This window comes from Manihot esculenta, chromosome 1 (genome assembly GCF_001659605.2).
Source record: "Manihot esculenta cultivar AM560-2 chromosome 1, M.esculenta_v8, whole genome shotgun sequence".
NCBI lineage: Eukaryota > Viridiplantae > Streptophyta > Magnoliopsida > Malpighiales > Euphorbiaceae > Manihot > Manihot esculenta.
Window position 1 is genome coordinate 22627071 of NC_035161.2, and position 72089 is coordinate 22699159.

The 72089-nt window shown below is 34.6% G+C and overlaps 3 protein-coding genes across 12 annotated transcripts in view; 2 read left to right on the forward strand and 1 right to left on the reverse strand.

Moving 5' to 3' along the window:
* LOC122723355 overlaps nucleotides 1–6671 on the forward strand; it is a 9677-nt gene extending 3006 nt beyond the window's left edge. The window contains exons 1-6 of one of the 4 annotated variants that reach the window (XM_043955422.1): nucleotides 2224–2697; nucleotides 2781–3101; nucleotides 4208–4541; nucleotides 4674–4800; nucleotides 4889–5297; nucleotides 6075–6671. In XM_043955422.1, coding sequence (XP_043811357.1) covers nucleotides 4980–5297; nucleotides 6075–6500 — 744 coding nt within the window. In that variant the 5' untranslated portion in view covers nucleotides 2224–2697; nucleotides 2781–3101; nucleotides 4208–4541; nucleotides 4674–4800; nucleotides 4889–4979 and the 3' untranslated portion in view covers nucleotides 6501–6671. Of the gene's footprint in view, nucleotides 1–2223; nucleotides 2698–2780; nucleotides 3102–3243; nucleotides 3302–3384; nucleotides 4114–4207; nucleotides 4542–4673; nucleotides 4801–4888; nucleotides 5298–6074 lie in introns of those variants that run through there. The other 3 variants (XM_043955420.1, XM_043955413.1, XM_043955417.1) reach the window with 3 other exon arrangements.
* Nucleotides 425–4095, forward strand: LOC110608883. Its single transcript, XM_021748170.2, has 4 exons — nucleotides 425–2697; nucleotides 2781–3101; nucleotides 3202–3301; nucleotides 3385–4095. The coding sequence occupies exons 1-4, from the start codon at nucleotides 425–427 to the stop codon at nucleotides 4093–4095; spliced, it is 3405 nt and encodes a 1134-aa protein (XP_021603862.2).
* A 12501-nt stretch (nucleotides 6672–19172) lies between the features above and the next one.
* LOC110626859 (exocyst complex component SEC8) lies at nucleotides 19173–58858 on the reverse strand. 7 transcript variants are annotated; one of them, XM_021773006.2, is made up of 28 exons: nucleotides 58593–58855; nucleotides 58428–58460; nucleotides 58132–58248; nucleotides 57263–57475; nucleotides 55758–55931; nucleotides 55358–55462; nucleotides 53063–53172; nucleotides 52485–52652; nucleotides 43915–44092; nucleotides 43688–43794; nucleotides 42239–42546; nucleotides 42003–42163; nucleotides 41715–41830; nucleotides 41395–41465; nucleotides 37114–37244; nucleotides 36971–37020; nucleotides 35782–35882; nucleotides 35159–35271; nucleotides 34874–34981; nucleotides 33299–33493; nucleotides 32928–33013; nucleotides 27969–28110; nucleotides 27802–27879; nucleotides 20780–20881; nucleotides 20068–20142; nucleotides 19773–19868; nucleotides 19631–19680; nucleotides 19173–19546 (listed from the first exon to the last, which is right to left on the reverse strand). In XM_021773006.2, the coding sequence occupies exons 3-28, from the start codon at nucleotides 58171–58173 to the stop codon at nucleotides 19459–19461; spliced, it is 3168 nt and encodes a 1055-aa protein (XP_021628698.1). In that variant the 5' UTR covers nucleotides 58174–58248; nucleotides 58428–58460; nucleotides 58593–58855; the 3' UTR covers nucleotides 19173–19458. The 7 variants fall into 7 exon arrangements, with proteins under 7 accessions (XP_021628698.1, XP_021628689.1, XP_043811364.1 ...); XM_021772997.2 differs by lacking the exon at nucleotides 58428–58460 and having other exon boundaries at nucleotides 58593–58854; XM_043955429.1 differs by lacking the exons at nucleotides 20068–20142; nucleotides 58428–58460 and having other exon boundaries at nucleotides 58593–58856.
* Between the last annotated feature and the right edge of the window lie 13231 nt (nucleotides 58859–72089).

Sequence of the window (72089 nt, forward strand, 5' to 3'; positions counted from 1 at the left end):
ATTATTTTTTTATAATTAATTTTAAATTTTGCTCATGTAAAATGAGTTTGACAAAATAACATGATAATTTTATTAATTTTTTAATGGTATAATTAATATTACTGTATAATTGAAATAATTTTAAAAAATTAAATTTTAATTAATAAAAAATATAAAATATAATTATAATAAAATTAAAAATACATATTTTTTTAACTATTAACTTCATTAAAAATATAAATTAATATATATTTTTATTAATTATTTTTTATTTAATATATATTAAGCAGAATCAACTATAAATAATCACTGTAATATTCACCTATATGCAAATGTCACTGTAATTAAAATCATAATCAAAATTATCTCAATTTACTTTAATTCCTCCTCCGATTTTTATGAATTTAATTTATATATTTTTACTATACATATCTTGTGTAGGAAAATGAATGCCAATCGACAGTGGATGTATAATAGGCTCAAGGACGGGTTGTTGAATACTGAATTTTTAAATGGTTTAGAGGAGTTCATACAATTTGCTTCAACCCATCCTGAATGTATGGATGGTATGAATATAAGATGTCCTTGTAGTATGAAAAGGTGTTCGAATCGGAGGTTCCTCTGTGTGGACGATGTACGATATCATCTGATGAAAAATGGTTTCGTCCCTAATTACTACAGGTGGACAGCACATGGTGAATGTTGGGATGATCAAGGTACCTCTAGTGTGCTATTGTCTGAAACTATCATGGAAAATGATTTTCAAACTGGGACTAGTGGCCGATACCATGAAATGGTACTTGAAGGGTTTGGTTTACCGCCTCAAATTGAATTCATGGAGGAGGAACCTAATGCCGATGCACAAAGGTTGTATGAAATGTTACAAGCAGCAAGTGAAGAGTTATGGCCAGGATGCAATAAGCACACAAAACTGTCTGCTGTGGCACGTTTGATGAACATGAAATCGGAGCATCATTTCTCTGTAAAATGTTTTGATCAGATTGTCGAGTTTTTGAAAGAAGTTCTACCTGAAGATAATGTGCTTCCTGATAATTTTTATAAAACGAAAAAGTTAATTGAGGGTTTGGGTCTACCAGTGGAAAAGATTGATTGTTGCAGAAATAATTGCATGATATATTGGTCTGGTGACGCTGAGTTACAAGAATGCAAGTTTTGCCAGCTTCCTATATATAAACGCACGGTAAACAGCTTGACAAAGCAAGTTGTTCATAAGCCATATAAGAAGATGTATTACTTTCCTCTCACTCCAAGGTTACAACGGCTTTATGCATCAGACGCAACAGCACCTCATATGAGATGGCATGCTGAACATGAATATGAGGAAGGGGTCATGCATCATCCATCTGATTCTCCTGCATGGAAACACTTCAATGCATGTTATCCATCATTTGGATCAGAGATAAGGAATGTGATGCTTGGATTGTCTACTGACGGATTCCAACCATTTGGACAATCTGGCCAACAGTACTCATCTTGGCCCATCATTCTGACACCGTATAATCTTCCGCCATGGCTATGTATGAAGTCAGAATATATGTTTCTCACTGTTATAGTTCCGGGCCCAAATAATCCTAAATTTAAAATTGATATATTCTTACAACCCTTAATTGAAGAACTAAAACAATTATGGAACATGGGGGTTGAGACATATGATGTGGATAAGAAGCAAAATTTTCTCATGAGGGTTGCTTTGCTATGGACCATTAGTGACTTTCCTGCTTATGCCATGCTTTCTGGTTGGAGCACTGCAGGAAGGCTTGCATGCCCATATTGTATGGATAACACTGATGCATTTACTTTGCCAAGAGGTGGCAAACAATGTTGGTTTGACAATCATCGCAAATTTTTGAACCATAACCATCCATGGCGGAAGAATAAATCATGGTTTAGAAAAAACAAAGTTGTAACTGAACATGCACCTCTAGTAAGGACTGGAGAGGAAATTTTGCATGAGATAGAGAGTCTTGGATTAATGAGAGTGACAGATCCAGGTTCAGATGTTGTTAATGCTGTTATTAGTAAGACATGTGGATGGAGGAAACGCAGCATATTCTGGGATTTACCTTATTGGAGTTCCTTGCTTATTAGACACAACCTTGATGTAATGCATATTGAAAAGAATTTTTTTGATAACTTGTTCAATACCATTATGAATATAGAGGGCAAAACAAAAGATAATGCAAAAGCAAGAGAAGATATGAGGGAAATATGTCGGCAGCCTGAGTTGGAGATTAATGCAGAAACTGGCAGGTATCCAAAAGCAATATATGCATTGGACAAACCGGCAAAACAAGTTATTTGTGAATGGATGAAGGGACTCAGATTTCCTGATGGTTATGTGTCTAACATGGCACGATGTGTCGACATGAACAAGTACAGATTATTTGGAATGAAAAGTCATGATTGTCATATTTTCATGCAAAGGTTGTTGCCTATTGCTTTTCGTGAATTATTACCAATGAGAGTGTGGGAAGCAATTACCGAGCTAAGCATTTTCTTTAAGCAACTAACGAGTACTATCTTACGGGAGGAAGATATGCAAAGGCTTGAAGAGGACATTCCGGTTATACTATGCAAATTGGAGCGAATATTTCCTCCGGGTTTCTTCGACTCGATGGAACATCTTTCAGTTCATCTTGCATATGAAGCTCGCATTGGGGGTCCAGTGCAATATCGTTGGATGTATCCATATGAGCGGTAATTATTAATCACTGCTGCTTTTTCAAAATATCAATTATTTAATATGCTTAATTTGTATGCTAATTAATTATGTAATACAGGTACAATGGAATTTTAAAGAAGAATATTAAAAATAAAGCCAAAGTTGAAGGATCAATTGCTAATGCATACTTGGTAGAAGAAGCATCTTCTTTTTGTGCTTACTATTTTGAGTCACATGTTTCTACAAGGCATCGACGGGTTCCACGTAATGATGATGGTGGTGTAGTGAAAGATCAGGAGATTGAAGGAAATCTATCAATATTCAAATATCCGGGTAGACCCATAGGTCAATCAAAGAAAAGGATATTGACAAAGGATGAAAGAAATGCAGCTCATTTATATATCTTACTAAATTGTGAAGAAGTTTCGCCATTTATCAAGTAAGTGAAATTCACCGCCAAATTATAAATTTAATAGTCTTCTAAAATGTATATATATTCATGGAAATAACCAAAGTTGTATAATTTCTCATAATGCAAGAATATATATTGAGGAACTACGGAGGATATCACCTAACATTATCGATGGGGAGGTAGACATCACATTGGAGAATAACTTTCCCACATGGTTCAAAGCATACGTAAGCTTTATAATACTTGCAATACTACGCTGAATTTGGTGAATGAATCAAAATTAATTTTATATGTTAACTTTTTGTAATAGGTACATGAACCAACCAACACAGTGAACAATCCTCTCATCCAAGATTTAGCCAAAGGACCTCTAAATACAGTGAATGTGTACACAGGATACTATGTAAATGGATACAAATTTCACACTGAGGGACGAAGTGCTAATCGAATGACGGTGAATTGTGGTGTATGCATTAAAGGAACGAACTATAGTGATCAATCAAGTGATTACTATGGTAAGTTGATAGAGGTTCTTGAAGTAGAGTACCCGGCTTTACCTATGAAGCGGACAGTTCTATTCCACTGTGAATGGTTTGATCCTACCCCAAATGTTGGAGTGAAAATTCATTTAATGTACAATATTGTGGATGTAAATCAAAGAAGGAGATTTCATAAGTATGAGCCATTTGTTTTGGCTAGCCAGGCACAACAAGTTTATTACATTCCTTATCCTTCTTTAAGACGAGCAAGGTCTGATTGGCAATCTGTGATAAAAATTAAAGCCAGGCCAGTGATTGAATTACCAAATGTTGTTGTACCTTCGACAGCGTCAACAACAGATGCATATCAAGAAGATACTGTAACTTTGCAGCCTTTAGTCTTAAATGAAGAAGGATTACCTGAGACATTAAATGATCCAGCGGGTGGTGAAGTGTTGATTTCGGAATTAGTTGAAGAAGAAGAAGAAGATGAGACATATCATTATTCAACTTCAGACAATGATGAATATTACTTAGATTAGTCAACTCTAAGCTGTATAGTAAACTTTTTTGCTCTAATTATCTTTTTTATTATTGTTGATTATTTTTACTTTTACAACATACTAATCTCCTGTTGGATATTTTTTTGTGCAGATATGGCCAGGGGTAAAGGTAAAGAAGATGCACGTAATGCTGATCGTGGTGTTTTAACAGGTACAGGTAGAGGCCGAGGCCGAGGTGATCCAGAAATTGTTCGTGGTCGAGACATTATAGCCAGTGCACCTTCTTCAGCTGGCTTTAGAGCCCCAACGCTTACTCCAACAACTCCTGTATCATACTCAGTCCCTGCAGCCCCTCCACTTGCTCCAGTTGCCCCCACTGCCCCAACTTCTTCAAGTTCTGTTCCTGGATCGAGTGCTAGTCGATCTGCATCCTCATCCTCATCACATGCTACTAGGACCTACTGTTATGTGCATGCAAGCGGAAAGTAAGTATAATATATAACATTACTTATCATTGTATTACATATCTTTGTTATTAGTTTTCATTTTGGTTAATTATTTAAAAATAATTATATTCAATATTTATAAATTATGCTCGCATTATTAAACTATTACAGTCTTATACCTTCTGAGAAGACATCTGGTGCCTGCACAAAGATTTTTCAGAAGTACAATGTCGAGGAGGGTTCTTCCTGGAAGAATATCCCACAATCCACAAAAGATTTTTATTTCAGAGAGTTTGAGGTACGCAATATATTATGCATTCTAACAAAGATAAAATGTCTTATAATCTATGTTATATTGTACATCTGTTTTTTAAATTAATTTACAGAAAGAATTTCACTGGGATGAGGGAAGTGCTGCAATAGTGAGGAAGGCATGGAATAAAAAAACAGCTACCCGATACAAAGACTTTCTGACAAATGAAAAGAAGAAGAAAAAAGAGGAGTGCTTATATATCAAATGAAGTTTGGGATAAATGGAATTTAGATTGGAGTACTCCAGAGTATGTAGCAAAGTCAGTGAAGTACGCAAAGAACCGCCTAACAGAGAAGGGAGGTGCAGGAGCTGGTCCTTCTAAACATACAGGTGGGTCCATAACACATGAGGAGCATGCAAGACGCATACAAAATGCTAAGATAGACAAAGTTCCTCCAACAGCAGCTGAGTTGTTTCTCCACACCCATACAAAGAAGAGTGATCGCAACAAATTTGTTGATAAACGAGCTGAACTTGTTTATGTAAGTTTCTATATAAACAAGTTGTCTTTCTAAGTAATATCTTGCAAGTATGATTTTGATGTCTATGTGATTAACTTTTAGTTGTGTTATTGATTTTGAGTTGTTGATTGATTTTGAGTTGTGTAATTGATTTTCAGTTGCAAGTATGATTATGATATCTATGTGATTCTCACAAGGAAATTGTTTATGATTCTCAGTTGTGTGATTGATTTTGAGTTGTTGATTGATTTTGAGTTGTGTGATTGATTTTCGGTTGCAAGTATGATTATGATATCTAGGTGATTCTCACAAGAAAATTGTTTAAGATTCTCAGTTGTGTGATTGATTTTTTATTTTGAGTTGTGTGATTGATTTTCAGTTGCAAGTATGATTCTGATATCTAGGTGATTCTCACAAGGAAATTGTTTAAGATTCTCAGTTGTGTGATTGATTTTTAGTTGTTGATTGATTTTGAGTTGTGTGATTGAATTTCGGTTGCAAGTATGATTATGATATCTAGGTGATTCTCATAAGGAAATTGTTTATGATTCTCAGTTGTGTGATTGATTTTGAGTTGTTGATTGATTTTCAGTTGCAAGTATGATTCTGATATCTAGGTGATTCTCACAAGGAAATTGTTTATGATTCTCAGTTGTGTGATTGATTTTTCTATTATGATATCTTGCAAGTATTGTAAATGTGATATCTTGCAGGTATTATAATTGTCATATCTTGTAGGTATTACCATTATTTCTTACTTTAGTATTCAAATTGAACTGTTATTCTGTGATTTTCTAGGAAAATTATTTGAAGCTAAAAGAACAACATTCAAGCCAGAATGTGGGATCAGATCATGTGGAAGGAGATGTAGGAACTATTAATGAGGATCAATTGTTCATTACTGCAGCAGGAGGATGGCAAGGAAGTCGAGTTTATGGTTTAGGTAGTGCTGCATCTTCTGCCTTCTCTCAAACAGGAACTGTGGGAAAAACAACAAATGTTCCATCATCACAATCACCAGAATGGAAGAAGGAAATTGAAGCAAAGTTTGAAGAGAAATATAATAGTTTGCAGAAACTTGTAGAAGACCAAAATCAGATAATAGCTCGAATGCGTGATGAACTACAGGCAACGAGGATGGGACAGCAGTCTTCCTCATTGATGCCATCAACATCTGATATGCCTCCAGCTCAAAGATCCCCTGGTGATTCACATATAGATTAGCATGATATCATTTCTCACTAACTTTAATAATATATTTTATGATATGAATTTGATACTATTTGGATTAATTATGTATTTTGAGATATTTTAAGTTTTATAGTCTTGAACTATAGTAATGTTTTGGATTTTTAGATTGCACAATTATGAAATGAAGTTGATGTTTATATATTATCTTTGATGTTTTATGTATTGGAATGTGTGTACATATTGATATTTTAGCAGGTTTATGAATTTATTGAAAAAATGATATGAATCAGATTTAAAAGTATTTATTAGTGATTAATTAGCCACAAAAGCAAATTAAATAATAAATATATATTTAATTTTACTATTAATTTGCGACGAAATAGCGACCAAAACAGCGACCATTTTGCGACTAAAAATTAATGACCGAGTGACTAAATTCTCAAAAAATAGCGACCAAAATAGCGACCACTTCGCGACCAAAAATTAACGACCAATTTACTTCCACACAGCGACTAAATGTTCTTCCTTGAGGCGATCAAATAACAACGAAATAGCGACCAAATTAGCGACCAAAATAGCGACCATTTCGCGACCAAAAATTAACGACCAATTTACTTCCACACAGCGACTAAATACTCTTCCTTGAGGCGATCAAATAACAACAAAATAGCGACCAAATTAGCGACCGAAACAGCGACCATTTAGCGACCAAATCAGCGACCATTTAGCGACCAAATTATAGCGACCAATTCAGCGACCATTTAGCGACCAAATTATAGCGACCAAATCAGCGACCATTTAGCGACCAAATTTTAATGACTAATTTTCAACCATGACACCAAATTAGCGACCAAAAAATGGTCGCTGATTGGTCGCTGATTGGTCGCTATTTTAGCGACCAATTTCCAGATTGTCGCCAAAAATTTAGCGACTAGCCAAACACCGACCATTTCATTTTGGTCGCTAAATGGTCGCTATTTCATAATAGCAACCAAATTCTGCCTTTTAGCGACCAAAATTTTGGTCGCTAAATCACTGTTTTTTTGTAGTGTAAGATCATGTATTAAAAGGGATAACAACATCCATAGGGTCAAGCACAACTTCAAATCCTCAATATCATTATACATAACATGACTATTCAGCTTTACATCATCTTACAATTTATCATGTCCACTTTCTATCTATTACAAACATATGACTTTACTCTTCTTGACTTCTGTGTCTAGCCCGTACCTGCAATCCTGGGGGGATTAGGGAAAAGGGGTGAGCTACTAGAGCCCAGTGAGCAGAATAATGAAAAACAACATTTAAATTCTCATGCCATCATGTAATGCAACACATCACAATAAATCACATCTCGGATGGTATTGTCACTAATAGTCCTCTACATTCCAAAGTGCCGGGACGTAGAATGGGTACAACCGGTCTTTCTCTTAACATAACATATCATAACATTCCAATGTGCCAGGGACGTAGAATGGGTACAACCTGGACTTTCTCTTACATAGTGCCAGGGACGTAGAATGGGTACAACCTGGACTTCCATACCATATCATGCCATAACATCATCATACCATATGAGGACTAAAGGATCATCCAATAACCAATCCACATCAACATCATAAATGCAATGCAACATATTCGTGAATTCTAATGTAAACAACCTAATTCATCACATGGTATTCATGATGCATGAACATGCTAAAAACTTTATAATTTATTCGCTTTAAAACGTAAAGGTTTATTCTACTCACCTCTTGGCTAGCTCTGACAAAGACTGAAGCAGCTGACTCACTGCTGGGGTCCTCGGTTCCTCAGGTCCGAACCTACATAGGTGGACTCAAATAAGGGACCAAACAACTAGAACATAATTCTAAAAAAATCCCCCAAAAACCCCCTAAAATACCTCAAAACAATCATGCAAAATCATGCAAAGGAAGGCTGAACAGGGCACTTTCGGCGACAGGTTCGGCGGCCGAAAGTCCCTCCAGAGCCGAAAGTCAGGCAGGTTCGGCGGCACCTTCGGCGGCCGAAACTCCCAGACAGAGGCGAAACTCATGCATGTTCGGCGGCACTTTCGGCGGCCGAAACTCCCAGACAGAGACGAAAGTCTCCTTTCGGGGGCAAGCTTCGGCAGCCGAAGGCTGCTTCCACAAGCATGTTCGGCCGCCGAACCTAGTTTCTCCCTTAGTGGCAGAAACTCAGCTCTTCTATGCATATACGCCTCCCATTCCATCCAAACATGCATAAACCTATTCTACAACACACATACACAAGCATACAAGCTCCTAGGGGCTTCAAACTATCTAAAACCCCATCTACAACACATCAAACAACACAAATCCAACATACATTGTCCATAAACCAACATAAACCCAAAAACTCATAAAACCCTACACATGCATTTCTACTTCAAGAATCAACTTAAAACTTGTTAAAAGCATGTAGTGAGCTCAAGATCGGCCCTTACCTCTTGTAGATCGAGAGAGGGACAACCAAAACTTGGAGATGGGAGATTTTCAACTTCCTTGGGTCTCCAAGCTCAAAACTTGCTCAAAACTTGAAAATCTTCAAAATAAGGTGAAAACTAGTGAAAATTATGAAAGATTTGAAGGAAAGGACTCAAGATTTGTGAGGGATGGCGGAGAGCTCACCTTGGCCGATAATGGGGAGAAAAGCTCGCCCGTTTTCGGCTAAGGGACCCTTTTATAGTGGCTGGCCAGGCCACGTTCGGGGGCCGAACGTGCCTCCGCATGCATGCCATGTTCGGCGGCCGAATCTGGGCCGAACGTGCCTCCGCATGCATGCCATGTTCGGCGGCCGAATCTGGACTTTCCTCACTTATGCCTTCGGGGGCCTAAGGCACACCCGAAATGCTTGCATGTTCGGCGGCCGAACTTGAAGTTCGGCGGCCGAACCTGGGTTTTTCCTCCAAGGTTGTTTTCATGCAAAAACTCATTTCCATCTTGCTTAAAACCATAAAACACATTAAAACATTTTATGAAAACATGGTTTTACCCTTCTAGAGGTCTCCGACATCCGAGATTCCATTGGACGGTAGGAATTCCGATACCGGAGTCTAGCCGGGTATTACCCAAGAAGGTAGAAGCTGTGGCTAACTGGCCTAGACCCACTTCAGTGACAGAAATTAGAAGTTTCTTGGGTTTGGCAGGTTACTATAGGAGGTTCGTTCAGGACTTCTCAAAGATTGCAGCTCCTCTGACCAGGTTAACCAGGAAGAATCAGAAGTTTGTGTGGACCGACCAGTGCGAAGAGAGTTTTGAAGAGCTTAAGAAGAGATTAACATCGGCACCAATGTTAGCTTTGCCAGCTAGCAGTGAGGATTTCACGGTCTTTTGTGATGCGTCCCGTGTGGGACTGGGTTGTGTGTTAATGCAGAATGAAAGGGTGATTGCTTATGCTTCTAGACAGCTGAAGAAGCATGAGTTGAATTACCCCACACATGACCTGGAAATGGCAGCAGTAATCTTTGCACTCAAGATGTGGAGGCACTACCTCTATGGGGTAAAATGTGATATCTTCACAGATCATAAGAGCCTGCAGTACATCCTGAGTCAAAGAGATTTGAACTTGAGACAGAGAAGATGGGTGGAGCTGCTGAGTGACTATGATTGCAAGATTCAGTACCATCCGGGAAAGGCGAATGTTGTGGCAGACGCCTTAAGCCGGAAATCACTCGGCAGTTTATCCCACATATCGGCAGAGAGGAGGCCAGTGGTGAAGGAGTTTTACAAGCTCATTGAGGAAGGTCTACAGTTGGAGTTGTCTGGTACAGGTGCTTTGGTAGCCCAGATGAGAGTGGCACCCGTGTTTCTGAAGCAGGTGGCTCAGAAACAGCATGAGGACCCAGAGTTAGTGAAGATTGCCAGAACTGTTCAGTCAGGCAAAGATAGTGAGTTAAGATTCGACAGCAAAGGGATCCTCCGCTATGGGAGCAGACTATGTGTACCAGATGACATAGGGCTAAAAGGAGACATTATGAGAGAGGCTCATAATGCAAGATACAGCGTTCACCCCGGAGCCACCAAGATGTATCAAGATCTGAAGAAGGTTTATTGGTGGCCAGCTATGAAGAAAGAAGTGGCACAGTTTGTGTCAGCCTGCGAAGTGTGTCAGAGGGTGAAGCTGGAACATCAGAAGCCGGCCGGAATGCTTAACCCGCTACCTATTCCAGAGTGGAAATGGGAAAATATAGCTATGGACTTCGTAGTGGGGTTACCGGCAACGTCCAATAGATTGGACTCCATATGGGTGATTGTGGACAGACTCACCAAATCTGCTCACTTCATCCTTGTCAGGAGTGGCTATTCTGTGGACAAGTTGGCGCAGGTGTATGTCGATGAGATCGTCAGACTGCATGGGGTTCCTGTTTCGATAGTGTCAGATAGAGGGCCCCAGTTCACCTCCAGATTTTGGCGGAGTCTGCAGAATGCCATGGGTACCAGGTTGGATTTTAGCACTGCTTTCCATCCACAGACGGACGGGCAATCAGAAAGGACCATCCAGACGATAGAGGATATGCTTAGAATGTGTGTGCTGGACTTTGGCGGTTCTTGGAGGCAGCATCTACCTTTGGTGGAGTTTGCCTACAATAACAGCCATCATGCTATCATCGGGATGGCTCCATATGAGGCTTTGTATGGGAGGAAGTGCAGATCACCTGTTTGCTGGGAAGAAGTTGGAGAAAAGGCCTTGGCAGGGCCTGAGCTAGTAGAGGTTACCAGCAGGGTAGTACCCATAATCAGAGAAAGGATCAGGACTGCTGCAAGCAGACAGAAGTGTTATGCAGACATCCGCAGAAGACAGGTAGAGTTTCAGGAGGGGGATCTGGTATTGCTCAAGGTGTCCCCTATGAAAGGAGTGGTTTGCTTCGGGAAGAAAGGTAAACTAGCCCCACGATACATTGGACCCTTTGAAATCTTGCAAAAGATTGGGAATGTGTCGTACAAGTTGGATTTACCTGCTTCAATGGAAAGAATCCATCCGGTTTTCCATGTTTCAATATTGAGGAAGTTTGTGTCAGATCCGAGCAAGGTTCTTAGTGAGCCTGATGTGGAGGTCCAAGAGGATCTCACCTATGTTGAACAGCCAGTACGGATCATAGACACCCAGATCAGAAAGCTAAGAAACAAGGAAATCCCGATGGTGAAAGTCCTGTGGAACCACCACAATTTGGAAGAATGCACTTGGGAGACACGAGAGTCCATGCTCCAGCAATACCCTTATCTTTTCTAAGGTTAGTTCCTTGTGAGTTCATGTGTTTTATATGTATGTTATGTTGTATGCTTTGCATGTGCTAGTTGAGGAACATTCGGGGAAGAATGTTCTTAAGGGGGGAGAATGTAATACCCGGCTAGACTCCGGTATCGAAATTCCTACCGTCCGGTGAAATCTCGGATGTCGGAAGCCTCTGGTAGGGTAGAAACATGTTTTCATAAAATGTTTTAATGTATTTCATGATTTTAAGTAAAAAGGAAATGAGTTTTTGCATGAAAACTCAGGTTCGGCCGCAGAACCTCAAGTTCGGCCGCCGAACCTTAAGTTCGGCCGCCGAACATGCATGCACTTCGGGAGTGCTTTAGGCCCCCGAAAGCATAAGTGAGGGAAGTCCATGGGGTTTTTGATGGTTTGAAGCCCCTAGGAACTTGTATGCTTGTTTGTGTATGATTGGGAATGTTGTAGAATAGGTTTATGCATGTTTGGATGGTTTTGGGAGGCAAATGTGCATGAGGAACCAAGTTTCTGCCCTTTGGCAGAAACCAGGTTCGGCAGCCGAAGGACTTTCGGTCGCCGAACCTGCCTGGGAGACAAGCCTTTCGGCTGTCGAAGCCTGCCCCCGAAAGAGGACTTTCATCTCTGGAGGGCAGTTTCGGCCGCCGAAAGTGCCGCCGAACATGCATGAGTTTCATCTCTGTCTGGGAGTTTCGGCCGCCGAAGGTGCCGCTGAACCTGCCTGACTTTCGGCTCTGGAGGGACTTTCAGCCGCCGAACCTGCCGCCGAAAGTGCCCTGTCCAGCCTTCCTTTGCATGTTTTTGCATGGATGTTTTGAGGAGTTTTAGAGGGTTTTTGGGGGATGTTTTTAGAGTATGTTCTAGTTGTTTGGTCCCTCATTTGAGTCCACCTGTGTAGGTTCGGACCCGAGGAACCGATGACCCCAGCAGTGAGTCAGCTGCTCTAGTGTCTGGTCAGAGATATCCAGAGGTGAGTAGAATAAACCTTTACGTTTTAAAGTAAATCAATTGTAAAGTTTTGAGCATGTTCATGCATCATGAATGCCATGTGATGATTTAGGTTGTTTGCATTAGAATTCACGAATATGTTGCATTGCATATTTTAATGTTTATGTGGATGAACGTTGGATGATCCATAGCCCTCGATCTATGATGTGACGATGTGATATGTACGGTACGGAATGTAAGACCAGTGGGACCCATTCTACGTTCGCTGGCACTATGTAAGAGAAAGACCAGGACCCATTCTACGTTCTGGCACAGTTGGAATGTTATGTTATGCTATGTAAGAGAAAGACTAGGACCCATTCTACGTTCTGGCACAGTTGGACTATGTAGAGGGCTATTGGTGACAAGTTCATCCTTGATGTGATTAGCTGTGATGTGATGCATTCCATGTTATCATATGTTTTGAATGTTTTATTATTCTGCTCACTGGGCTCTAGTAGCTCACCCCTCTCCCTAATTCCCCAGGTTTGCAGGTACAGGGTAGACCAGGAGGTCCGCAAGAGTAATGAAGTCATGTGTATGTAATAGATAGAGTGTGGATATGATAAATTATAAAATGATGTAAAGTTATGAATAGTAATGTATGTAATGATATTGAGGATTAGAGATTGTGCTTGACCCAATGTGTAAGGTATCCCTTTTTATACATGATCTTAGATGTTTTGCGATGTTTATGTAAACCAACTCAACGTATGTTATACCGCCCATTGGGGCATTAATGAGATCCCACAGAGGGGTCATGGTTATGATTATGATTATGTACAGTGCATGCACAGGTTGAGTTTGGTGTATGAATGAAAGTAAAAGTTTTAAATTTTTATGTATGTTGTCGATCATGTATGGGATTAAGCAGGTTCACAGGATGTATGTTAGGCTTGCTACGGGTCCCGGCAGCCTTAAGCCGACCTGGATCCTAGCGCCGGTAGCGGTCCGATTTTCGGGTCGTTACATAAGGAGTCTCCCCATGCTTTTTCTACTCTCCCTTGGACACACATATGGGATTGCAAGTGGCACCATCTCTTCTTCTTCCTTTCTTTATTTTCTTGTTTTATTTCAGCCATGAGTGGCTGAAACCTTTTGTTCTAGTTGAAGATTAGGTGATACTTTGGTTGTTTTATGGATTGGGAGATCTGAACATAAGTTGTTTATCTTTGATTATTCAATATTTGTGTAATTTCATGCTTGATTCCATTATTGCTTTATTATTATGATCAATGTGGCCACTTGATTCTTGATTGCAAGGTAATATATTGTTAGTTTGAATAATTTTGAGTCCGTAATTGCTTAGATTGTTCAAACACAAGAACACTTGGTATAAAAACTAAGGAAGTTGTATAATCTAACAATATCACCATGCGTTTGGGTAGCTAGGATTAGATCTCTCTATTTCTTAATGCAATTGATAGTTGTTTTGATGCCTAAGGTCCAAGGACGTTCCTTGGCAACTTGTTGATTAGTGATTAATTAGAGGACGTTCCCTAATTGGTTTATGATTAAGGAGAGACATGGTGGTGAGAAGCGTCTTCCATCTCCATAACTAATCTATTGAATCTATCAAGAGAAACTAAGTGTCAATGATCAATCCCAATAACTGAAGTGGATCCAATTCTTCAACTAGATCTTTCTCATTATTGATATTATTCACTTTCTTTTATTGCTTTCAGGTTTAAATCAATTCAATCAATCTCAAAACCCCCCTTTTTACTTTACTTGCACTTTATTTTTATTTTGCTTTCAGTTTCTTTGCTTTCAGTTAATTCTCTTAGTCTTGACAAGGAAGATAGGTAAGTTTTCAATTCCCTGTGGATTCGATTCTTTCCCCATTATTTGCAGTAGTAATATTGTTGATAACTGAAAAAAGTTATTTTTTACCGGTTTCGACAACCGACAGTCAACAGATGTAAAATAGCTTAATACTAGCAAAGTATGGAATGTCAAAGTGAGTGATTGTAAAGATAATTCAATTTACTTACTAGTCTCTTGTGTTTTTCTGAATCCCCTACTAAAAGCTCTAAATTTTAAACCATTAGTATACTACAAGGCTTAACACTTGAGTTTTATGTTCCCACTAGCAGATTAAGGACATATTTTCTTTGAAATAAAAGAAAATATCCTTCTTGCTTCTCATAACTTCAATATCTAAAAAATACTTTAACAAACCCAAATCTTTTGTTTGAAAATCAATTTTGGAGGAAGAATTTAAGGGATGAGAAACTTACAGAGTCACTCCTAGTGATATTATGGACTACTAGCAAGATTAGATTGGTCTTAAATTCCTTATAGAACACTAAATTGTTGCACTAACTCTTATGCATACCAAGTTCTTGTAGTACTTCAATAAATCTCTAAAACCAAACTCGAAGACTTTGTTTCAAGCTATAAAGAGATTTTCAAAGTTTGCATGCTTTACCCAACTACCAAATCAACAAATTCAGGTGGTTGCTACATAAATAGTTACTCTTAATATCATTATAAAGGAAAACATTCTAATATCTAATGAGTGCAAGGACTAATCATATGAAGTTGCTAAAGAGATAAACAAGCAAATATAGGTAAGTTTGGAAACAAGAGAAAAAGTATTAGAGTAATCAGGTCCATGTCTACGCGTATCCTTTTACCATAAGGTGGGCTTTTATTTTAGCCATAGAACCATTACGATTTATTTTCACAGTAAATACCCATTTAACTAATAACTTTCTTACCAATAGGTAAAGACACCAGTTCCCATGTACTATTGTATCTTAAGCCTTCATTTTCTCGTCTATTGTAGCACACCGAATAGGATAAGGTAATGCCTCACCAACTTTTTTAGCAATAGGAACAAAGTCTAAAGATATTCCAAAACACTAAGAACATGGAGATAGATTACCATAAGAAACAAAAGAAGAGATAGGATAAGTGCAAGTTTGTTTACCTTTATGTAGGGCAAGTAGTATACCGAGGTTAGAATCATGAGTAGTATAGAGAATGTGATCCTCCAACAAAAAAGCTGGTGGAGGATCAAAATCTGGGTTCCCCAATTCCTAGAACAAATATGAACAATAAAAGGTCAAACAGGGGGCTGAAATAGAAGGAACAAGAGGTGGGAGAGGAATGGACTTTTGTTGGACAATCTATATTAAGAGATCATCTTCCTTTTATACACAGATGATTAATAAAAAATGGAAGGGATTTAAAAAAAAGTGATATCTCTAGATATAATATAACGATTAACAATAGGAGAAAAATACTTGTAATCTTTTTGAAAATGAGAATACTCAAGAAATACATATCTTAGGAATTTGGATCCAATTTAGTAATCTAAGGTCGAACATTCAGTATAAAATAAGTACAATAAAAAATGCAAGGTTTAACGATAAATAATGATTTTGAAAGAAATAGAATAATATAAGGAATATCACTACTAAAGACAAAAGAGAGAACATGGTTGATAAGGAAATATGTTGTAGAAACTCCATTACCCCAAAAATACTTAGGAACCTACATGTGAAAAGGAAAAGCTTAAGCAATCTCAAAGAGATTTCAATTTTTTTTTCTTTTCGCCACATCATTTAGAGATCGAGCATCTATACATGAAGATTAATGAAGGATGCCATTTGGTGTGATATAGAATTAAAATTGTGCTGAAAGATATTCTTTGACATTATTACTTTGTAAAATATGTTTAGAGAAATTAAATCAGTTTAATTTCAGTACAAAAGGCATAAAAGAAGAGAACAACTCAGAATAACTTTTCTTATTAAATATAACCAAGTAACACGAGAGTAATCATCAATAGAAGCAACACAATACTGAATCTAGTTTTAGTAGTAACAGAACAAGGACCCAAAATATCATAACAAATTAACTTAAAAAAGATACGAAACTCGTTTATTAGCTCTAGATATAAAAGGTAAATGATGATGTTTTACAAACTGACATGAGTTACCTTCTAGTTTTGGCATAGAAAAAAATTGAGGATAATTTCTTCAAAGTGGAAAAGGAAGGATGACACAATCTACAATGAGCTTCAAGTGGTATTAAGACACTGGAGTATACTGAGAATCATGGAAATTATTCATCTAAGAGGCAAAGACCACTTATTTCGCATCCTAACCAATGATATATATCATTATAAGATCCTAAAATAAATAGTAGTTAAGAAAAAAGGAAATAGAACAATTTAAGGTTCGAGTAAATTTACTAACAAAAAGCAAATTAAAAGAGAATTTTGGTGGATAATAAAACAAATGATAGAGAAATAGATATCAAAATTTGCAATTCCAAAATGACATAGAAAGTAGAAGAGGTGCTATGAGGTTGAAAAGAAGTTAAAAGATTAGAATTACCTATCATATGATCTATAGTACTAGAATCAAATAATAAAAAGGATACAAAATATGTAATGGAATTGCCTTATTTGGTGAGTGATAGAGGAACTAGTAGGCTCTAGAGATGTTTGATGCTAAGAAAATTGAGCATACTCTTCTGCAAATACCAAGATATTTTTGTCAAAAGAAGATATTAGAGGATCCTCTACTACTACATTAGCTAGTTAAGATGAATGATTCTTTCTTTAAAACTTCAAACAGTTAAGTTTGGTGTGGCCATTCTCATAACAATAATAATAAATAACTCTTGATTTGCTAGTACCCCATCCTTTATTTCCACCTTTGTATCCTATTATCCACTAATATAACAACCGACAAGAGCACTATTAACAAGTTGTGGGACTTAGGCATTCTCAATATATAGTATACGTGCAAAAGTATCATGCAAAGAAGATATCTCAAAACTGAAAAGAATATGAGATTTAGCAATTTCATATTCAGAGGATAAACCAGTAAGAAAATTTATACTTATCATTTACTCTTGCCGAAAACTACTGAACTTTCACGTGATAGAACACTTTACATACCTCATAAATATGCAAATATTCCTTTTTCTATAATACAAAAAATCTAAATACTCTATCAATTTTTTAATGTATTCACAATGATTAATCAAACTAATTACTTTATTATGATTATGAATATGCAAAAATCAATCGAGCATCCTCTGTGGGACCCAGTACAATTCCTTGAAAGGAATTGTGATCCCATAATGAAAGAATATTGAAACTGGATAATGTATGTAATAGCTAGTTAAAAATTATTAAATAACTTGAATTAAACCATTTTGAAATAAATAAAAAATAAATTCAAAAGTTATAGTTTAGACCGGGTTGTTACATTCTCTAAACCAATTGTGTCTTATATCATAAGTTGATAGGTGATCTTTGCTGATGTTTGGTAAGTAGTTATGAACAGTTTTGCACCACTCTAAACATCCATTAACCTCGTGTTTTGGTATTTTTATCACCATCAGATCACATAAACTACTACTTTCCTCCATATTAGTTTTGTCTCAACCGTATTAAGAAATCGTCAACGATTGTAAATAAATTAATCCTCAGCACCAATGTGGTTCTCAATGACAAATTTATCCAACGAGTAAGAAAAGAAGAAAAGATAGCAGATTATTCTTAAAAAAAAAAAAGCTTGCCAATAAACTAATATCTTTGAACAAAGCACCAAGGGTTTTTTCTTTTCCAAGTTAAAAAAATTTTTTTTTTTTCAATTTCTGGTCTGAAATTTTTTTTTTCAAATTAAGGTGAAAAGGAACTCAATCGCATTTTAAAAGTGCAGTAGAGCCTACCACGTTTTTAGAGCGTGGTAGAACGCTGCACATGCGCGCGTGGAGGCACGTTGAGAAGATACAAATGGTGCAAGTGGCTCGCTCGTGCCCTCAACAATCGCTGGAACACAAGGACAGGTCGATCAACAGCCTAGCCATCTTCTAGAGAGTACAGTGACTTAAACCATTAACATTAGGCTAGCAGTGGGTTTAATGACAAAACAAAGGAAAACTTTTGAAGTACGTTTCAAAATATTCGCCCTTCACTCTGATACCATGTAGAGCAAGGCTTATTTTCGTTAAGTGGAAAAAATGAAAAATTCTTATTTATAATTTTTATTTTTATAACATTCACAAATAGACGTCCAATTGCATTTTTCTCAAAAAAATTTCCACAAGGCAAATCTTATTCCACGAGGAAATATTTAACATTGTGCCGATGCATGAGTCACCAATACTACAAGAAATAAAAAAAAAAAAAACCGAATCTTTAAAAACTGGAGCGGACAAGGCGGCTATTATGCCCCATTTCAAATTGAAATTCATTATACAAAAAACCACCTTAAAAATTATCACCTTAGATGTCGAAATATGTCGGTCGAGAGAACATACTTTGTTATTGCGGAGTTTTTATATAATCAAAACATGCAAAAGTTAATTCTTAATATAACTCAATATTTTGAAAAAAGAAATTCTTAAATTATAGGTTTAATACTAATGTCAAACGGTTGCTTCGTTCCGTTCTAATATTGGAGCCGTGGGAGTTATAGAGACTCGTTAACAAGAATATTGATGAATGAAAAAAATAATAATAATAATAAAAATAGCAACAAGTTCAGACGGCATTGTCCTTCTGTCGCATCAACACTGACCAAGTCCCGCCAAAATCCCAAAGAAAGACAAGCATGCTACAAATGACCCAAAGAAAGGGGAAAAAAATTGCAAGAACCATGAACCTTAAATCTACAATATACGGCAAAAATTCAAATGTAGCACATGCTAAGCCTCAATTCTGTAAGTGTAATATGGCACCAGGTTCTAATAAATAAATCCTCATTTGCCAATAGAAAAAAAGCTAATGAGATAAGATGTCTGATACTCGATCTTGTGCATCTGGGGGAATCTCCCTTCCTGGAACTCGAACTTTCAGAAGACTACCATACCTGTTAAAAAGTTCAAAATATATTTTTTAATAAAATATTAATTTGCACCTTGACTAAATTAAACAGCAAGTCATAGGAACCCACTCTGGGCCTGTAAACAAGTGCTCATGCTCTGTGATGAAAGCAAGCAAGGCCTGCAAACCATGCATATTAATAACAAAAATAATGTTGCAGCACAAATATTTATAAATGAAAAGAAAATATAAATAAGTTTAAGCTGACTTGCCTCGAATGGCATATTTAATAGTTCATAATAGGTGCGAGCATGATCTAATCTCTGCTGTACAGCTTCGCTATCAATTGATGGAATAGCTGCAAGGGCCTGTAACGCCAACATTGTAAAAACTTTCACATCAAAATTGCATGTTACATTTCAACCACCAGCAGACGACCTTAGTGATAAATTATGCATTTCAGCTATAGACTCAAGTAATTTTATGACCCTCTCATAATATATAATTACCTCCAATTAAATTCCAAACCACAAAGCTAACTGCAATAGCAGAGGGTAACAAGTTTACCTGTTCTAGTGCAATTGAATTTCGACATATCTGTTGAACTCCAAAAAGGTTAATGGCTTTCATGTCAGCCAAAGCCTAAAACATTATGCTTCCCAATGTTAGTGAAAAACAGAACAGGGCAATAAAAAGGCAGAAAGAACTAATAAGTCCCTGAACTTTCAATTTATCCCTGTTGACCAAATAAAACACTGACCTTTAAAGTTCAAACAAGTGATAACTTAATAGAATATTATTTTTTATAAAAAATTATTATTTTTATTCTTCAATTTTTATGTTATTGTGTTATAATTAAAAATAGAAATAATATTTATTACCAATATAAAAAATAATATTCTATAATTAGAAAATTATTTTCTTAGGTCTTAATTTAACTCTGAATGTAAAGTTCAGATTTTTATTTGGCCAAAATGTCAAACTAGATTTACTTGGAGATTGATAAAAAGTTGAGACTTATTTGGACCTTTTCAAAAAGAAAAACGCTTAAAAAGTTTCTGGTTTTAACCAAATGTTTGGGTAAAGTAATGGTCAAAACCTTGATTGACATATTCGCTGCAATACCACAAATTCCACCAAATATATAGCCAAAAGGTCAAACTAGACTTACTTGAAGATTGATAAAAAGTTCATAGACTTATTTGAACCTTTCAAAAAGAAAAACACTTTAAAAGTTTCTGGTCTTAACCAAATGTTTGAGTAAAGTAATGGTCAAAACCTTGATTGACGCATTCGCTGCAATACCACAAATTCCACCAAATATATAGTTTCGCTTTACTCCTGCCACAAAAGGTGCAATTTCCTCATCCCTGCGTGTTATCTGAAAGTGCAGAAATAGGACTCCATTTAAATTTAATTCCAAGGGCTCACCAACAGAATAAGGTCAATAAAATTGAAGGTCACTTCCTTTCCTAAAACCTTGCATATGTTTTTCAGAGAAACAGCATACATCTGAAAGTAAAATAATTAGATCAGAAGTAAGAAAGAAAACATAAGGGATTCCATGATTTTTCTTCATTGTTCTTGTGAATGCACTTGCACAACATGATTCAAACAGTAGCTCAGATCTGGTTCAAAAAGGGCACAGTATCTTCTTCAAAAAGGGCATGCTTAAACAAGGAACTAGACCTAACAACTTAGATCTTGTTTTCTCTCAAAACTGAGCTAATATCGCGCATATTTATATGCTAGGATAGGCTAATGCTGCTCAGGGGTAATTGTAAGGAGAATTGAGAGTAGTTGTCTCCTATTTTAATAGGAAATAGAATAGGATTCTTCTTACTCTATTTCTATATTGTTTGGGATTCCTATGTTATTTGAAATTCCTAGTTAAACTTTCCTACTATTTCTATTTTAGTTTTAAGGGACTTTTATTTTATTTAGAAAGTTATTTTGTAAATTTTACATTAGTTAGGATTAGTTTATCTCTATTTTGGTAGGAGCTATCTTCCTAAATTATAGATACCCCATTATCCTATGTTCCAAAATTCAGCCCTCATATTCTCTTTCTCACAAGTGTGTGTTAATTAGCTACGTGCGTTAGGTAATCTCTCCCATTATGGTGCTCTTAAGCTAAACTTGAACCTGCAAGACAAATACAGCAGCAGATTGTTGGCTGTTGAAACCACTCCAATGTCTAAGTCAGTTAATAAAGATGAGGGGATTAATGACCGACTATTATGGATTCAGAAAAACATACCTAATAATGATTTGGTCTCACTATTTATAAGCATGGATTCAACATCCTATTAGGACTCGTGGAATTAGGATTCTCTGAGAATAAACTCCTCATATTAGGAGTTTGAGTCCCTCCAAAGATACACCTGTCTGATATAGGACTTTGAGTCCTATTAAGAGTGCAGTAGTAGAGATTGTATGTGATTAGGAATTGGATTCCTTGCTATTATGGTGATAAATCAATTTGTTGTATCGATCATTCAGTTATCAAATCCGACATACCCACTTGGTCTCTGTTATAGATTATAAGAAGTAAATATATTAATATAGGAAGTAAATATTGATAGATGTGTTAGTTGCTTAATTTTAGGGATTGCATGATCATAGGTTTATTTCTTTTCATTTTTAGATATAGTCTCTCATGTATAAATATGTTGTAATTTTTATTGTAATAGACAACAAATATTAGCTTTCTACAAGATATCAGAGTCTCTCCCGTAGAGATTTAAATTTTTTAGAGATTTAGAGCTCCTATTCTTTTAGGTTACCTATACAGGGTAACATTTATCTCTCACTACCCACCTAGAAAGAACGCTGGAGCATCGGCGAAGCTGCCCTGAAGAGCCAACAGGTGTCCAGCCGGCGAGTGAGCTTCACGCGCCGCAACAAGGTTTTGAACTTTTGATGCCATCCCACTCGCCAACGCGTGGAGGCGTCGCCTGTCCGTCACTGCTCCAGTCACCCTCACCATCAAATCTGTGGTTGATTTGCCATTTGGGTGCTGGGTGAAGGCGTTTTTGGTACTGTTCACGTCCTGTTTTTTGATTCTGTGTTTCTTTTGTTGCTATTGCTTTAGATTGGTTGTTCTCATGACTGAAGTTAAAAATACCGTAGCTGAGGAGGTGATTCCTGCAATGACTAAAATCACAGAACAAAAATTAAATGGATTTAATTTTCTGCATTGGAGTAAAACTCTGTATTTATTCACGAAGTATCAAAATGGATGATCATCTTACCAAGGATTCTCCAATTGATGAAACTAGAAGAGATTGGATGTGGGATGATGATTGATTATTTTTGCAAATCCAAAATTTTATTCATAGTGAGGTAATCAATCTTATTAATCATTGTGAATTTGTTAAAGAATTAATAGATTATTTGGAGTTTTTATATTCTGGCAAAGGAAATATTTCTCGTATTTATTATGTGTGTAAGGCATTTTATCGAGTTGAGAAAAATGATAGAACTCTTTGGAGGTTTTATATTTTGACAAAGGGAATATTTTTCTTATTTATGATGTGTGTAAGGCATTTTATTCGAGCTGAAAAAAATGATAGAACTCTGACCTCCTATTTTATGGATTTTAAAAGTGTACGAGAAACTTAACGTCTTGATGCCTTTTAGTACAGATGTGAAAACTCAATAAGCTCAACGAGAACAAATGACTGTTATGAGCTTTCTTACAGGTCTCCCTCCAGAGTTTGAGACAATTAAATCTCAGATTCTTTCTGACTCTGAAATATCATTTGTTATTACTACTGTGAACCTAGACACACTAAGAAGACATGCCTGAAACTTCAGAATAAGAATCAGCGCTCACAAATGGCGCATACAGCAGTTGAGGCCTCTCCTGATCAAGGAATTTTAATATCTGCAGATGAGTATGCATAATTCACTCAATACCAGGCATCTCTGAAATCCTCTAACTCTTCTATCACTGCAATTGCCAAGTCAAGTAACTCTAACTCTTCTATCACTGCAATTGCCAAGTCAAGTAACTCTACTGCATGTCTTGTGTCTTCATCCTCCAATCTTAAGTCTCATGTATCGTCTTCTTATATTACTCTTGCTGATGGCATTAAATCTTCTGTCATGGGTTCTAGACATGTCAACTTAACTCTTTCTCTTTCTGTATCCTTTGTGTTATGTCTTTCTAAATTCTCCTTTAATTTGCTTTCCACTAGCAAACTCACTCGTGCATTGAATTGTTGTGTCTCATTCTTTCCTGATCATTGTGTTTTTCAGGATCTTTCGACGAAACAGATTATTGGTTGAGGGCGTGAGTCACAGAGTCTTTATATCTACCTAGATCTCTTGCATGTTCCACGAATTTAACGATTTTTGATGTTCATTGTCATTTGGGGCATCCTTCTCTCTCGGCTTTGAAGCAGTTATGTCCACAGTTTCACTATTTCACTCTGTCTGTTTTAGATTGTGAGTCTTGTCAATTTGCCAAACATCACTGTTTACCTACAGTGTCTCGAGTCAATAAACAGGCTTTGTCCCTCTTTGAGTTAGTGCATTCAGATGTTTAGGGTCATTGTCCTATTATGTCTAAGTCTGGCTTTAAGTACTTTATTACTTTTGTTGATGATTTCTCTGGCACTACTTGATTATTTTTAATTAAGAGTCGTTCAGAATTATTCTCTATCTTTTGTGCCTTTTATGCTGAAATCCAAACTTAATTCAATATCTTCATTCGAATATTGCAAAGTGATAATGCTAAAGAGTACATTTCTAGGGAATTTCAATCTTATTTGTTATAAAAAAGATTCTTCATCGGTCTTCTTGTGTTGACACTTATTCACAGAATGGAGTTGCGAAAAGGAAAATCAACATATTATTGAAGTAGTCAGAACCCTCGTCTGTCAGTTTAAAATTTTTTACGGCAGCTTCTTGGGTCTCAAATTTGTTGTCTCTAGATCACCTATTTAGGGCGAGTTGTTTGTGTCACCACCCCTACTGATCAAAATCGCAGCCAAGATCAGCCTCTTGTCCAATTCCGGCGACTGGACGAAGCGCATGTAACCCACACGCACCTTCCTCTCTCTTCGCTCCGACGCCATACGCCAGAGCGTGTGACCTTTTCTGGCGAGATCCGGCAGTTTCGTCTCCTCTTCTAGCGTCAATTTGGCTTGGGTATTGCAGCATTGAGTGATGTTTCGAGGGTTGGTACTCCAGTTAAGGTGATTATTGTTATTAGCTTTGGATTTGGATTTGGATATTCTGCCACTTGGAAATTCTATCTCTTAATCTACTAATTCCATTGGTACTCCGGTGGTTTTTCTAGCAATGATTCTTTCCGATAGACTCGCCGTCAAGTCGCGCTTCTAATCTGTTGGACCCGTGCCTTTTTCACCAGTGCATAGTAATTCTTTCTTAACAATAATTTTTCGCTGTTTCCTGATAGAAAAAGAGTGGTGTTTTCTTGAAATGGCAGTAATTTGTGTGAGTAACGTAAGAACTTCTGATAATGTTTTTGTTTCGTCTCTTGATTCTGCTACATGGATTATTGATTCTGGTGCAAATAGACATATGACAGACTCCTTTGAAGGCTTGCTTTATTACCTTCCATGTCTATAATGGCATAAGTTTTTTAACAAACAACAATGACGGACTCTGGTTAAACCTAGCCCAAACTTAACAAACAATAATTACATTCCTTCTTTACATTTTTGTCATTGATAGGAGTTCAGTATGATCTACAATCCTTCAAGGATAAAATTTTAAAGAGTCTCACTATTCCCACCCTTGAAGCCATCTAAGGTCTATAACTGGTTGTTGTGCGTTTCCTTAAATGCAATTGAAAGCAATGCAATTTAAACATTTTGTTAGCAGTGCAGACAGGTAATCATAAGAGACAAGGTGTATATTTTACTTCATTTTGTTATTTCTCTAGATATCTCTACCTCTACTGCATTTCCAGCTCGGCCTCCTATTATCCATTCTATTCCAAATGACTACAACCTCAAACAACATCCTAGCCTCTTTGTGGTTAGATCCAACATCTTATGATCATAATCCCAGTTTGATCTTCCTATTAAGTTAAATATCAACATACTTATACTATCTTCCTTTGTTTCTTATGGTCATTTATCATAAAAACTCCTTCTTTATGTGATGCTCTTCAAGAAGAAATCTATAAAAAGCAACCAACTAAGCTTGTTGCTCAAGTAGAGTGAAAGTTTCTACTTCGCCTGTGATTAGTTTTGGAGGTTCACTAGCCAGTTCAAGAATTTGGAATACAAAAGAGCATGTGCAATCAATCAGTATTTTATAAAAAGATGATGTCGGCATATTTTTCTTGGTTGTTTATTTTGATGCTATCATAGTTACTTGGAGTGATATTGCAAGCATTTCATCTCTGAAATCCTTTATTGATATCCAATTTCAAACAAAGGAATTGAAAAGTATTTTTCTATCTCAAACAAAATGAATGTTCTCAATCCATTGGCAAATACGGGAAAATTAGGTGTTAACCCAATTTGCAACTCATCAAAAAAGTAGTGAATTGATTGAAGACCTTGAAAGTATAGGTGGCAAAATGAACTTCCTTACAATGACATCCTGACGTTAACCTAAGTTGTTTTGTGTTGGTGTTTCCGAACTTGCTATGGTAGTGTTACCTTGATGCTAGGGGTGTTCAACTTCGGTCTGGGTACGATTCTTGTTAAGAACCATAACCGAAATCAGAACCAAACCTTAGGTTCTTTGATTTTTAAGAACAAGAATATAGAACCGCATTTCCATTCAGTCCCAATTCAATTTTAACCAATTTCGATACGATTTTGGTTTGTTTTAGGTTCTTATTTTGATTCTATTTTAACTTTAGTATTTAGTTTCAACTTTAGTTCAAAGTTTGATTATTGCACATAAATTACAATATTCTTATGTTCATTTTAAAATAATTATTTCAAATTGTCAATAATAAGAATAATTATACTAACATTTACATGATAATAATATAAATATTATAAATATATTATAAATAATTCTCAATAAGAGTATTTTATTATTTTTTATTTAATTATTAATTATATAATTTTAAATTAAAGATACATGTGTAATTAATATCTAAAAGCATATATTATACAATTAACATGTGACATACTTGTATAATCAAAAACTGAAGAATTTAAATACATTTATAATTGAAACTATTTTTGCTTAGTAACTCAGTGTATTGCAACCTATGTTATGTGATGTTGTCTACGTTTGCCTTTGTCCTAGGATTGTTGGACCTATTGCAAATTCCTAATTGGATGTACTGTAATAAGTTGCATCAAGTTCTTTAAGGTGTTGAGAGGAAGCTTTCTGCTTCTGTATAGAATCTCATCGAAAAAGAGCATTAGAATTGATGAAGACTTTATGCTTTAACTTAAGGGGGAGTTTTATAGAAAATTATTTGTACTTAGTATCATATATATATTACTAAATAGGTATAGTAATTTATGATTCCTATTTACTTGGAAAATCCCTTGATCTATAATATCATATCATACATGTCTTGGATCTTCCATTATAAACAGAAAAAATTTGGTGTTATGATATGTAGAATACAAATGAATAAGAATGTACCCTTTTGAAGTTTTATGTCCATGGATGTAGACTTTCACAGCCAAACCACATAAATATTTTCATGTTATTTTCTCTATCTTCAATTATTTTAAATTTAACAGTTGCAGAAAATTACCTTAAAGACTAAATTTTTTTCTCAAAAAAAAAGATGGAAGAAAATGTGGTTTGCCATATTACAAGGACTAAATTAGAAATCATCCTTTAAGTTTTAGGAGCTTTCTGCCAATTGCAAAATAAGACAAACTATGGGAATTACACCATGCTAACGTGCCTTGGATCACACCAATAGCACTGATGACTTAACAGACAACTTTGCCATTAGAATAAGATTCATGGACCCTGGTCCATAGACTAATTTATCTACCTACTGAGCTTTCAATTGTAGAAGGGTGCAATTCCTACCCACGACAATTAATTCAAAAAAGATTTCCTCACAAACTTTACTTCAATCAGCACTATATTGAATTATGGGTGCCCCGGGCGGCACGGGGGGAGGGGGTGGGGGGGTGGGGGTGAGGCTCTAAATGAATCAATAAATACCATAAAATGCAATCCCTTTCTGTGAAAATGATCAACAATAAATAATGAACCAATAAAAAAATAGCAAAAACACATTCTTTGATTCAAAAAATATGTTGCTCATATTCAAGGAAGAATATGAGATCTACTATGATTCAATCAAAACTTGTACATAATGATACAAACCTGTGCTGTGAGCGAAATAATAAAGTCGTCTGGCTCTTCGGCATCTTGGTCCTCCAAGTACTCTCTGTTTGACATTTCCTATTTGGAGATATTTTCAACACATAATTAATTTCAAAGATCTCAGACCCAATTAATTCAAAGAATTCATTAACACACATCTCTCAAACCTGCATGTGAAAAATAGTCTCTAATTGCATCTCTACACGCAAAACCTTCAAGCAATCAACTGCAAGTTTTCTATAGTCATCTGAAAATGATGCAAGATCCTTTCCCTTCACTTCTGCTTGACTTGACCTTCTTAAAGTTAGCCTGCATGCAAGGCCATATTTCTTCATATAAACCACAGAACATGATTTCGTTTAAATCCCATAATTCTAGAAATCACATTATTATAGGAATTGTGTATAGTTTTTTATTGCAATTAGCTTACTATTTTGTTTCCTATTGTCGGTTAAACCTTTTTATATAAATAGGAGCTTCGTATATCTCCAAAGCTAAGAATACAAAATTTCTTAACTCCCAAAACACTAGGGTGCTCAACGTGGTATTAGAGCCCTCAATTCATTAGGGCCTTGTGCTATTCATTGGCACAATTCAAATCAATGTTTATGTTTATTGGCTCTGTTCATGTTACAGTTTATTGGCACTTTTCACATACTGTTCACATGCATTGTTAACAGCAAGTAGAACTTTTTTGGAAGATTTTTCCAGATCAAGCTCTTTGTTTTTTATCCCCTTTACTTAGACTTTTGTCAATTTTTTGGGTTCCATTTTTCCAAAAATGGCTGGTGAAGAAAAGGGTAGCTCAAGCAAAATATGAGTTCATTGATTCACAACCCCTCTTTAAGAATCGCTCTTGTAATGCTTGATGGGACTAATTATCTTGCATGCTCAAGATCGTGTGTTTATTGAAGCTAAAGTATTGTAGGGTAACTTGCTGGGATAAATCAAAACCAGAATATACTAGCTCTACATTTATAGGCAATGGGAATTAGAAACTGTCTTATGATATCATGGCTTTTCAACTCTTGCCTCAGACTCCTCAAGGATATTTACTGTTGAACAGGGCATCCACAATTTAAAATGCAATCTCTTAAACCTATTCTCAAATGGGCAATGATACACAAATTTATGAGCCATGAAACAAGGTTCATGGATCAAAAGAAGGTGAGGCACCACATTTTGCTGAACTGAGAGCTCTATGGCAGTAACTAGAGTATCACCAGATGTTCAAGTTACATATGCTGATGATACTATCAAATTTTAAAAGTTGATTGAAAAAAGCATATGTCTAAAACAGTGGATTTTTCTGAAGAAACATTTGGGAGGATTTTAAATGAAGAACTTCAGACCCTAATGCGTCTGTTGTCTCAGCTTGAATCTCAATCTACTACGACTGTCTCTTCAAATTTTATCAAATCAAGTACTACTTTTATTGCCAATAATTATAAATCTCTTTGAATTATAGATTTTGAAGCAAACAAATTGTTGAATCGCATGTTGGTTTGGGATAGGATAATGTGCCCTCATAAGGACCTTAGGTATTCCTCCACTTGAGTTAACATTTGAAGTGAATTAAGACTAACCCAAATTTAGCGTGGTATCAGAGCTTCCTCACCGATGTCTCCCTTGAATATTTCACGCTCCAGTGAAGTTCTGAGCGTGAAAGGTACGTTGAATTCCACATTGATTCGGAATAGGAGTAATGTGCCCCTTATCCCTTAAGCACTCCTCCACTTGAGCTCAAACCTCCCCTTGAGCTTGTTTTTGAGGTTAGTCAAGCCACACCCAAAATTAACACAAATATAAGACGACCTCTTTAAACCAGACCCCATGTTCAGGAATAAAGAGGGTCCACATAGTGGATGAATCCTTAACCACTATATATGGCACAGGCAGCTTTGTTAGGACATTCTATAAGTGTTAATGCAGAGATCATCCAATGGCATTGGCTATTAGGACATCCATCATTTTCTATTTTAGAAAGAGTAAACCAAATTTTATTTAAATAATACAATATAGAAAAGGTTCCTAGTTAGGAGAATTCATATCTTTGAGATCTTAATTAGGCTCGATTATATAAATTTTATTCTTATTGTAAATATTCCTATTTTAAGTTGAAGAATTTTGGGAAAATTTAGAGTATTCTTGTATTTCACTCTTAATATTTACAATTGGTTTACATGACTATTTATACATAAAGAATTATATCTAAACAGAAAGCAAATAATCAATTAATAATTACAGAGATAATTAACGATCCTAATCAAATCAAATCATATCTCTAAAATCAGATAGGATTAGCAAATAAGTCAATACTACTCTTAAGTTGGTGCAAAGATGTCGCACATGTCCAACTTGTAAATCAGATTATGGTAGATCTTGTTGTTGAGCCCTTTAGTAAACACATCCGCAAGTTGCCCAGTATAAGTCACATGAACTGAGTTCAAGACACCATCTGTTAATTTCTTTTTTTTAAGTGCCGATCAAGTTCAATGTGTTTCGTCCGGTCATGTTGGACTGGATTTTGTGCTATAATTATAGCATCTTTATTGTCACAATACAAAATTATCTTGTCTCTCTCGGGCAACCTCAACTCCTCCAATAACTTCTACAACCATAAGAGTTCACACACACCTTGGGCCATTGCTCTGTATTCTGCTTCAACACTTAACCGAGCAACAACACTTTGTTTTTTGCTCCTCCAGGTGACAAGGTTCCCTCCCACAACTGTGCAGTAGCTAGAGGTGGATCTCCTGTCATCGAGAGATCCTGCCCAATCTGCATCTGTAAAAGCTTCAACTCGGAGGTGACCATGTTTGGAGTAAAGAAGCCCTTTCTCTAGCGCAGACTTTAGGTATCTCAAGATATGAAGTACAGCCTGCATATGAGTCTCGCGAGGGTCATGCATGAATTGGCAGACTAAACTAATAGCATAGGCTATATCCGGTCAAGTATGTGAGAGATAAATTAATCTTCCTACCAATCTCTGGTATCTTCCAATATCCACGGATTCACCAGTTCCTGCTTCTTCCAGCTTGTTATTACTTTTAATGGGAGATTCTCAAAAACCATTTTAAAAGATTCTCAAAAACCATTTTAACCAAAACTCTATACTCCTTCACCTTCAAACGAATTAAAGGAAGATAACAAAACCTAACCCAGTGAACAGTATAAGAAAAAAAAAAAAGGCCTCCCCCCAACACCCAAACGGTAAACGAACCACAGATCTGACAAGGGGGCTACAAGGTAACTTCGGCGTCCTCCCTAAGTGGACGGTGAGAGACAAATATTACCATAGATGGGTAACACAAAACAACAGGAGCCCTAAGTGTCCAAAAATTTAAAACTTAACGAGAGAAAAAAAATTAAATCTCTACGAGAATAATGGCTCTGATACCATGTAACAAAATAAGGAATAATTGGGAAATTTCAATATATTTTTCCATTGAAATAAGTGGGTATATATACAGATTACAAAACATTGTTAAGGCAACTCCTAATAATCATCTATCAATCAATTAACCTATAATTACGTAATCTCCTATAATTAATGTAAAGATTATGTTCACACTCTAACAAGGATATTGTATTATAATTGAAAGGAATCTTATATCCTGAAAAAGTAAAAAACAGGGTGTGGTTGCAAGATCAAGTGCAGAAAAAAAATATCGAGCTCAGGCTTTAGCAACATGCGAACTCATTTGGTTGAAGCAACTCCTTCAGGAATTGAAATATAGCGATACTGGCCAAATGAAGCTGATATATGATAATCAAACTGCCTTTCATATTACATCAAATCCAATTTTTCATGAGAAGATGAAGCATATAGAGGTGAATTGCCATTTTATTAGGCAAAAGATTGAGTCGAAATGCATTTCTACTAGCTTTGTCAACTCAAATGATCAACTACTTGATGTTTTCACAAAATCTCTTCGAGATTCACGAATCAAGTATATTTGAACAAGCTTGGAGCATATGACATATACGCTCCAGCTTGAAGGGGAGTGTTGAGATTATTTCTATAAATAGCTTAGATTTGTAGGGATAATTAGGGATAGGATTTCGTGATATGATTGGGATATGATTGTGCTATAATTAAGAAATTAATTTATTTTCTTACTAGTATGTACTCTTGTAAGTAGTATATATATCCAAATTGGCTTGAGAGGAATAATCAAGTATTTTTTTCTCAAATTTTTTCCTTTCTTCTTCTTCTTTTCATCATCGGTTTCAAGAACCATACCAGACCCGTATTGTTGGAACCAAACCGACAATCGATTTTATACACGTTCTTTTATAATTTTTTAGGTATATTAAATACTTAAACATAATTATATCTATGTTTATGCACTAATATTATAATGTGTATATACTATTTTACATACTATTTTATTCATCAATTTTTTTCTTAATAATTTTAGTTATAAAAATCAAATTATTTTATCATTCTTAATTACAAGTGTATTCTAGTATTTATGATATATTTAATCATTAGTTTACATATTCATCCTATAATTAAATATTATATAATAAAAAGGTAATTAAAATACATATTAAATAATCAAGATTTAAACGGAAATTGGAAACGGAAATTGGAAACTAAAATTGAAGTTAAAAAAGAATCAAAATAAAAATCGAATCAGAAACTATACGAAAATTGCTTAGAATCCTAAAGAAACTGTATCGAAATTTGATTCCAAGTACGGTTCCTAAAAATCAAAGAACCATAGGTCTGATTTTGATTCTTGTTCTTATCAAAAACCGTACCAAAACTGGAACCAAACAGCCATAATAGGAAGTACTAAGCTGGAATAGGATATGCATCTTAAACCGAAAATGTAGAGTTGGGAAAGCCAACCCCATCATGGAGATAGCACCTGTACACTTCTGAGATGAAAAATAATAATAAAAAGAGGTTAAAGTGCACCCAACTCAGGAAGATCAAATCATCCCTTCAATATAGTGTGCATAAACTTCCCAAAAAAATTGAAAATGCAAGAACCTTATTTTTCTATGATAAATTTAAGGCAGCATAACTTCTTCACTTGCTCGCTTGTTTATTGTAACCCCATGAGGCCGACAAAGCAATACAACATTAATTTTTGGAATCACAAATAACTTGCCTTTCAATTGAGTCTGCAACATACTCCAATGAATCACTAAGGGATGCCAGCAAAATTAGTTTGTTGTCATCACGAATTAGATTTTCCTGCAGCATAGAAAATTCAATGTTAAACCAGTAAATGTACTAGATGAATGATGAATCTCAATGCAGTGTCACCTCATAAAGAATCGAAAAACTAATGTCCCTTTGGAAACAAAAATGGGAGAACTTATAATATAGTCAGATGGAAATCGCAAAAACGACTAAATAAATTCAATGAAATAAGAGGCTAGCAATTTCTGAACATGCTCCACCACTCAGTTCAGGAAAAAAAAAAAAGTTAAAAAACCTAGTTAGTAGCAACACAAATTGGATAAAAAATTACATTACCTGCCTGATAGGCCGCAAATTCAATAATAACTCGCTTAATTCTGATTCAACCTCAGCAGATTCAGAACCTGAGGTATTGTTCACATTTGCCTTACTTGGGGGATTTGGCAAACATGAGCTTGCTGGATCAAGACGCATCAACTTCTCAATATCATGCCTCCCAATTAGCATGTAACTCTGCTTCTCAAGAACGGCCTGAAACACGACCAACAAAAGTATTCCTATCCATGAATGCATCTATAACACAAGTCTAGAATTGTACAATGGTAGCCAAATGTATTCAGCAATATTGAAGTAGTTGACTACTCCGGCAAGTCCACCACCACGGACCATTTCATGTGAGTTGCTATTTATGTTTTGAAAAGTTCTTAAGCTTTATTTGGAACACCTTGAGATTCACTATAAAATTTGATTGCATTACATTGTATTACAGCCTACCAAACATCACATTAATGTTGCATTGTGTATCATTTGCTTGATGAATTCTTTGATGTTCCTTCATTATTTTTTTTTTTGGTATTTTGCTTCAAATTGTTGTATTATTGATAAATGATGTATTGTATTTCAAAAATACTTTAATAGTTAAATTATTTAATTTTGAGGCCTATTTCAATAAGATCATCAAGTGTGGATACTAAAAAAGCCAAGCTTGGTTTTTAATATTGTAAACAAGCTAATAAATGAGCCAAAATTCGAGCTTGGCTCATTATTATTGTAAACAAGCTTCAAACAAAATGAACTCAAATCGAGCTAACTAAATAATTTTAAACAAACTGAGCTTCAATATTAGGGGCCAAAGCTAGCTTGAGCCAAGGTTGAGTTTTGGGCTATAATGACAAGCCAAGCTTAAGTTGTTTGAAGCTCAACTCGGCATGGCTCATTTATATCCCTACTAAAGAGGAGCATTTGGATTGTAGGTGAGCTGTAAAAAGTGTTCTTTTATGCAATATGAGGTGCTTTTGTTAGAGTATCTAGATAAGCCATAGTTGTTGAATCCAAAAAGGGTTAGTCATTAGAGAGTAAACAACAACAAAGATTGTTCCTAAGGGCAATTGGATACTACAGGAGGTTTATTAGAGAGTTTAGTGCAACTATGGCTCGTACAACTAATAAATTGCTGACAAAAATAAAATACTCTATGCAGCAAAGATAGGTATTCATATTTTCACATGGATTTTTAAAAAAATATTTCGTAGACAAAGCAGATGGATGCAGATTTGAAATTCTCTTTCATTTCAAGGCATAACTTGATTAATATAGTTAAAACAATAAACTTTATATAGCCTAATATGGACTCCATTCACATGGCTCCATTACTAAATTATTCTAGGACCTTATAATTTTTCTTTTTTAATGCATATTAAATAGGGATATAGTAAGAAACTAATGAATAAATTACCATCCAAAGGGAAAGTGACTTATAATTTAGGACAAACGAAAAAAGAAAATCATCTTATCTTTATAAGATGGAGGAAATAAATAACACATGACCAATCATATAATTAGAAATTATTAAGACTATCAAAATCAGCAATAATTCCTCAAACAAGAAAAATAGGAGAGAAATACCCATACCTCCATGTATGATGTTCGACATCTTTCATATGCTCGTTCAAGGAAAGTTTGCACATACTTCACAAGATCACTAGAAAATTTTGGCATTGCTTGAGCCCAACCAAGAACCTAGATTAAATGAAATAATTGGCTATCTCAAATCATGTAAATTCCTGGATGAAAAGTAACTAACACAGTATATTAAAAAGCAACCAGCAGATAAAAGCTTCATTGCTGAGATCCTGCCAAACTCAATCATGTACAAAATTCCAGCAGTTCACAAATAGCAGAAAAGATAGTGCTTGCCTCTTTCGCTAAGAAGTCTATTGCCAAAAGTCCCTGCAAGACAGGTCGACCCTTCTCAATTGATGAGGTATAACTAGCAGCAGCATGTGCCCTTGGGCGAAATGCAGCCGGACCTGAAATAATCCTTAGCATAATAAAATGTTATACGGCAGAAAAAACTGAAACAAGAAAAACTCAACCAACACATTTTTAACACGAATCCAGGTCATTTCAACAATCCCTCAAATGATCACGCCACGTCCAAACTGTTCAAATGTTCATGTTGCATTTCTATCCTGATTTGCAATTTAGAAAATTAAGAAAGAAACAACATGTTGTATTTAACCATATAGACAAAAAAAAGATTGGTCCCCTATATTGATTGTCTACATCTTAATAGCAACCAAAGGCTTCGTCTGTCATAATTTTACACACATTTTCCAATTTTCATGATCGTAACACAATTTACAACTCTTTGAACACCTAGAAGGAAACTCATCAATAGATATTATGGTACCCTTGACATATGCATATTTTTCAAGCCAATACCATTTTTTGTGTGTGTGTATGTGCACGCACAAATCATATGAATTATTATTCTATAAACAGAGAAAAAGCAAGTTTTTATGGAACATGAAACTTTCTTGATATAGCTTGCTGTACACCCTTCCGGTAGTCCACGAACATGGTTGGTAAAAAATGGTCCTTAACAAAGTTCTCTACAAATGCTAGTAATCCATCATTCCTGCAGTTTATGTGTTGAAAATATAAAAGAACAATAAGATTTTAAAAGATCTTATAATAATTATAAAAAAAAAAAAAAGAGAAAGCCAAAAATAAAATAATGAAACTGAATCATGCACATGAAAACTAGAAGCATGCATTATTACAAATGCCACAAAACCAATTATGATCAATGTGAAATATATGGCAACACAATACGAGGGCTAAAGAAAATTAAGTTGACTTCTAAGGAATGCATCAAATGGTAAACCATAACACAAATAAAGCCACAAACTTACACATGCGAGGGGAACTTCAAAAGCTTCAGTAAAATATTTGATTCAGCTATAAGTAGCTTGGCAGTTGAAATCATTAGTAATTCAAACTAAAACAATTTTAACAAAACTTCACAGTTGCCCACTCGTTGGCCACTACTAATACCTTTAAAATAAATATATTTCATTTTCTTTACAATTAAGTACCTTTGACAGCTGTGTAAAGGATAATATCCAGGTGTAGTATGCATTCTTAAAAAGAAAAAAAAAGGTGCAACAATTCATGTCTGTGCTTCAATCATGGGATGGTCCTTTGTCTTGTGACATCAACCATAGCAATTCATGTGGTTCTATACACAATAAATTATCATTAGGAGACACTTCTTTAAACACAAAGCTCTATATTCTTTAAGATTGCAACAAGAGAAGAGACTAGAGAGGTTAGGGCCAAATTCCTCACATCTTCAACCATTCTATAATTCTAGTAAGTCCTCAAGCACAAATTTCCCAAACTCTGGGTTTTCAGGTAATACTTTGATTATTTTGCATGTACTTGATCGTCCAATTTCAAAGCAAAACCTAACTAGTCAAGTAGCAATCAAATTTGAGATTGAGACATTAGAACTAATTTAGAAGATGCAACTTTGGCACAGATAAAAAGATATATGGTAATCCATCACACAAGATATATTGTAATCCATCACACAGTAAAATATCAAGTGCTAAAAATATAGTTCATTTGCATTCTTTTTACACCCTGCCATATAATTTTTCATATATTCCATTTCAACCATATCAGAAATGAGAAAATAAGCACAGTTGTTCCCAAACTTACCCAAGTTGCGAATATTTTTTTGGCAATAACGAAGCAACCTTATCTGTGAACTGTTGAGAAATTCTAATTAGGAATAGAAAAGCAAATAATCCCTGCACAGCTAAACATTTGAAGTTCCAGATCAAACTGGAAAATTTTCAAACCTCGAGGACAGGCCGATATACAGATGCTGCTAGGTATATGCCTTGCTCAGGCAAGACAGCAGCAGAACCGTAACCTTCTTGTAAGACATTCGGACCTCTCCTATTCCACCCTTGACGAATAAGATCAACACCTAATATTGGAAGGCAAATATGGAAATGAAAAGCCAATCAGAAAGCAAGCTAGAACATAAGAATTTAAAAAATAAATGTGAGCCTAACTGAAGCGACTTACCCCAACCTAAAAGAATAGGCAAGCTTTCAACTTCAAGCTACAAACTTAGGTGGAGGATAAAGTAGAAGCATTTAACTGAGTGTTGATTAGAGTGTTTAACTCAATTATTTGATTGAGGATCTCTAAGAGTATTGATCTCAAGTTTGAAAAATTAATAAGTTTCACATGTATTTAAAAATATCCAGGAAGGTGTGCTTGTATTACACATTTGGCTAACTCTAGAAGTTTCTTTACTACCCTATAAATATGTGATAGATAGGATATTTTAAAATACAGTGACAAAATATGCATTTTTCAAAATTGATTTAAGTTTCTAAATTTGACACTTGTGATTGTGATAATCAATGTAATCAAGTGCCAATGCTTTCATTGCTATCCAACCAACACAATTGTAATTTATAAATCTTTTCATACAAAACAATACAATTTATAAAACAGTACTCTGTTAGGCTATCAAGCTCATTCACAAAAGACCAAACACAATAAGAGCATATATTAGCATATTAAGTTTCAAAATAGGCTGCATCTTGTGAACTGCAATTCAGATGACCACTAGCTACGCAAGATTCCTTAACATGGAAAAGTAGAGATGTCTTGGTAACAGAAAACAAAGTTATCTTATCCTTCTTTCTTTCCCTATTATCAAAGTATACTATGGCATTGGGACATACTCTTATTTGTTTGGTGTGGTCAAAATTCCTTTATCATCTCTTCCTCCCTCTTCACAAAATTTATTCTTTGTTTGACCACAATAATAATACTTTCTACTAGAACTGTCAATTTTAGAAATTTCAATGAAAAAAAGAAGAAAAAGTTTACTTTCCATATTTGACTCATTTAATTGTTTAGAAAGATTTTATCCTTGTATTCTTTTTGGAAATTTTATACTTAATCCCCCTATCCCTATCTCCCTCTCATACGCAATTTGGAAATGTAATGTGTGCCACTCTAACTAAGATCTTTCGTTTGGTCCACAGTTATCCAGAAGATGTAAACTATGAGAACTAATTGTTTTTGCAGAATAGAAGGTGGAATAAGACTCATGTCCTAACTGGAAAATTGTGTTGCAAGCATAGCAAATCTCAACGTGCGATGAGCACTATGGAACTGCCTTTTCGGTATCTTTGGAGAGTATTGATTATGTCCGATTTTTTAGGGACTTCTTTGGTCTATTATAATGGAGAGACTGAGAGTGCAAAAGATGCTAAGTTCTTGGAATGGAATTTTACTTTTTCACATTTCTGTGGAATATTGGATGGAATGAACTGTACAAATTTCAGAAACAGATTTTGTCCTTCAATTTGTCATGAGATAGAAGTGTTTTTCATGGATTATGCTTGGGTTGTGCTTCAGAAGCCCTCAGATGAGGGTCCTTGTCCATTTATCAGAATATGATTGGCTTTTTGGTATTGTTCTCCTGTGGTACTTCTTGTTCTTTATATGGGGTACAGAGATACCTTAACTTTCATGCTGGTATCTCTTCCTTTCATTCTCGATAAAAATTTCTTTCTGTACTGAAGATTCACAATCGCATTTGCTCTTGCATTTTCCAACGATGCTGCTGGCTCTCACAACATAGGCCTTTCTAATGGGAGAGAAGCAGACCAATGCCTTCAGGTCTGTAGTTGAGGAGTGGGATTCTGCATTTGAGGCACTAAGGTTTATTGGCATGGATTACCTGAGATGGGATACGGGTCCTTATCTTGTCAGGCTGTGCATATCATGGTTTTAAATAACGGCCCTTATATAACAGGTTTTAGGGGGCCGATACCCTTTACCCGTTATACAATAGCCCCCCTGATTTGCAGGGGTTAACGACCGTTACAGCGGTTACGTAACGGTAATGGCCGTTACTGGTAATTAAAATTCTTTTATATCCTTTCTCTTCTACCTTCTATTCTCATTTTCATTAGTTTCTACACCTTTCAACAACTTCAAAGGCTATATTTTTTAAGTTTTCTCTTCCCTTTCTCTTTCAAATTTCAATCTTCCTTTTCTCTTTCAAATTTCAATCTTCCTATATATTTCTCATGTAAGTTTAGATCCATCATAAACTATTCTATTTCCAAACTTATTTCTTCTAAAAAGTTAGTTAAATTTTATGTATTTTAGTTTTTAGTTGTTTTTTTCCTTTTTTTTTTATTTTTTGTGGATGTTAGTTTTGAGTTAAAATTATACTTTGAGCTATTAGTTTACTCGATTTACAAAGATTATGTTGGTTTTTCTTATTTTAAACTATATGATGTTTAACTTAAGTTAAATAATCTATATTTTATGTATTTATGTTTATTATGCATTTGTATATATTGTTCTGAATTAAATCTAATCAATATCATTTCATTTATGAACTTTGTAATTTTTTTTGAAAAATTTGCATAGCGCCAAGCCGTTATTGTTACGTTATGGCAGTTATAGGCCTGTTTCTATTACCCGCGACTGCAAATGCGGCTGCGGTGATTTAAAACCATGGTGCATATATTTCACAGGTGCTATCACACACAGAATGACAAGATGGGTTGAAGAAGTATACTTCGCCACCACTAGGTCATTTATTTGCAATTAAGATAATTTACTGTCCAGCTAAAAAATTTACTTTTTCTTCAATGTTGTTTTCTCATAGTGATTGACAAAATAACTACTGCTCTAAACACTAATGCTTACATTTCCTTCCTTCACTCCTAATTATAATACTCAGTGCAGCACACTGATAGGAACCTGATTGACAGTTTAAATCGCAGTCATGGCTACTTGCAGTTACAATCATGGTCACAACAGAAACAGGCCTATATCAGCTATAACATATTAGTAACAGCCTAAAACTGCGCAAATTTTTCAAAAAAACTTTGCAAAGTTTATGAATGAAGAGATTTAAAGATGTTAGCACAACTAAGATACATAACCAAATAATGAGCATAAATATATCAAATAAAAGGCATTAGCTCCATCATTATTATACATCATTAGCAATATCAATTTAAAGCTAAAATAACATTTTAGATGGAAAAGAATAATTATTCATACTATAAAATTAATTAAAACAAAAAATCTGGCATCAAACATAATTTTCTTCAATAAATAAGTTAAAAACACCAAAAGAAAAGATAAATAACTTAACTTTTGTTAGATATAGATGTGTAGAACTAGAAAGACAGTTGATGGCCTTAGCTCAAGAGAGAAGAAACGTTAGATAGATATTTAACTTTTATAGATATTTGAGAGTGAAAATAAGACACATCTACTTAAAACTTCCCAAATTAGAAAAAAAAAATTTCCATATAGCTTAAGAAAAAGGTGAGTGCAGTTGTTGTTATGTAATAGGCGTAACGATAGTTATAGAAACAAATTTCCTTTGCCTTTAAGTAACAGATGTAACAGTATCGGGAAGCCAAGAACCTATAAATAACGGCCATTACACATTTATTTAAAACCACACGGCTCGATACTGCAGATTTCTCTCTTTGAAATAATGTTTAACTTCTTTTTTTACAACAGTGCACTAACAATTTCATCAATTCAAAAGATTAATGCTGCAAACCAGATTCATAAATACACTAGCAAAAATAAAGCACACTAATATGCACATAACTCAAAATTAAATGGATTCTATCAGTCAATTTTTATCAGTGATTTGCTGTAACACTATCAATAATTAGCGATGGTTCTCCACTAGGGTGATCTTAATATTTTCGTACCCTTTGCTGAATTGCAAAAGCCCTCAAACTAGTACAGCCCGTCTCTTTCAGACTTGGCTTTACATTTGAGAAGGGCCAGTATCTTATGCTTAATGTATCAGTTTTATCAAATCCCAGTTGCCAAACAAATGAATCACTTTGGATAAAATAGGACAACTATTTTGAAAAGAAAAAGGAAAAAAAACAGAAAGAAATGAAAGAAGAAGAAGAAAGAGGGATGAATATTCATGTCATTCAACTAACAACTAATCGTAAAATACCACATAAATGAATTCAGAAAAATGCATGCAAAATTTCTATATAAATCTAAAAAGGTCCAAAATGATGGAAGGTGAAATACTACCAAATTGAGCATACCTTGGTTAGGAATAGATATACTAGCATCTGTGAACCGAAAAGCAAATGTAAGGCCATCTTCTGAACCATCCCTGTAACCAACCAGAATTTTCACAGAATCATTATATAATTTCACTTAAGAATGCCGTCCTTTTTTATCTTGTAGCTATGTTTGACTTCTGTTTCTTTTTTCAAAGAAAAGCTTCTCCTTTATTTAAAACTACCACAAAAATTGAAAATAAAAACAGATACATGGATAAAGAAAAGGGGAAAAAATATAGTAGTAGTAGTAGTAGTAGAATTGTAATTGTAAATTCAGAGTAAACAAAAGTTCTTCTTACTTCTTTTCCTTGGAAGGAGCTTTACTTGCAAGTCGAGCAGTTTGAACAGCAGCATCTGCAGATGCAGCTTCAGGAGTTGCTCGCAGAATTTCACATATAAGTTGTTGGCATTCACTCTTTTGGCACAAAGCGCAAGGCAAACATTCAACAAAAACTTGAATAGAGGGTTCCAAGAAACAAAGATGTGTCCAGACACACTAATCCAAAGGCATGTCAAGACACACTAATTTGATGTTTTGAAACCTTATATTTGGCAGATGGAGCAAATATCAAAATACAAGAAGCTACCTGCAAAACTGACATGGAAGAACCTATGCTGAAACCTCCAGCAACTTGAGATGCTTCAGAATCAGGGTTCCAATTTACATCTATCATGGACTGTGCTGTGTTCATATCAGCATTCTGGGTAGATTTTGATTCTAGAAGCTCTCCAACAACAACATGATTCTCTGACCATGAAGGGGATAAAACATAAGCTTCAATTTTCAAAACTTATAAGCATAACGCCAAGTTTAATATCTTACCAAATATTTGAACAACAGTGTCCAAGATTGAACTGAGAAGATCCTTTGCAGCAGCCTGCGCTTTCCCTGCAGGAGCCATTACTGGTGAAACAGGGCTTACTGACAATAATGTCACCGCCAGTGATATCCCATTCTGAGGCTTCTGTTTTGACAACTGGTAGCTCTCTAACTGCCCTTTCATGATATGAAGACCTGTGGCAGCAGTTTGGACAGCCTGACAAATGCTAGACTTTGAAGAGTTGACAAGTTCCGCATGAGATTTTATCTTGGAAGTGATAATGTCATGAACTGTGGGTCGCAATCTCTGGCTGTTAAAAGATAATATGAAAAAACTTCATGCACACTCTTCAAATATTACTTAGATAATATGGCAAGAGATTTAAAAATGGCGAGTGTTACATTATTTCACAACTACATAAGCAATACAGATAAAACTCAAACCAATAGAGGTTTACCCTTCAGATATAAGCAGATAAATATGGTAATAGATGTATATTCATGTTAATTTAGATGTAAAAATGACAAGATTTGCATCATTGCAGAACTCTGAACGCAATTTCAATAAAAGTCAAACAAATATATGGGTTTAATATTTTATTCATGCACATAAATGTCACACGTAGAAGGAGGAGGTACAGGAGGAAGCTTGATGAAAGAGGAGTTGCAATTGGATAAATTATTGACTTTCTTAAGAACAGTTCTGATTGGAAGGATGTATAAACAGTCAGTGTGGAGAAAACTGAGGCGACTTAGGAATTTGGAGGAAATAACTACTAACAGTCGCCAGTAGCATAAGCAACAGATCTGGTATCTCAAACATCTGAACTAATTCGAAATATCTTCTTCTTCTCTGGGATTTCTTATTCTCTTCCTTATTCCTCTTATCCTCTTGCTCTTTTCCTTAATCTTTCTTCTCAATTCTTCTACTTATCTAAAAGCCCGAATCCTAAACTCCAAAGCTTTGTTTAGGGTTTCTGAATAACAATTACACATGTCAACTTCAATTTATTTAGATCATACAAACTAGTTTTTAAGCTATTTGGACACAAGCATGTCCTTCTTTTCATGTAGAACTTTGGCACTGCATATAATTTTGAAGAAATTGACTACTTTTCATTATATAATCTGTTTTGTAGGAGAAACAAAAATAACCACAGATTTCAGTAACGGCCGTTAATGACAAGAATGATGTAATGATTTATAGCAGTTACAACCACATTGCATGATAACAATATCCCTCTTTTCTGCAAGTCAATTTCTGTTAAAAGAAGTCATTATGGTGCTGTTTTTGAGTGACTTGTGACAGTTACCAGTACTGTGACCACGATTTTAAACCTTGACATCCATGGATATCCTTGTTTTAGTATAGAATTGTGCTCAACAACACTTCCAGATGAATTTGATCTTTCTCAGCCAAATAGAATTTAAAACATCAGAAACATAACCAACCATATCATCGCACCAGCAGCTGCAACTTTGCCTAGCATGCAGAGGCACTCGACCATTGTCAGCAAATACTTCACATGAAGTAGAGCATCACTCTTTTTTATTGTTTCCTGGAGTCATGTATGAGCCAGCACTTTATATAAGAAAACAAAAGAAACAAATAATAATAATAATAATGATGATAATAATAATAATAATAATAATAATAACAATAAATGCGACAGTCATACAACAAATTCATCAGGAGTGGAATTTGAAAGCCAATGTGGTACTTGATGAGGAACAACTTTACTGTCCTTTGTATTGCCATCGCCACCATTTACCCTCATTGTTGCAGAATGTCCATTCAGGTTTGATTCATCATGTGATTCCAAGGTACCTTCCTCATCATGGCCATCAAATGATGAACTGAGAAAGGAAGACAAACACAAATAAAGGGGAAATAAAAAAAAACGAATAATCAAATAAAAAATTGATTAAACGGAAAGTATTTTCCACATTGGTGGGGTAATGTAACTAAGAAAATGAAAAGAATTCTGTGGGACTATGGGAGGATCACAAGTCATAAAACACTATTTTTAACACAATGATGCATACACACGCACCATTCTCCTGAGTAACCCTTTCTTTCTTTATTGTTCTTATTTTAATTTGATTTGGTTACATCATCTCATACTAATAGTTGCCTTACAAATTAAGATGTTAAGGAAATCAAGTCAAAGAATAGGTACCTACATAAGGAAATATGTTGTTAAGGTCCCAAGTCATAGAAGTGTCACAGGACAATCATAGGAAAGGGGCTCATTAGAGGAAGCTCTTAACACCTCAGACTCATTAATGAGAGAGTCTTAAATCTCAAATGTGTTTTAATTAATATGCTTGCTCTATTGAATAGACAAACCCCTTATATAGTGGATGTTCATACGATCATAATACTTCTAGTTGAAGTAGAAGTCTAATACAAGTAATTGTTGGATAAAAAACTACTAAAATAAAATAATAGAAATGTAACAAGAAACTACTAGATCAATGCAATCTTTTTGTTGTTGATAAAATATAATTTGTTATAGTTAATAGGCTTCTTTAAAGAATGGATCTAGCCTATCCAATATCCATAACATCATCTAAGAGGGTCATTGATTATTGTGTTACAGATAATATGATAGGTGATCCAAGTCTTTTTTTCTACTTTTCAATCTCACAACCATGGTTTTAAATAACAGCCACCATTACCCGTCTCACTATTATACAATGGCCCCTGATTTGCAGGCATAACGGCCGTTAACGACTGTTACGTAATGGTAACGGGCGTTACCAGTAATTAAAATTCTTTTATATCCTTCCTCTTCTGCCCCCTATTCTTATTTTCATTAGTTTCTACACTTTTCAGCAACTTCAAAGGCTTTATTTTTTAATTTTTCCTTCCCTTTCTCTTTCAAATTTCTATCTTCCCTTGCATATTTCTCATATAAGCTTAGATCCATAATAAACTACTCTATTTACAAACTTATTTCTTCTAAAAAGTTAGTTAAGTTTTACCTATTTTAGTTTTTAGTTGTTATTTCTTCTTTTTTTTTAATTTTTTTTGTGGATTAGAGTGTTAGTTTTGAGTTAAAATTGTACTTTGAGCTATTAGTTTACGCGATCTATAAAGATTATATTGGTTTTTCTTATTTTGAACTATATGATGTTTAACTTAAAGTTAAATAATTTATATTTTATGTATTTATATTTATTATGCATTTGCATATATTGTTCTAAATTAAATCTAATCAATATCATTTCATTTATGAACTTTGCAAATTTTTTTAAAAGATTTGTGTAGCACTAGGCCATTACTGTTACATTACAGCCGTTATAGGTCTGTTTCCGCTACTGCGATTTAAAACCATGTCTCACACAACAGCTTCTAATGTCACTTAACAAATAGGTCCACCTTTTGTATTCCTGGTTCTAGAACTGTTAATCCAAATTTGTCACCTATGTTAAGTCTATAAAGTTCTTTTTCAATTTAATTTTTGTGAGTAAACTCACTCAAGATTGAATTGTTATATCTCATCTTTTCCTAACTGTTATATATTATAGGATCTTATGACAAAGTGGATTACTGGTCAAGGTCATGAGTTTGAAAGTCTTTATATCTTGGACAAATCTACCAAGAATCTTCTAAGAGACGACTTGTTCAAACCAAGCTGAATTAGGAATTCTTCCATGAGAAGACTTGTGAATGCCACCCTTTCCTTGTTGTCCTAGGTTCTGGTTCTCCAACTATCCACATAACACACAACACACAATGAAAACCCTAGCCCACATATTTTCCAAACCCTAGACACCAGTTATGAAAAAAGAATCCTAATTGCCACTTGCTTTTAACCAGCAATCAATCTACTTGACCTAATCTTGCATGCATGCAAGAAAGGGTGACCATCTAGCTCCTTGGTCCTTGCCATAGTGAGGACCACATGTAGACCACGTCATCCTTGCCTTTATGATATGGCACATGGTGTGGCGCATCACTTTCACTCGCTCCTTTGAATAAAAAAAAAGGAAAAAAAATATTCTTCATGTCCCAACCATGGTTTTAAATAACGGCGATTACGTAACGTAATGGCCGTTATGTAACAGTACCTAGGGGGCCATTACCCATTAGGTCGTTACCTGTTAGGCCGTTACCCAACAACCCCCCTTGAGTTGGGGTTGTAACAACCGTTACGTAATGGTAACGGCCCCGACAGTGATATAACAATAACAGCTGTTATTTTAACCCAAAATTCTTTGAATCTTACCATATTTTTTCACTTTTTCTGCCGGAGCCACCTATCCATTGACCATTTTTTTCCTTCTTCTCCGATAAGCAGCAAGTTCAGCAACTCATTTCAAACTAAATGTTCTAACTTTCTCTTCCTTTTCTCTCAAATATCTCAAGCTTCCCTAAAGATTTCTCTTAGATCTGCCATTAACTACTTCATTTCAAGCTAATTTCTTCTAAAAGGTGAGTTAATATTTCTGTACATTTACTTTCAGCTTCTGTATTTTTTGTTTTTTTTTTAAATTTTTGTAGATTAAATTTGTAGTTTTGAGTTAAAAATATACTTTGAGCTATTAATTTGTCCAATCTATAAAGATCGTATAATTTTTGTTAGTTTAGACTATTTTTCAGAAATTATTATGACATTAAATTATTTTTAGTTGTTGTGTTTTATTTTATTTTATTTTTTAATTTTTATGGATTAAATTAAGTGATTTGTGTTAAAATTATACTTTGAGCTATTAGTTTGTCCGATCTATAAAAATTGTATGGTTTTAGTTAGTTTAGACTATTTTTCAAAAATTATTATGAAATTAAATTATTTTTAGTTGCTTTATTTTTATTTTTTTTTGTTTAATTTTTGTGAATTAAAATGTTAGTTTTAAGTTAAATTAATAGTTGTAGAAGTTTGAGTTAAATTAATAGTTGTAGACTAAGAGTAAGACTTGTAATTTGATAATTAAAAATTTCATATCTATATAATTTGTGTTAAATAAAAATTAAATTAATGTATGGACTATGGAGTTAGGTTAAAATTAAAATATCAGTCATGAAAAAAAAAATATTTCCCTTCCATGTATTTGACACTTGACATCTTTTAATTTTTATGAACAATTATTAAATATATAAAATGTCTCGTGGAAGTGGTTCTGGTTCAAGTGGTTCTGATCTACTTAAAGGGGTGGTAAACCAAGTGATGATATTGGGTGGAAGTTTGCAACACCTGTAGGGAAAAAAGGAGAAATGATTTGCAATTTATATGGAAGAAAAGTCATACGTGGAATAACAAGATTGAAGTTGCACTTGAGTAGTATACATGGTCAAATTGTAGATTGTCATAAAATTTCTTTTCAAGTTAGGAAGGATAAGGCCGGTGTCTTGAAAAAATACCAATTGGCTAATAAAGATAAAGAAACAAGAGAAAGAGAATTAGAAAAAGAAATTATGAATATAAATAGAATTAAAGATGAGGAGGAGGAGGAGCAGGAGATTAAAATGGATATAGCTAGACGGGCGAGCATGAGACAATTAGAAGAAGATGAATTCAGAAGGAGAACTAGATCTAGATTTGATGCTGGTAATAGTGGCAGACAAGTGTTGGGTCGTTCTGCTACTACACGTGAGAGAGGTACAGAAGCACAAAGATATGCAGAAGTATCTACACCGACATCTCGATTGGCTGCCACAGAAGTTGTGCTAGAAAAATGCAGGGCGAAACAAAAGCAGCCAAAATTAAAAACTTAAAGGGTTGAAGACAGGAGAAAATATTGAAAGCATTTGAAAATTTTGTCATACATAATAGGCTTCCCTTCATTATTGTTTAATCACTATGGACAGAGCCACTTTTAAGAATAGTGGCAAAAATCGGGCCTAAGATATCCCTACCTAGTGCTTATGAAATTGAAAAAATTTATCTGAAAAATGAGTACAATGAAATGAAAAAATATAGTCTCATTTGATGGGATATGGAAGGAGAGGGGAGTTACTATTACGTGTAATGGTTGGAGAGGGTCAACACGCATGAGTATGGGAAATTTCCTTATCTATTCAAACAAAGGCACAGTGTGGAGTATGTTGATGCATCCAATGTGGAACATAAAGATGGAGAATACTACTTCAACATTTATAAAAGAAGCAATGGAAAAAATAGGCCATGAAAAAATTGTCTAAGTAGTAACGGACAATGAAGCTGCTATTAAATTAGGAGGAAAGAAATTGATGGAGAAATTTCCTAATCTATATTGGACTACTTGTAGTGTGCATTGTATTGGTTTGACTTTGGAAGATTTTGGAAAAGAGAGGAGTGTGAAAAAAATAATTGACCAAGCCAAGGTAATTACCCAATTTATTTATAATCATAATTGGGTGGTCAATTATATAAAGAAATTCACGGACAATAGAGATATTATTCGACCTAGCATCACTAGATTTGTCACAAACTTCATTGCTTTAGAGTCTATTGTCCGTTATAGGGTGTGACTAAGAAATATGTTCGAATCAGAGCAATATATAATAAGCAAATATGGACAAGTAATGAGTGGTCCAGCGCATGAAGCCAAGAAAATTGTGCTTGGCTTAGGCAACAAAGGATGAAACTTTTGGGAGAGAGCACAACAAATAATGAAAGTTCAAGAACCTCTCCTCAAGGTTTTAAGATTAGTTGATGGGGATGATAAGTCAACAATGGGATTTATATATGAAGCAATGGAGCGAACAAAGTTGGCTATTCAAAAAAATTCCAGAAGCTATTTGGAATATTGGAGAATAATCGATCATAGATGAAATTTTCAATTGCATCATGACTTCCATGACGCTAGTATGAACATTGTATTATAATTTGATAGTTTAGAAAATTAAATTATTAAATTAAGAGGTAACTTATTATCTATTTTCATATTTTATTCAAAGTATTTTCTAAATCCTCAATATCAATATGACCCACATGACAGTGGAAATGATAATGAGATCATGTTGGGTTTCAAAAATGTGATTCAACATCTAGAGGGAGATTTAATAAACCAAGTAAAAGCATTAAATCAAATAAGTAACAAGCTAATTCTCAAATGTTACTTTGTTAGTGTAGTTGAAGGCTTGAAGCTTGAACTGTTGCTCTTGAACTTGTGTGTTAGTGTAGTTGAAGGCTTGAAGCTTGAACTTGAAGTTAACTTACTAGAATTTGGAACATGTAGGCCCTACTTTTTCGGGACAAAATAGAGAGTTTTGGAACAGTTTTGGTACAAAAGGCAATTAAGTTCGCTAATCCAGTTACTAAGTTTATAAAATACGTATAAATTATTTTTGCTCATTCATTTTTATACAACTAAGTTTATTAAAATAATAAAAATTTAAAAATATTTTGCAGCTGATTGGTGGATTAATTATGGAGAAAGTGCTCTTAAGTTAAGAAAAATTGCTATCAAAGTGTTGAGCCAAACAACTTCGGCTTCAAACTGCACGAGAAATTGGAACACATTTTCCCTCATTCACACAAAGATAAGAAACAGATTGAAGTATCAAAAATTACATGCACTTGTCTTTGTGCACTACAACATGAGGCTGAAAGTTAGAAATGTGACAAGAAAAGGCCAACAAGAGTTAGATAAGAGCTACGATCCAATTAATTTGGATTATATTTTTGAAGAAGATCCGTTAAACTCTTGGTTAGAGGAAAGAGAATCTCCATTACTTGATGGGCAACCATTGGATGATAAAGAGGCGGGCATTGCTAAAAATGCTCCATCATAGTCTAAATCTACCACTCAAACTCAAAGACAACAAGATGGTGATAGTGATGATGATTCTTTTATTTTATCCAGCTCTAATAGTGATGATGGTGGTGATCAAGGTGGAGGAGGAATCATAGTTGAAGGAGGTGGCAGTCGTAGTTCACAAGATCCACCTGGTCAAAGACAAAGCGGAATTAGAATTGCTTCAGAGAACCATCTCCAATATGTGCATATCAAAGATCACAAGGCTCTCATAGTTCTGGTACTGGTGGTGCTGAAACATCCCAAACAAGGGGTAAGGATGTTGCATATGAGGAGGAGGGGTCAATTGATTCATCAAATTATAGATACGGCTTTGGCACGTATAATCCAAATTTTAGGTATGGTGACCTGATGGTAGCTCATCAACTGAATATACTTCTTCGTCAAATTATGGGTTCCACGGCCAATTTGGAGGGGGTGCCATATCTAACAAATTATCCTCCTACATATTCATATTACCCCTTATTAGGAGCTGAGTCAGCTTCATCGTACCCTTAACCGCCAACTTATGGTGATCCTAATATCTATGGGTGGTTCCTTATTCAATTTTGATCCACAATAATACTATCAACATCAGCAGCATCACCTTAATGATCAAAGCTCGGAAAGCCAAAGTCAAGACCAACAAGAACCTTCACGATGTTCTTTTTGGTGGTAGTGAGGTTGGTAATTTTCTATATGGTATTTAATTTAAACTAAATAGTATATATTTAATGTATTTATGTTTATTATATATTTGTATACATTGTTCTGAATTAATCTATTAATATCATGTCATTTTATGAAGTTTGCAAATTGATTTAAAAAATTTGCTTAGCTCTAGACCGTTACCATTACGTTACGCCCATTTTAGACAACCGTTACCCGCAACCGCGGCCGCGATTTAAAACCATGGTCCCAACCTATTGTCATCTCTTTAATTTTCTTTCCCCCAAGGCCACGATCAAAGACTCCACCCTCATCATCATCATCATTTTCTCCTCCCACCGAATGTTGCTGGCCACATTCTGTTCTAACAGCAAGCATATGTCATGGATACTTCTCAATTCTCAAAGCCCTCAAACCTAGTCAATCCATCTAGTTCTCGCTCAGGTCTACTCTCGTCTAGTTCTTGCTCCATGCATCTCAAATCTACTCATCGCTTCTCGCCGTCACAAGAGTCAAAAAAAGCTTAGCTGCTTTTGACATTTTGTTTAATCGTGATAATGGAGATTGTTAAAAACATATAGTTTCTTGGTTTATGATTGTTATGGAAATCAAATGTAAATATGTTGTATATCATTTCCTTATAAGATAGTTTGATTCTAGGGCTTGATTTTAGGGATTTAATTAGGTTTTACAATCCTTTTTAGTGTGAAGGGGAGTGCCATGGAAACTAAATATGTATGGATGTGTGGTTGATTGGAGCTTGAAGCCTTGAACTTAGGCTTAATAGCCTTTTTTAGGCTTAATCTAAGGATTCGCTTTCCTTCTTTAGCTAGGACTCTTGTATATAAATTTGTACTATTCTTTTATACAATATATACAAAAAATTAAAAGTTCACAAATTAAAACAAAATCAGTAAGTTATTAACTAGATTGACAAAATTTAAAGTATAGGATACAATAGAAAAAAGGCACTAAAAGTTCAGGTTATTTTATATCATCAGCCTTATTATTTTAATTATTATCTTCATGGGTTTTATGAGGTAATGCATATTTATTTACATGAAAACATATGTATACTAAAATGTTTAAAATGCACTTAACCCATTATTTTTTTAATATATATCTAATTTGATATTCATTAGTTACCCAACACCCTCAGCTAAGTGGTTGAGACTTGAGAGCTCTCAACTATTAAACATTAGCCTCAACAGTATATCTCTAAATCAAACATATACTCCATTTATGGAAAGGTAGAATGTAAAACGTCAAAAGCACAAAAGAAAATACAAGGAACGATGAGGTGCTTTTGGGAACCTAAGTAAGAGAAACAACTCAAGTAGGAAAGGGAGCAAAAGGGCCAAAAGACTCCCAAGAAAATAAAGTATCACAGGTACCATTCCCCAAGGGTGAGAATAGCCTTCCACACCACACACGCCCAAGGGCATGTGACCCCTGTCCAATGGTTTGTCTACTTTAGTCCAGATTTGCCTCCAATATAGTCCTACTCCATTCAAGCTTCCTATTAAGCCTAAACATTACTTATAACTAGATTTTTTATTATTTTTCTTTTATTTAGCAAAATATTTTTAATTCTCCTACTTCAGATTACAATAAGTTATTTAAGTTTAATGTTTAAATTAGGATTTAGTTTTCCAATTTAGTTGAGACATTCATAATGTATTTTAGTTTATCTAAGCTTCCTAATTAGGTTTGGGAGATTAGAATCTCTATACATATCCATTTTCAGCTTTAGAGATTTGATTAATAAAAATACAGTAGAATTTTCTCTCAAACACTTGAGTTAAAGAGTGTGTGTGTGTGTGTGTGAGCTTCACGCTCCATCAAGGAACCTTACCCTCCATCAGCAGAACTGAGCCTATACGATCCGTCCATGAATCCATGATTGTCACCTTTCATTAATCTGGTTCTTCGAGATAAAGATTGTGAATTACTCATTGTAAATGCAACAGCAGTGGTGGTTGGCAAGGCATCATCTCTTTCATTCATGCTTGAGGCAACCGAGCTGTTTGTTTGGGGGGGGGGGGGGGTGAGAATAAGAGTAAACACAAAATAAATTCTTCAATGAGATATCTATGAATATACCTTTGCATGATTCAAAAGATCTACAAAAGCTAGTTAACACAAAAGAAGATTTATTAAAAATGCCACAAGCTTTTATAATTCAATAATAGTTAACTCCACATTCCAGATAATAAATCACATTATCATATATACTATAATGTGAGGATGCACAACACTTTAAATAGTTATGGCCACCCTACACTCGCAATCCCAACTCCCAATATCAAAATAATAGACTGACCAAAAAACAGGTAGATAGAACCAATACTTCTGTAGCATAGAATACCACGAGTTTGAACCAAAATTCTTATACGACTTATGAGCTAAAGAACAAGAAGAGAAAAAAGATACCTATACTCTCCATTGTTGTAAAGGTGTGCATGCAAATCCTCAAAAACTTTGTAGAAAAGAGTTCCTCTCAACTTCGTTAGCTCAGACCGAACATCTTGAAGAGCACCAACCTGAGGCAAACAAATTACAGTAATTACTAGAACTGTGTACAATTAAGTAATCAAATTCATCCTAAAAATGCATTGAATTTGGATGCTAGGTTAACTCAAAAAAAAAAATCAAAGGAATGAGGTTTTAATGATCCCTAACTCTAGGAAACTGCAGCAATGTCTAGGAAACAATAGGGCTATTAAACATTAAACTCAATGAGCATAGAATTGGTTCTCTAAAGTGTTACATATTCTAGACCAAAGATGAAGATAGCTGGTAGAATAAGTAGCTAGTGACAGTTATTGTTTTGGAGGGAAACAATAGCTGACAGTAGTCAATAGTTTGTTAGCACTGTTAAAGCTGTTAGTGGCAGTTAATAGAATTCTCAAGCATATTAGAGGAAGGTTGTAATCAGGTTTCCAACTCTATTTCTCTTCTCATCCAAGTCTGTTTCTCTCTCACACCTAAATCTTTCTCTTCTGCAAGGAAGGATAAAGATGAATTAAGAAAGGAAATCAAGCAAAGTGCAGCAGAGACTAGATATGCGATTCTTGAAAAATTGAGAAATTTTTTTTGGGGTCTCCATGCCTGATAAAGGCAAGGGAATTGCTGGAGAAAACAGTGAGGGATTAGGAGATCCTGCAATGACAGCTAGCAATCCGGCTGTGACTCTTGGAGGCAAAGGCATACTGCCTAGCCCAAAAGGACCTAGCATTCCATCTTTGAAGGACTGCAATAGCACTGGATTTGTTGTTAAGCCTTCAGGTATGCCTAAATTCATTCCTAAGATAAAATTGGTGACTTTTGATGGGAAAGAGACTAAGGCATGGCTTAGGAAATGCATAAATAATTTGAAGTATATAATGTCTGTAAAAGGCAGATGGTGCCCACAGCAAGCCTGTTTTTAATAGATTGAAGATATAAAGGATTAGAGTTGAAAGAGTCATGCCTAAATTGGGAGCGGCATATTTCCATTCTGTTTTTATTGGAGAATTAAGAATAAGAATTGGAAGATAAAGATTCAGGAGAGAGAGAGAAACAGACTTAGATGGGAAGAGAAATAGAGTTCAAAGAGAAATGGATCTTTATTAATGATTCTTGAATGAATAGCTGATTACAATCCTTCCTCTAATATACTCAAGAGTTCTAGTTACTGCCACTAACAGCTTCAAAAACTAACAAACTCTTGACTATAGTCAACTATAGATTTTCCCTCCAAAACAATAACCACCAGTAGCTACTTCTACCAGCCACTGTTGTCATAATCTTACGATTCGAATCTATGGAGTGAATCTTAAATCACCTGAATCTTATGATTCTTGATTCGAATCTTATGATTATCGATTCGATTCTATATTCTAGCAATTCAAATCTATAGGGTATAGGGTATATGAATTGTGACTAAATCAACAAAAATTGATAGTGAATTAGGTGAATCAATATGAATTGGGAGTTTTCCCCTGATTCAATTAAATATTTATAAAGAACTTGTTAGATCTTATATTTTCAAAATTTAAAATCTTATTCATTTTTGCCATAAAAAAGTGTATATAAAACCTTTCTTTTACTGTTTTTCTTCCACCAACCATTCTTTTCCCTCTCCCTCTTCTTTCTTCTCTTTTTTCTTTTTAGTTAATTTACTTAGATAATTATAGTTGTCAAGTTATGACAATTTATATTAATAATATCCTAATCTGCTATCTTTTTTTACCATTCAATTATTTGATCATATTTAAATGAGAGTTTCAATATTCGTATAATGATAATTATTGTCTACAATTTCAAAGTTCATAATTTATAACATAAAACTATATAATATAATACATACATATTATTCTATTGTGAAGAATATTTCTAATTAGATAAATGATAATTTTATATTTATCAAAATATGTCATTACGATATATTTTTTACTTATTTAGAACACATTATTTTTAATTGATTTTTAAAATTTTTAGTGAATCTTATGATTCGATTTGATTCTTGATTCATGAAATGAAACTTTCAATTCACAATTGGAATCTGGATTTGACAACTATGCTACCAGCTATCTTCTTCTTTCTTCTAGAAAATGTTTCATAAGGCTTTCACTAAAACCTGATGGTGCTAATATCTTAAATAAACACTATGGAATAAAACCGAATCAAGAATAAAGGATACAAACTCTTCCCATGAAAGTTAGTACAAGAAATTTGCGAACATACTGTTTGAAGACCTTCTCGCTCAAGCATCAATGTTGACTGAACATGTAATTGAACTGCTGCATAATATTGCTTTTCAGCAATGAGTTTCTCAATACGAGACGGAACCTGGATTATCAAACAAACAAAAAGGGGAGAAAAACAAATGTGAACTCAACAGATATATAATGCGTTAATAGAAAACAACCATACGTCCATTAAAAATTAGTTAAAAAGGCATGTTATGGATTGAGAGACATAAAGAGAACGTACTTGAGCCTACCTTGAATGCAATTTAAAATAAGAAAATTTAAAAAAAAAAAAAAAAGAAAAACAGACAAACACACACTTAAGAATAGGTGCAAGTGGAGAGAATCTAAATTGTGCAGGTCACAAAAAAGATTGGTAGTGAATTTAGACTAACCTTAGCTATGCCCTCAATTTGATCTAGTAGTGAGATTATGTGCCGCAGCGTAACAGACCGATACCATAACTGATGCAATTGTTTGTTTCGGGTGCCAAGGCGCTTCTTTGCTTCACTCAAATCAACCTTTAGTGTGCCAATACTTTCTGCAGATTCACTGAATAACCGCAAGATCTGAAGGAAATAACAGAATGATCATCCAAAATATAAGAGCCAGCTCTACTTTTCTCAATTTTTGAAGAAAGAGGAAACAGATGAAACTAACATGTAAAGGATCTTTACATGGTAAAGTCTTGTGTATCATAAGCAGAGAAACAGAAGAGTTCTGTGACCGTTATAGAAGTTTAGTTTTGGAGTGAAAGTCTGCTTGTAACAGAATTAGTTGAGGGCAGTTACCGATCTTCGTAAAAGTAAGCGAAGCATCTCTGTATTGAGTATCAAAATAATCAATAACTGAACTCCTCTCTCTGCTCTCAATTCTATTCTCATCCTATCTTTCTGTTCTCTTCTCAACTACTCCGTCTTCCTCTCTTCTTTCTTATCTGATTTTCTATACTGTGATCTCCATTGGAGAAAACAGATCCGGTTCTTTACATAAAGGTTCTACAAAACTCGTGGCAATTCAAAACAATCCTGGTCTATGGTTTCACTAAGTTCACCCATGTCCCTTGACCCCTCCATCAATAGATAATTTAAACCCAGTTTTCCAAAGGCCTTCATCGGGATTCTTAACATAGTTACATAAAACTAAATAAATAAATACAAAAAGATATAAGGTTTTCTTGAAGAAAAAAAGGAAATCGAAGCACAGAAAATTACCAGTTATATGAATCATCTAAAATTTCGAGGCAAGACATTATCAAGTGTTATGACTATGGACTAGTGAATAGTTAGTGAGAGTTGATGAATAAGTTAGTGAACTGAGCTGAATATGGGAATGAATTGCATAAATATTAATAGCAGTATAATTGGTCCAATCATCCATTAAATAATACAACTGATTCTTGCTTGTGTTTCTTTTCTTTTTCTGTTTTGAGTAGCCATTGTTAAATAGGGGAGCTACGAACCTAAGTCCTATAGTAGTGGAAATGCTACAACTGATTCTGCTGTTGCTTGATTGATTCCATTAATACAATACAGCTTTTGACAAAATTTGGCTCACAAATTCCAAACTCTATCATTTATTCTAGAGTGTTGGCTTATGCATTCACCCACAGAAGTTCTTTGTTGATTAAGCTTTAGCACTGATAATAAAAATAAGAAGATCCAATTGTAATTCAAACCACAAAAACAAGTCAATGATAGCAGAACAGTATGCACACGTTCCAATTCAAGAGACAATAAGCATGCCACTTTTTTTGGAAAAGATATAGATAACTAACTGTTACATTTAGGAAAGGATGAATGGCTTAAAAACAAAATTGTTCAATTGATACAGAAAAGCAGGAAAAAGTAGACCAAATATATATTATTTAAATTAATCAAGAAGAAGAATTTTAGGACACCTGAGAATAATTTTGAATTGCTTTGTTGAAGCCACCATGATAAGCATGCACAACTTCATCCACAACCTCCTCAACAACATCACTTTGTTCCTTCAAAATTTGCACTTCACCTTCACGATCTTTTGACGTCAAAATATGAACAACATGAGGTAATGAGTCAAAACGTGCAGTAGCCCAACTCTCATCTATTCTTGAAAGCTCATCCCTCAAATACTGCATTTGCAAAAAAGCACATCAGGGAAAATTGACAAAAACAAGAACAGAAAGAACTCTAAGGAGCAAATGCATTGTAGCTTATATTGTAATCCTTTAAAGCAATATGGGATAGTAATTTGGGCAGTAATAGCTGTTACCATTTCAAATTCCAAGAAAACTATCACAAAACCGAGCCTCATAAACATATTAAAGCATTCACTTTACCTACTAATAATTGAGAATTTTCAGGTAAACTATCTTACTTGCATGAATTTTCTTATAGCCTTTATAGAGGTGACTCTTAAATCATATAGCTCTAGTTACAGACACCACTGTCCTTATTTTAATCTGGAAAGGAGTGTCACCATCAAGTACTCCAAGAAAAGAAGCATATTATATAGAAAATGTGCAGTTAATATATTCTTGCAGATTCTAGCAAAATGATTCCGCTGAGGTTCTAGGCAGAAATAACAATAAAACTGAAGTTTCTGGACTTGGGTTACTCTAATTAGAAGTCATAATCTACTATACAAACAAAACTACCACAAACTGACCCAAAACCTAACAACCACTATATACATGTATACATATATATATGGAAAAAAAAAAAGGAAGAAGAAGGGAAACTCCAATAGCTTTGTCCCCTTAAAAGAAAGCCGAACAAGAAAGCCTACCTCTTTGTCAGGAGGAACTGGCAATCCATCAAAAAAACCCATCTTATGCCTTTTACTTCAATAACCGTCCGGAAACCAACTCATCCAAGGAAATTCTTTTTGCTTTCCCACTTTCAACTGAAAAAGAGAGACGAACAAGTATTTAATAGGCTACAAAAATGGAAAGGACAAATAGAATAAAAAAATATCATAAATAAATGCGTCATATCTCGTATTCATGTAATCAAAACAGGATTATTCAATCATTACGATTCATTTATATCATCAAGTAAACCCATACATACAATAGACCTAACCTTCGCAAGACCAATGTTACCAGGAACTGCAATCTAGAAAGCCCGTTGGCAAAAGCAAATGGATCGATCCCAAATTTAAAGAACATGGAGATAGAAAAAGAAACTGAAGAATCAAAATATAAGGTAAATATTACAGAATTTGAAGGGAAATGAATAAAAAATTACCAGATTTTATTTGAAATTTTGAAGAAGCCTTGATTTGTTGGATAGTTGAGTACAGATTCGATAGAGATATGCAGTAATGAATTAGATTCACTCGTCAGAGTACATTAGGCTTTTGAGATAGCTCTCCCAAACAAAACAACTGGTGAGTAAGGAGACCGATTGGGAGTGATACATTACAGAAAGCTCTGTTTCTGTACATAGATGAGGAAAATGAGAAGCCAAGATGCCCAATTCGTTCAAGAAATAAAGCTTACGCCTATTTACCGTGACTTTTATTTTGGATTGAATTGAATATGCATAAAACACGTTCTCAGTCCTCTACTTTCAACGTGTTTGCCATTAAGCCCCTGATCTTATGTTAATTTTTGGGTAATATTAGGAATGACAACGGCTGCAGTATTTTCGAATACCCAACTCAATAAAATTTTAATAGAATAAAGTTATATAATTATAATTTGAGATAATTTAAATTTAAAAAATTGTATTTATTACAGATTGGATGAGGTTTGTGATTTATGTAGATTATTTATTATTTAAATTCGTTTATATAAATAATTAATTGAATATAAAAAATATATTTTATAATAATATTTATAAATTTTTATATATTTTTTATTTAAAATTTAAAATTTAAATATTTTTTAGAAATATTAGATTTTTTAAATAAAAATTATTAATGAAAAATATTTTTAATTCCTAATTATCATTAATTTTTAAAAAATAACAATGTCTTTTATTATATTTTTAACATATTATGTTTTTAATTTCTTGTATCAAAATCTTAGTATTTTCATTGACATATAAATTTAAAAGGTGCATAAAAATAATAAATATTTTTTTAAAAAGTAAATAATCATCAAATAACTAAATTTTTATAAAATTAATTAATTTATTTTTATCTTTTTAATTTTTTTTATTAAAATAATGGTTAATTATCTTAAATTATTTATACTATTTAATTTTTATAATTTTAATTATATGTATCTATAATTTTAAATATTCATAATCCTGTAAGTAAAATTAATATAAATTAACTAATTTATTTTTTTATAAAAGATTAAATAGTTTGATTTTATAAAATATAAAAATATTTTAATAGCGTGATTTAAACTTAAAATCGATTAATAAATTTTTTAAAATTTAAGACTTTATAGTAATTCTTTTTTTAATTAAAAAATTATATTTTTATTATTAAAATAATATTTTATCAAATCATGGCTTGCTGAGCTTAAAAAAATAAAATTTAAGGGTTCTTTAGCTTCCAATAAAAGTACGAAAGTTTAATTGAACTTATTTTTTTAATAAAATTTACAATTTAAACCTTAGAATTTTAACATTTCCTATTCACTCTAATATTTTCACAAATTAATATTTAAATATTATAATTATTTAAAAAAACACTTATAATATTAAATATACTGATTTTTAAATATTATAATTATTTATGAATAAATCCTTTTATTTTTATGAAATAATTCATAAATGTATTTAATTGCATATAAGTGTATTTTTTTATAAATTAATTTCTAAATATTATATTATTCAATAAATGAGCTATGCAATTTTTAAATTGATCATTAATATTATAATTATTAATAAAAGTACTTACATTTTACAAATAATCCCTAAATCTCATAATTATTTAAGAATAAACCTTATATTTTTATAATTAATTTTTAGGAATTGCTCTCAAAATATATATTTATAATATTTAGATATCAATTAAAAAATAAAAAGAGCTTATTTATTAATAATTATAATATTTAATAATCAATAGATAAATAACATAAAACCTTTGAGTTATTAGAAATTTCACTAGTTTGTCCTATTTTAAAATTATTCAATTAAAATTTTTATGTATTTTAAAAAGTTGGTGGTTCTGTTAAAAGAGTTATTATTTACATTAAATATTTGAAATATTTAGTCCTTATAATTTTAATTATACGTATTATTTAATTCTTGTAATTTTAAGTATTTATATTAGTTAGTCCCTTTAACCAAAATTAAGATAAGTTGACTAACAGTTTTTTAGACAAATGGACTAAAGAGTTGGATTTATAAAATATAGGGATTGTCGGTGCACAAACTCTTCATAATTGATTGAGGTTTTATCGTCCTATAACAATACCATATTACCTACGATATTTTAGTATTCAGTGAAGAGTAGAGAAAAGGAGTCATCGCCGTAATTAAAGTAGGGACAAACTGAAAAACATAGTCGAGCGACTTATCACTAGCACCGGTCCACTATCCTTCATATTTCATAACCCAATAGTTTAGATTTGGGATGGTGGATAAGTGAAAAGGAAGGTGTTAGGTACTTTTATTGCTTAAACTTTACCTGAAAACCAGTACGAGTCTTTTATATTAATTATTATATCATGTCTTAGTGTATTCATTGGAAAATCCTTTTAAGATAATCTTATTACATGGCATTGATCACACACAGCATTCATTTCACGTGCATCCATTAGCCTAAACATGAAAAATTTTTAATGTGTCTTAAGGTGAAAGAATTATCAAGTTGCCTTAATTAATTATGTTTCTAAGTTTATTATATGCCATGATTAATTTGCATCAAAGTGGGGGACTTCAATATACATGATTTCTAGGTTCCAAATTCCGCACAAAGCAAAACAGGCTCTAGCTAGATTTCTAAATATGCATCTTAATTCTAATTTTATAGTTAACTTGTCCAGAGGTTATTACTATTTCACCATTTTCATGCCAAAATGTAAACACCCCTTAAACATGCTAAACCATGTCTCTATCATGTAAAGACATGATAGATTAGTCTTAAAAATTACCAAGCGAGTTACCTAATTTACCAACTTTATTTCATACATATTTAGGTGAAGTGTATAAATTAAAGCATACAAAGAAAGAGAAGGATAAAAGAATTAACCAAAACTAATCCAATCCTAAACTAAATAAAGGGAGAGAAGAATATAATTAAATCCAATAGCGATAATAGAGAAAATAATTAAATTACATCCCTAAAATAAATAAAAATAATTAATTAAAAATTTACTAACTATTTATAAACTATTACAAGGCTTTAGGCCCATCAACTTGGTTGATGAATGTAAAAAGTTTTCTATTAAAATTTTCAATATTTTTAATTGACTTGTTGATACTCCTTTTTTGGATGCAGATATGGGAGGTGATCTGGTTGTTGAAATGGCAAAAAAGGTGATAGCAAAGAGGAAGAAAATTGTTGCTGGTTCAAGCCATTAGAGGGAAGAAAGGACCGGTGCTTCTTGACCCATTCCTATCTCTCCCTAAGGAGAAGATGTCATTCTAAACACTCAAGAGCCTGAATTGAACCTGTCTGTTGTGTACCTTTAGTAGCCTGTGTCTTCTTTAGATGAATTCCTTCGCAACCAAGTTTCAATTGAGGATAACTATCATCTGACAGGGGCTATTAGCAAAAGGATTTATATGAGGCAGATCGAGAGCATCTTACTCAGGAGATGGATGATGATCTCTTTCTCCAATCCATGTCTTTGAACCTAGAGTCCTTTTTAACCATGCATGCATTGAAGGAACAATAGCATATGTACCGTTGTGAATATGGAGGGCCGCAAACTGCCAACACCATGCTTAGCACTGAATTGAAAAATTGCAAGTCTCGCATGAAGTTCCTCAAAGATTTGGTAAACTCCTATCATTCTGATAATGTCTTTCTCAAGAGGAAGGTAGAGGAAGACCAAACTTATATGGATGATCTTAAGAAGAATATAGATAACCTTCAGCACCAGCTGAATAGTGTTGTTGATCGTTCTGCCGATGCCTGCATCACTTTTCAAGAGGTTGTGGTAAAAGAGATGCAGAAACATTTCCCTAGGCAAAATTTTGACTAGGTGCATTACTTGCTTCCCGATCAATCCTTTCTACCTGGTTTAAAGGGTCGGGATGGGATGGAGAGGGCTTTGATGAGCTGGAAGTTATACCAAGGGGATCCCAAGATGATAGGTGAACCATTATATGGTCTTTTACCTTAGTAGGGCTTTAAGTTCCCTTCCTTTTGTAATGGATGAATCCTACCTTTTGAATGAAAACTATGTGTTGCCTCTTTTGTCACTTGGTTCAATGTGTTATCTATTTTTGTTTAAATTTTGTCCAAACTTATAAATACTAGTCTAAAAGGATGTTACAGCCTTAAAAGCCAAAACCACTGGAGTTATAAACTCCTTTCAGCTTGAAGAGCCAAAAACATTGGAGGTTAAGCTCCTTTTGGTCTTAAGAGTCGAAATCATTGAAGTTTAAGCTCCTTTTGGCCTTAAGAGCCAAAACTGTTGGAGTTTAAGCTCCTTAAGCCGAAACTGGTGGAGTTTTGGGTTTGTGAACCGACTCCTGGCCTTGAAGTGGTTCTACTTCTTTCTGGATTGAAACTTTCAGAAGTCGGTTCCTTAATGAGTAGAGGAATTTTTATACGTAAAACTAATAGCTAAAATCTTGTAACTTTTGTGTATGCTTACCTCTTTCATGGTTGGATGCTTCCTTCATGATGGTTACAACCTTTGATTTGTCACCCTTTAGGCCACCTTTCACCATTTCAATTCAGTTGTCTTATGAGACTTGTGCCTTTCATGTTATCCATGATGAACCTGTCGCCTTGCAGATTTTTCTTGGCAATGGATTGCCTTTCATGCTATTCGCGACAAACCTATCACCTTGCAGACTTTTCTTAACAATGAATTGCCTTTCATGCTGTCCATGACAAACTTATCATCTTGCTGACTTTTCTTAACAATTAAATGCGTTGTCTCACGTTCCCTCCAATTGATTTAATGCAAATTGGAGGTCCTTCGAATTGCTTGCCACTTTAGGGTTGGTCGTTTGTTGACTAAGGACTTGGAATTTTATAGGGATCACAACCTATGTTCCATAAGTGAGAGAAAAAAGTATTTCTCCTATTGCCACTCGAGGCATCGTATGATAAGCGCATAGAACACTAGGCAATTCTATAGTAAAGCCATCCATCAAGAATCCTATATTTATATGCTTTTCTGATTAATTTTTCAATTTCTAATTTATCATATGGAAAGGATCCTTCTGTGAGGTAGTAAAATACTAGGCTTATCCATATTTCCTTGATTTCGATGGGAAAAACTTCCTCTTAGTCTACTATTGGTGTTTCCATTTCCTCGAAAGGGATGTCTTGGTTGCTATGATGTTCCCCTAGAGTGACAAATTCTGCCAAATTGTCAGCATCTCCATTTTCGGATCAAGGAATTTGGATGATTGAGAGCTCTCCTCCTTTCATTTGTACCTCAACAAGGAATGTTTTGACCCGAAGCTTATATTTGCTGAGATTGGGGAGTTTGACTTGGTAGTTTCCATGACACTGATTGAACACTAATTGAGAATCACTACAGATCGTGGCATGGATTTCCTTAAGCTTTTTTAGAATTTCCAGTGACATTAATAAAGCTTCGTATTTAGTGACATTATTATTGTATTGAAATTTAGCTTTGCCGTATATTTGAGCTTCGCCTGATGCGGTCCTTCCGTTACTACCCCTTACACTAGACCCAAAACTGTCAGATGCCCCATCAACCCATACCTTCCATTTTTCTCATAGGTCAGGTTGCATTTCCTTTATTGGGGTGAGTTGTGCTGTGAAGTCTTCTAGAGCTTGCGCTTCTAAAGCATGTCGAGGAGAGTATCTATCATCATAGGCTTCCAATTGAACTGCCCATTCAATCATGGTCTATGAAGTAACTTCCTCAACAAATAACCACTCCTTACTTCTATAGTGTGTTCTTCAAACTAAGGACATAATTTCTATAAGGATAGGAGAACAACATATGCCAATTTTTCTATCAGCTTATATCTTGTTTCTACTCCTTTCAATACTTGGCTTGTGTAATAGATTGGAACTTGCTCTCTATTTTCCTCTTGAATCATGATTGAGCTTTTTGTTTCTACTGTAGCTACTAGATATAAGAAAAGGGTTTCTCCCTCCCTTGGAGTGTCCAAGAGTCGCAGCTGAGTAAGGAAACTCTTCAATTCATTGAATGTTACTAACAATTCAAGCTCCATTCAAAATTTTTCCTTGCCTTGAGTGCCCTATAAAAAGGGAGGTACCTCCTAACTGAATAACTCATAAATCTCCTTAAGGTCGTGATTCGACCATTCAGTCTCTATACTTCCTTCACATTCTTTAGTGGTTGAATATCCATGATTGCTTTATTTTTCTTTATAGGGGTGCCTCAATCCCTCTTTGAGAAACCATTTACCCCCAAAATTTTCTCGCCTTGATCCCAAATGTACACTTCTCTAGTTTAAGCTTCATTCCTACCTTTATTCATAATTGCAAGTGCTTCCTCCAGGTCTTCTGCATGGTCTTGGATCTTCCTACTTTTGATTGTCATGTCGTCAATGTAGACCTTGATATTTGCCTTATCGAGCTTCCAAATATGCCATTAACTAGTCTCTAATATGTTGCCCTGCATTTTTGAGACCAAAGGGCATGACTAGATAGTAAAATACCCCCTCATTAGTGATGAATGTTATCTTTTCTGTATCAGATTCTTCTATGAGGATATGATGGTAGCCAACGATTACGTCTCCTAGAGAACAAACCTAATGACCTGCTATGGCATGTATGAGTTTATCAATTGAAGGAAAAGGGTAGTGATCTTTCGAGCAGGTTTTGTTAAGGTCTGTAAAGTCTACACACATCCTCCATTTGCTATTGCTTTCTTTACCAACACCACGCTGGCTATCCAAGTGGGGGTACTAAACTTCTTGAATTAGATTGATTTCTAAGAGCTTCCTTACTTCCTCGGTAATGTCTTTGTCTTTCAGAGGCAAATTTCCTTTTCTTCTTTTTAACCGTCTAGCATATTGGATCAACATTCAGCTTGTATGTAATAACATCTGAATCTACCCCTATAATGTCCATAAGGCTCTAGGCAAAAGTGGAGACGTGCTTTTTCAAAACAGCGACTATGTCTGCCTGCAACTCATCGTTTAGGGCTAAACCCAATCGCATAGTCTTATCACCTTTTCGTTGCATCTTTGTTGTCTCATTAGCGAGCTCCAAAGCAAAGGATCTCTCTGGTCTCTTGAGAAGCTTGATTGGGAGAGACATGTGAGAAATCATCTTTATAGATTAATTGTCTATAACAATCTTAGGCTAACTTCCGGCTCCCTTTTGCCACTGCAATTCCCCCTATTACTGCCATCTTTAGGCATAATATTTTCATATTTATCACTGTTCCTTAATTATTAAGAATGGGACAATCCAAAATGGCGTTATAAGACAGAGGGATATTCACTACCATAAACTCTACATACATTTCTTTTTTATACTATTAATCTCCAATCAGCATTGGTAGGTTGGTGGTTCTAAGGATGGGAACTGCTTTGCTACCTACACCGACGAGCGAGTATTTACTTTTGTCATATTCCTTTTCTGCAAGCCCAATTTCTCTAATACATAAGAAGTGATAAGATTCACATAGCTTTCCATATCCACCTCGATGCATTTAACTAGAAATTTGTTCATATGTGAGGAGATAACAAGACGATCATTATGTGGGGATGCCACCATCTACTTTCATTTTTTGCTAAAGGTAATTGGTAATTGACATATTTTTTCAACTGCCAATATTTTGCATTTTTCTACAGGTTGTTTTCCCCTCTTCCTATCAAACTTGGCTTGTTTTAAGCCACCTGAAATCATATTGATTATTTCAATTGGCTCTTCATCTTCACTTTTCTCACGTTGGCGTGTTGACGTCTCCCCTTTCTGTGATGGGTCTCCCTTTTTATTCCACAATTATAACCAATAGTGCTTTAAGGATCCTTCCCAGATTAGTCTTTCGATTTCATCTTTGAGGTGCTTGTATTCATTGGTAGTGTGGCCATAGTCCTCGTGAAAGTCACAATATTTATCTTTGTCTCTTCTCGTGGTTTTTTTAGGATTCATCTATTTTGGTTATTTAATCTGCTCTCCATTTTTTTGGATCCACAATAGGACTTTCACTCTAGACTTAGTAAAAGGAGTGTAACTTCTATATTTGTCTTTGTCTTTGGAACCGTAACCCCTATCTTTCTCAATTTGAAGTACTCCTCCTGCACTGTATCTTGATCTCCTTTCTTCCTTTTTTTTTTTGCCTTCATAGACTATTTCTCATCATCTAGCTTTTTGTGCCTTTTTATCAATTGAAAATAATCTCGAGCGAGATTTTTTATGAGAGACTCGACAAAGTTGGAGTTTTTGCATCCTTTATTTATCGCCTCACATGTTGTTTCAATGTTCGTGTTATCCACCTAGATGGCCTCAGCATTGAATCGATCAACCTAACTCTAGAGTAACTCATTCTCATCCTATCTGATTTTCTGTAGGTTTGATGACACCTTTTTGAAAAGAATATATGTGATGAAGTGTTGTTTGAAATTATGAGCAAAATGCTTGAAATCATGTATTGAATTAAAATAGGAGGTGTTGGTATCTTTTTTTGGGCTAGCCCGATTAAAGTGAAATGGAACACACAACAAAAGTGTAGAATTCTATTTTTTGTATTGAGGTACGTGCACATTTGAAGCAATGAAGGCCTAATGATGAGAATCACATCATGATCTCGGTACACTTAAAATTAATTTTTAGAATTATAAAGAGATATTTTATGCCATGAAGAAATTAAAAAATAGATTAAAGAAATAATATAACTAAAAAATAATTTATTCATGTAATAAAATTAATTAAGTAATTAAATTAAAAAAAATAAAAAAAATTGAATTGAAAAGGAAATTGAATAAAAGAAGGAAAAAAGAAAAATAAAAGAAGTAAAGAAAAAAAAGAGAGAGAAATGAGGGAAGCAGCGTGCGCTGCTTCCCCTCATCATTATTACTATTATTATTATTATTATTTCTCTTCTAATTTTAAAGCTATTTTTCTCCCAAAATTCCTAATAAACCATAGTCTCTCTTCACTCTTTTTTGTGACGGCCATTTCTCACCTTTAACTCTTCAAATTCTCTCAATTTTTGCTTCAAGAAAAATAAAAAGGTCTCTGTCTTCAAGTTTTCAAACCACTTACTTTGATTTTCCTTCTTCTCCTTGTCTTTTTATTTATTCTCAAGATAATTTACTGAAGAAAAAAATAATTTCATGGTATAAAAATATTCTTTTACATGTTCTTGAATTAATTTGAATGTGTTGGGTATCTCCCCCATTAATTTAGATGTGAAATTTAAGAGTTACACAAATTTTATGTATGCAATCATGTGAGCAATCAGATCTGTTCGACTTTCTCATATTGATTAGAAAAGATTATGGATTATGACTCTCTAAATATTTTTATCAAATTATTCATGAAAATTTTGTTCAATTTTCATATATTATTCTTATTTTTCTGATTTTCTTGAATTAGTTATGAATTTTTAAAATCATAGAGGTAAATCTGAAATTTGAACAACTTACAGTGGAGTACCCAAAACTTCAAGGATCCATAACTTGACTTTTAGATCACCAAATATGGTAATTCTTGAGTTTAAAATAGTGTTTGAGAAGTTTACTATAGATTTTATGTTTAAAATATTTCATATTTCTATCTCTAACATAGCATCATATTGCAAAAAAAATTAGCGCACAGATTATAGTCTGTATTGTGACAATCCTATTACGATTGGAATAACTGAAAAAATATAAATCTTTTTAGTATCTTTCCTTTTCTTCTTGTCCATTCTATATGTGTATGACTTGCTCATAAAATTTCATAATTTTTTTAGTATACTTGCTATTTTTCATTAAATTTTGATTTTTGGTGCTAGAATTGTCGACAATCATATAGAGATTTTCGGTAAGGCTAATTTTTATGTTCTTATGTCATTGGCTATTTATATAATACCCGGCTAAACTCTGGCGTCATAATTTCAACCTTAAAACGGAATCCCCATTGGAATCCAGAATCTCGAAACTGGAATCTCCTTAGAAGGGTAAAATAAGGTTTCCACAAAATGAATTTGAAAAAAATTTTAAGGTTTTGAGTAAAAAAAAGAAAGATAATAGTTTTGAAGGAAAACCCCACGTTCGGCCACCGAACCTTCAAGTTTGGCTGCCGAAGGTGGTTCCTCCATGCCGCCGCGGGACCTCCCTGTTTGGCCGCCGAAGGTGGTTTATCCAGCCACCTATAAGAGGCCTTCAGCCCGAAAATGAGAGAGCTTTCTCTCCATTTTCGGGCAGAGGTGAGTCCTAGCCCTCCCTTGTTTGCTCTTATAGTTTTTCCTTCAATCTCTTAGAAAATTCATGAGTTTTCCCTCATTTTTGAAGATTTGAGCTTGAATCCAAGTTTTTAAACCTTGGAGACCTCCGGAGACCATTTTACCTCATCTCCAAGTTGAGGTTGCTGTCACCTTTAGATCTCCAAGAGGTAAGTTTAGATTTTTGCCTTTCCTATATTTTAAATAAATTTTAAGAAGGGGTTAAGGGTTGTTAATGCATGAAATGGTTAGATCTAAAGTTTTAGGGTTTGAGTTAGGTTGTTAATGAATGTTTTGCTCTTGTGTTGTTTTTATTATTGCTTGGTGGTGAGTTGTTTAGAGCCTTGTAATAGTTATGTTTGGTCCTTCATTTGAGTCCATCTATGTAGGATCAGACCTGGGAGACCGTAGAGGCCTGCAGTGAAATATCTGCGTCAGTGTTAGGCGAGCGTCAGACAGAGGTGAGTAGAACTAAACTGATCTACTATTTTAAAAAGATTCAAACTTTTTAGCATGTTTATGCATCATGGATGCCATGTATATGTATTAGGTTGTTTACATTAGAAATCACGAATATGATGCATTGCATGATTTACTGTTGATGTGGATGGATATTGGATGACCCACTAGCCCTCGAGTATGATATGTTATGACGGATATGGAAAGACTAGAGCTGCCCATTCTACACCCCTGCCACTATGTAAGGGAAAGACCAGGGCTGCCCATTCTATGCCCCTGACATTATGGATATGTTATGTTATGTTTAAGAGGAAGTCCTGAGGAGCTCCCGTCGAGGGCCGGGCATTATTGGAATATGTAGAGGGTTACTGATTGTGCGGTTGTCGAAACCGGTCAAAAATAACCTTTTTGGTTATTAACAATTTACAACTGTAGATAGTGACAAAATGATCGAATCCACAGGGAATTGATACTTACCTATTTTCCTTATTAATACCAATTAAATAAACTGAAAGTAAAATAAAAAGGGGGATTTTTGAGATTGATTGAATTAAACTAATACTGAAAGCAACAAAGTAAAGCAAATAATTAAAGTAAAGAAATTCAATAATGAGAAAAGCTCTAGTTGAAGAATTGGATCCACTTCAGTTGTTGGGATTAATCATTGACACTTAGGTTCCTTTGTTTGATTTAATAAATTAGTTATGGAGGTGGAAGACGCTTCTCACCACCATATCCCTCCTTAAGCATAAATTAATTAGGGAACATCCTCTAACTAATCATGTAATACCCGGCTAGAGTCCGGCATCGGAATTCTACTTTCCGGTGGAATCTCGGATGTCAGAATCTGCTAGAAGGGTAAAATTTATGTTTTTGTAAAGGATTTTAGTATGTTTTCATGTTTTAAGTCCAAAAGGAAATGAGTTTTTGAAAGAAAAGCACCAAGGAAGAAATGCAAAGTTCGGCCGCCGAAGGTGAAGTTCGGCAGCCGAACATACATGAGTTTTGGTTTCACGTTAGGCCGCCGAAGGTGGTCTGGCCAGCCACCTATAAAAGGCCCTTGGTCGGTGAATGGATAAGATTTTCTTTCCATTCACAGACAGAGGTGAAATCATGAGCTTCCTTGGGTGATTTTCATGTTTTCTTCAAATCTTGCAAAGTTTTGATGAGTTTTATCTTGTTTTGAAGCTTTTGAGCAAATCAACCAAAAGTTTTGAAGTTGGAGACTTTGAGGGAGAGTTTCTCCATATCTCCACGTTGGGATCATTTATCTTCTTGTTTGTAAGACGTAAGTGAAGATCCTGAACTTTTTTTCATGCTTTATGCAAGTTTTATGGAGTTTTATGGGTAGAGATGCATGTTTAGGTTTAGTTGAGGTTTTGGTTGATTTGTGGTCAAAGCATGTTTGTGTGTTTAGTTGTGTTGTTTGTTGGGGTTTTAAGTTAGTTTTGGACCCCTTTGTGCCTATACTTGAGTATATGCAGGTTGTGAAGTTGTTGGTTGCATGTTTGTGTGGCGTTTGGGTTGGTTTGCATGAAGCAGAACACGTTTCTGCCTTACTGGAGAATCCAGTTTCGGCCGCCGAAGGAAGGTTCGGGCGCCGAACATGCTAAGGAGGTGGTTTCGGCTGCCTAAGCTTGCCCAAGCTTGCCCTCGAAAGTTTGGACTTTCAGCTCTAGAGGAGGGTTTCGGCTGCCGAAGGTGCCGCCGAAGGTTAGAGACTTTCGTCTCTGGAGAGGACTTTCAGCAGCCGAAGTGCCGCCGAAAGTGCTTGAGTTTCGTCTCTGGAAGGGACTTTCGGCCGCCGAACCTGCCGCCGAAAGTGCCCTGTCCAGCCTTCTTTTGCATGTTTTTCTTGATTCTTTTAGGATGTTTTAGGGGGGTTTTAGGGAGTTTTCTAGAGTTGTTTTTGAGTTAGTTTGGTCCCTCATTTGAGTCCACCTGTGTAGGAACGGACCAGAGGAACCGAAGAGAGCAGCAGTGAGCACTGCTTCAGAGTATTCAGAGTTAGCTCAGAGTCAGCCAGAGGTGAGTGGAACTAAACTTAATGTTTTAAATTGAGACATGAAATGCTTTTAGCATGTTTCCATGCATCATGATATGTAATAGGTTGAGTGCACTAAATACACTAATGTGACGCATTGCATTATCTATGCTTGTACGGATCGGACATAGTTTTGGATTCACTAGCCCTCTGAGTAAAGTCCTGAGGAGCCCTGAGAGGGCCGGGCACAGAGCACCATAGGGTGCGTAGAGAAGTCCTGAGTAGCTCCTTCGCGGGCCGGGCATAGAACAGAGGGAATTTTGAATCTGTCCGTCTGAGATGGGTGATTTACTTGTGATGTGATGCATTCCATGTGAGCATGTTTATTCACATATTTTATCTGTTCTACTCACTGGGCTAGTATAGCTCATCCCTCTCCTTTAACCCCAGTTTTGCAGGATCAGAGTCAGAGGTGAGTCAGCAGGGTACAGGAAGAGTAAAGAATTTTGTAATAGCATAGAGTGGACATGTAATATTGGAAAGAAATGGTTTAGTATTGTATAGTGTAGAGTATTGTGCTTGACCCATGTTGTATATCCTTTGTGTATACATGGTCTGTTTATGTGTTGTGAATGTTTTTATCAGTATGTGAAAAACCAGGCTTAACAGAGTATGAGTTGAACCCATCTAGAGCAAGCTCTAGTAAGGGGTTTTATAGTACAGAGTTAGTGCATGCACAGGATGAGCCTTGGTTCAGAGCATCAGTTTTATGTTTTTACAGAAAATGTATGATCATGTATGGGATTTTACAGGTATGCAGAGAGTATAGCAGGCTTG

What these genes read in the sequence shown, in the direction of transcription:
- LOC110608883 (XM_021748170.2), top strand. Translation starts at nt 425, where the DNA reads ATGAATGCCAATCGACAGTGGATGTATAATAGGCTCAAGGACGGGTTG. An exon ending in TGGATGTATCCATATGAGCG is followed by an intron (nt 2,698 to 2,780) that starts GTAATTATTAAT and finishes TATGTAATACAG; the next exon opens with GTACAATGGAATTTTAAAGA. An exon ending in GAAGTTTCGCCATTTATCAA is followed by an intron (nt 3,102 to 3,201) that starts GTAAGTGAAATT and finishes TCATAATGCAAG; the next exon opens with AATATATATTGAGGAACTAC.
- LOC110626859 (XM_021773006.2), bottom strand. Translation starts at nt 58,173, where the DNA reads ATGGGTTTTTTTGATGGATTGCCAGTTCCTCCTGACAAAGAG. An exon ending in CAGTTCCTCCTGACAAAGAG is followed by an intron (nt 57,476 to 58,131) that starts GTAGGCTTTCTT and finishes TTGCAAATGCAG; the next exon opens with TATTTGAGGGATGAGCTTTC. An exon ending in CACTTGTTTACAGGCCCAGA is followed by an intron (nt 19,547 to 19,630) that starts GTGGGTTCCTAT and finishes ACTTTTTAACAG; the next exon opens with GTATGGTAGTCTTCTGAAAG.